This window comes from Nannobrachium achirus (assembly GCF_963921795.1).
Source record: "Nannobrachium achirus genome assembly, chromosome: 18".
In the NCBI taxonomy this organism is placed as follows: Eukaryota; Metazoa; Chordata; class Actinopteri; order Myctophiformes; family Myctophidae; genus Nannobrachium; species Nannobrachium achirus.
The window spans coordinates 18,700,690-18,765,941 of record NC_137825.1 but is presented as its reverse complement, the minus strand read 5'-3'; the positions used below and the strand labels follow the sequence as shown (position 1 = coordinate 18,765,941).

The 65,252-nt window shown below is 43.1% G+C and overlaps 2 protein-coding genes across 2 annotated transcripts; both read left to right on the top strand.

The window, feature by feature from the left end:
* Positions 1–4,742: 4,742 nt before the first annotated feature.
* Positions 4,743–18,782, top strand: LOC308302932 (monocarboxylate transporter 12-B-like; the record flags this gene model as incomplete). Its single annotated transcript, XM_080747251.1, has 7 exons — positions 4,743–4,861; positions 12,327–12,430; positions 13,171–13,314; positions 13,937–14,215; positions 15,056–15,410; positions 16,399–16,658; positions 18,559–18,782. 7 exons carry the CDS (start codon positions 4,743–4,745, stop codon positions 18,780–18,782), a joined length of 1,485 nt encoding a protein of 494 aa, XP_080603377.1.
* A 5,496-nt stretch (positions 18,783–24,278) lies between these two features.
* LOC308303473 (UPF0449 protein C19orf25 homolog) lies at positions 24,279–30,550 on the top strand. The gene is made up of 3 exons (XM_080747852.1): positions 24,279–24,404; positions 27,104–27,285; positions 30,118–30,550. The coding sequence occupies exons 2-3, from the start codon at positions 27,141–27,143 to the stop codon at positions 30,309–30,311; spliced, it is 339 nt and encodes a 112-aa protein (XP_080603978.1). The 5' UTR covers positions 24,279–24,404; positions 27,104–27,140; the 3' UTR covers positions 30,312–30,550.
* Positions 30,551–65,252: the final 34,702 nt, after the last annotated feature.

Genomic DNA, 65,252 nt, shown 5'->3' with positions numbered 1-65,252 from the left:
TTGAGTTAATGAATTTGAATTTGAAGCTGAGATAGAGACAGTGTAGGAGAGACAGACAGTAGGAAAGCTGACTGAGAGGGACACAGTGTAGGAGAGACAGACAGTGAGCTGAGAGGGACACAGTGTAAGAGTGACAGACAGTAGGAAAGCTGAGAGGGTCACAGTGTAGGAGAGACAGACAGTAGGAAAGCTGAGAGGGACACAGTGTTGCAGAGAGACAGACAGACAGCGGGAGAGCTGAAAGGGAGACAGTGTAGCAGAGACAGTCTTTCAGATCAGATGTCCTATGAATGATTCCAGAGAGTTGATGAGAAGGAGCTTCTCCACTGTAAGGCGAAGCTGGGCTTAAACATTGCCAAACAGGGAGGCCAACCTGAGGCAAAGCTGTACAGGTTTACACAAGGGCAAACGTGGGCCTAACATTACTGAATAGGAAGCAGAACCAAACGGGGCCAAACAGAACTACACACACAGGCCCAACGTGGGGGACACATCCATGGAACCAAATGGATCAATAACAGTGTTTATTTAAGGATTTTACGGTGTAGATTGCGGTCCAATTGTATAGAAATGTGGGTCTGTGGTCTAATGGGTATCAAACTGGGGGTGCTAGAAATAAAATCACACCCAATGTGTAGTGCCTTTGATGAGTCCATGAGTTAAATTCATTGGTATTGCAGCTGTTGAGGCCCTACTCATACGGACAGACATACTGTATGGACATACAGACAATTAAATAAATAAAAAATCACGTGTGAGTTACGCCAGAATCACTGGTGCAATGGAGCGCCATTAACAACTTAAACCCTGTACTCGGTTGACCGGAGTCCTACTGAGTCCACTAATACTTTGGTAAAGATAGCGTGTTGTTTTTAGACAGATGCTATCATAATAGGTTCACTGATTACCTGCTATCCTATAGCTTCAAACGCAGGGGTGTGGCACCAAATTCTGGGCCCTGTGTACAAGGATTCACTGTGTTCTTCATAGGGGGAGTGGGTTTAACCCATTTAGACGCATTATTACATGTTATTTTGTGCTTTAACTATTGAAAAATAGCAGATATACGAGCTCACAGCAAGCTTATTCTGTAGATCTGCTATTTTTGAAAAATCATGAAAAAGTCTTTGAATATTTCAGATCCTTCTAAGGTTTTTTGAAAACCCTATGTTTCTATGTCCGTGGTCCTCAAACGTTTTCATGTAAGGACCCCCAAAATGGTATGTATTTGGCCACAGACCGTGTATTCATTGGAGGATGGATCGCACACAGTCCTCCTGTGTGCGATCCATCCTCCAATGAATACATGTTGATCTAAAGGGACACCGCACCAGTCGAGTCAGAGCGCGGTGGTAACCAAAACGTCTATTCATTTGGCCACAGACCCCCATCTCAAAATATTTAGTTCCAGGGACCCCCCCAGAAGCAAAATTCGAGTTACAAATGTTCGCTTAAAAATACATATATTCAAAGATTTGCACACATTTTCACGACTTTTCAAAAATAGCAAATCTACAAGCTCGCAGCCTTGTATATCTGCTATTCTTCAATAGCTAAAGAATAAAATAATTAAGGCCCAACCACCTTGGGCCCTAGTAACTCAGTCCCACTTTTCCCCTCCTTGTGACGCCCCTGTTCAAACGTACAGAATGTTATTTAAATAGCATGTTGTTAAGACAGATGCAAGGTTCATTCGTTGTTTACCTGGTATCCTATAGTCTACTGGAGGCCCTTCACAGTTCTCTCTGCACTCTGGTTATTTACCTTGTTTATTGACTAGAGTGCAATAAACACTTGCATCAAGTCTTGATAAGAGTGTCTGCTAAGTGCCTACATTAGCCCTGTTTTGCGTTGTTTAAACACCGTAAAATCTTCAGTGTTGATGAAGGTCCATTAGTTACATTTGCCCAGTCTCTACTCTCTAGTCAAATTAACACTCAGGATTTTACAGTGAACCATGACCCCTTGTTAGGCCTGTTTGTTTCACAAAACAGGCTCTAGTTGCGACCGTCAGGGAGCGATTTACTATGAAAACGTGCAGCAGTTGTCCGTCACGCTCTTTTTTTTTTCATCACACTTGTCTGTCACACTAGTTGTCTGTCAAGCTAACAGTACACTCTAGTGGCCAACAGTGTAATATTGTAATAAGTGTAATAGGTGTAATAACTGTATTAGTGTAAAAAGGTTTAATAGTGTAATAAGTGTAATAGTGTATAAGTCTTTTCCGCGCCCCCTGGCAGTCACTTCTCGCCCTCAGGGCGTCTTACTGGTCTATAGCAACCATATTGGAAAGAAATGTGTTCAACATTGATAATAATGGAGGCATATTTAGTGTAGCACAGTGTTTCTCAAACTTAATTTCAAGGACCCCCCCATAGCTCTCTCTCTCAAAGTCTACAAATGGAATGGTTCCATTTGCACCCTCTCAGAGTTACACGCTCATTAGGGGCCATTTGGAACCCCCTTAAGGAACCATGAGGGTCCAATTCGAGACCCACTGCTGTAGCAGGGTGTTTCCAGTGAGCCAACATGTACAATGGCAGCACCCTGACTCATAGAGTTATAATAAGTATAGAGAGGGCACCAGATATCCCCGCCCGTCCACTTGCATTGAGTTGCTCACCCAGCGCATGAACCGATCTTCTTCCGGGTTGTAAAACGTGACGTAGTGGGGCCTAAGTGGCGCGTTTTGCGTCATAGAGTTTGTTCATGGACGCGCCGGGGATCCAAGTCATGAGCGAGCACCTCTGCTATGAACGCGCAGTCAACTCAAAAGAGCCTAGACGCGCGTTCATGTTTCTGGCCCCAGCTGCAGTACGTCAAAACGGCCACCATGTCCATTACGCTTCAGCTCTACCCCTGTGTTCTGGGGGCTTGCCCCTGACTCTGTTTGACGAGAATGGAACAGAGCCTTCATTAGAAGCATTGGTAACACCTGTGAAGGAAGTAAGGAGGTGGCCTAATTTATTTCCAATATGGCTGCTGTGAGTGCATAGAGCATCGTTCCACCGATTTAGCTCAGTTAGATAAGCCCGTCTGTCCCTGCACTGAAAACCAGGCTGCAGTGTACCCGGGTCAGACTGACCTCTGGGTCTTCTGGCAGTAAACACTGTCTCTCTTTGACACCTTCAGACAGAAATACACACACACACACACACACACACACACACACACACACACACACACACACACACACACACACACACACACAGCACATACACGTCTACCGTACGTGCACACACACACACACACACACACACACACACACACACACACACACACACACACACACACACACACACATACAAACCTATACACACACACACACAAGACATAAATACACGTGCCTCTGGCGGGCTTTATTTACGCCACCCGAAACCCCGCTGAAGCCTCGCTGCCAGCACAAATCGGTCAAAACTCCACCTGCCTCAGGTGTCGGGTGCCACCGATTGAGCGCACGCCGTGTCATTGCAAATGCCATTCAAATGAGTGCTGACAACGTGTGTGTGTGTGTGTGTGTGTTGTTGTTGACGCTGTATAAAAGAAAGGTCATGTGCTGTTTGACTTGAAGCTTCTCCTCCATGGAGACTCCATGTCCTCTCCGTCTGCAGGCTTTAAGACACGGAGTGGGGAAGAATTTGAGGATGGAAAAATTAAAGTTCCTGAAATTTTGCGGATTTAATAGCACATGTTAACTTTCGAGATGTGTCTGGAAATTTCGGGTTTAGTTCGGGTGCGTTTGGTTAATGGATTATCACCTTCAGGATTGACGCTGGCCAGCAGGAGTTAATGAGTGAGGGTGGGTCCGGTGACTTATTGAATTTGGAAACGTGATCTAAGAACAAAACCCCCTCTGCTCTGTCAACTAATCTTTGCTCTTGTGTTTCTGACAGAAGAGAAGAGAAGAGAAGAGAAGAGAAGAGAGAAGTCAAGTCCTTTTACTGGCTCCAACCTTCTCTCTACAGACGCCATAACAGAAAGACACTATTGTCCTCTACGAGAGTCCACTGGATCTTACTCAATGCTGCACTTCTCTGAGACGATCTCCACTCACTACTCCACTGTTCTGTCCCCTGCTCTGCTCTGACCTGCAACGAGCACAAGGGAGCAATGGAGGGGCATTTCTTCTACTCAGGCTTTATTCTCCTCCAGTGAGCTGAGAGAGAGAGAGAGAGAGAGAGACGAGAGATAGAAACATATGGATCTCTCCGGTGTTTCTGTGAAGGTTTACATGCAATCTCTGTAGCATTTAGTCTATCCTGTGGATAGGTGTGTCCATCTGTATTAATCCAGCCGCATCTGTCACACAGATGCAGTCTGTCTTGAGTTCATAGATTAATCGCTAAAAGATAGGTGTGACTACCTGTCTGTCTGTCAGCCCTCGGGCGTATAGAGAAGCGCCAACCACATGGTGTAGAGGTGCAGTAGAAACAGAGGTATTGCTCCAACTGGGCCTCCATCTGACAGGTAGGGAGGGGTAGAAAGAGACATAGAGAGAGCACAGGCAAGACAAGAGCTTATTATAAACTCTTTCCTGCACGAAAGCCTTCCACCACCCGAAAACCTTCCAACCTTGGCAAAGAGAGCAGCTACCTCGCTGAAGAAGAAGTCGGACAGAGACGGACAAGAGACGCACACCTTACAGAGAGACGGTAGCGCCGTCAGCCTCTCGGGTCGGTCACCACACCGAGATCAGCTCAGAACTTTGGTAATTTTAACACATGGTGCGTGCTCTCGCCGCCATGACACATGGGAAAGGAGGCGGGCCTGCACGCGAGCCACACCCCCCCGACGGAGGATGGGGCTGGGTCATCGTCGCATGCTGCTTCCTGGTCACTGTCTGCACGCGAGCTGTTACCAGGTAATGCACGCACACGCGCACCTCACGCACACGCACGCACCCTCACACACACACACACACACCCTCACACACACACACACACACACACACACACACACACACACACACACACACACACACACACACACACACACACACACACACATACACACACAGACACACACAAACATTCATACATGCACAGAAAGACAGACAGACAGACTGACTGACAGACAGACAGACAGACTGTCTATGAATAGTTAAGTTGTGAGTTACAGTTAAACAGCTTGTTTTACAAATGACTTGAGAGACAGCTTGAGTTACTGTCAGTACCTCTCTGACATGAACACACACACAGACACAGTTGCACTAGCTAGAATAATTTCAGTTTGATCAAGAAATCAAGAAAAGAGGAAGCAATAACTCGTGATAATTGGATTCTCATCACCTAACGCTAATTAGCAATGCTATTGGGAAAGTCAGACCAGAGCGTGTTAATGAGCGTGTAACTCTGAGAGTGTGTTGAATATCTCTAAGAAAGAGTAGCGTTGTCTGATTTGCAATGATCTCTGTTTGTCTGTCTCTGTCTGTCTGTCCGTTACATCAATGGTTCTAAACGTGAGGTCTGGAGAATCCTTGAGGGGGTTCCAGGGGGTCCACAGCAAAATGAGGAACAGTTCTTAAGGGGGTCCCTGGCACAAAATACTTTTCAATGGTGGTCTGCGGCAAAGCGGCTAGACCATTACCAATTTGGGGGTCCTCTACATGAACATGCTTGAGAACCACTACAATTAGATGTCTCGAGTCCCATTCAACGCCCATTCATCCAGTTGAATTCGCACTTGGAGGGTTTGTTGTTGATGACCCTGGAAGTGCAGTCAGTGTTGAGTGTGGAGTCAATCGGATGAGCGGTCCTTGCAAGCTGCAAGCACTGCCTGTTCTGAACATGAATGCTCCCAAACAGTGATGCCCCAAATGGCCACGGCGTAGGTTAAGTTAGGCACTCACACAAAACATATATTCATGTAATGCATGCAGGCAAAAAACACGGCTGCAAGCATTTCTATATTTAAGCATACGCATACAAGGGCAGTAAGGCACCACGACACACACACACTCGGGTCAGGTGGAATTACAGTTGATGGTAAACAACATATGTCAATGTGGAGAATGACCTGACTAACTGTAGCCTAGAGTTTTACGATCTGTTTCTAGGGATGGGAAGATGTGCATTGAATATTGATTGAATTTTGATTCAATATCTATATTTTATTAGACAGAAAGGCAAAACGGCACAAGTACAGTCAAAACACTTTGTCTAAAAGGATTGCACAAAAAAGGTCCTTGCGGCCTTGTTTTAATTGGAGTCCTTGGTATTCAATCCATCAACATATAAAGTAGCACAAAAAGCAGCACATTCAGTATCATCACAAGTACGGTATAAAACACGATATAGTATATGTACAGAGTAGAGGAAAAAGGGGGTAAAATAAGCGACTCTAAGGGAGAGGTGATAACTACCTTCCCTCCCCTTTGGCCTCCTGAAAGGTGAATTTTCAGGGCTGTTTTAAAGGAAGCTAGTGAACTACATTTTTAAGGGATGGGGCCAGGGTATTCCACACTTGGGTGGCAGTGCTGTAGAAGAAGAATTTACCCATGTTTGTTTTATGGGTGGGTATCTCGAGATCGTTGTTTATGTTACCTCTAGTATTGTGGCTGTGGGTGTCGCAAATCTTTTTTTCCCCCTTTTTTAACGTTTTGTTCACTACTTGCACACCATCATCTTTATCCCCGGGGGTACATTTGATTGATGATTAGGGGGCCCGAAGCACCACACCGGCGGCCTGGGCCAGCACGTTTTTGAAGAGAATCAGAATAAACTGTATTGTCACATCACACGTTAACAGTTGTATAAGTGGGTGAAATTTGCTTTTGTGCAAGCCCCTATATGCTTTGCTGAAATGATGTGTTTAAACTGTTCCTCATTTGTCTGGGGACCCACTAGAACACCCTCAAGGACCCCAGGTTATCCCCAGCTACATTTATGTTAGTTAGCAAGTTATAGGAACCAAATGGACCCTTACAGGTCTGTAACTATATGTATATGAGAGTGTTATGGTGGCCTAGACAATACCACGCTGGGGGTCCTTGAAATAAAAAAATCACACCTGTGTGAACTGAGCCGTGGGGGGGGGGGGGGGGGGTGCCTGTGTGTGTGGGGTGTGTGTGTGTGTGTGTGTGTGTGTGTGTGTGTGTGTGTGTGTGTGTGTGTGTGTGTGTGTCTGGCCTGGCCTGGCCTGGCCTGAACAACAGCGCCCCTCCCTTAACATGTGTGGTCAGAAAAGGTACTTCGGGCTACATACAGACACACACGCACACACACACGCACGCATACACACACGGCCACGTATAGGAGACGGTGTAACCACCGCTCAAAAAAAGGTTTGAGAACCACGGCTATACTCAACCAGCTAGTTAGTTGTGTTCACCTATCGATCGCTGGCACCTCCCTTACAGCTGGCCCGAGATCGGGCAGACTTCACACATCAACACAGAAAAACAAGGAAGCATCGCTGACTAAATAACTGGTCAACCCTAACTGAACCCGGGTGTGTGTGTGTTTACGTGTGCTTGCGTGCATGTGTGTGCGCTATATGATTACGTGAACGGCCCCCTGTGTGTGTGTGGGCGTGCGCTTGTTTCCTTACCAGCTGTGGTATATTAGGATCGAATTTCCGTCACATTGACTGCATTTCTAAATGTGAGTGTGAGTGTATGTGTTTACATGCGCAGTCTGATGCTGAACTGCTGTTGATTCAGGTGCCACTGTGTCAGAACAATGAGGCCTCGAGTGACGCGAGCACGCACGCACGCACACACACACGCACACGCACGCACGCACGCACGCACGCACGCACGCACGCACGCACGCACGCACACACACACACACACACACACACACACACACAAGCACACACACACAATTAGAGTAATGTTCCTCCAGTGTGTTGGGTTAAAGGGAGCTGCTGGGTTTCTTCGGGCCGTTCTCTGGTTTCAAGAAGACCAAAGAGGTCTAATCTGTTTATCTCCTCACTTCTCAGCCAAACCACAAAAGGTGAAAAACGACACCTGTCACACACTGGTGTTCCCCAGTCAACAACTCTAAAATAGATAACAGAGCTTGTTTACATTGTGGTCCTCTTGACTTGTGGTCCATTGTGGACACATCCTCATTCAGTAAAACCAAAAATATGAATTATTCAGTTCAATAACTATAAAATGTGCCTCATTCAATATATCTAAAACGTTCAACATGTACGCAGAAATGTTCCCCATTCGGTATCAGTATTTTTATATTCTGTATTTCATTAAAAAAAAACATGAAAAAAAAAACAAGAAAGAAAAAGATTTCTACTCTTGTATAGGGATGGAACCCAGTTTGCTTGTTTGTTTATTTTTCCTGGTGGCAGGAACGGCATTTCCTATGGAACATTATTTAATACGTAACGTTTAGTTCATGGGTGGTTTTCTGCTGTGGTCCCGGGGACACAAAGTACTGCTGGTCTCCGTCGTAATCCGGTCCAATCAGAGAGTTTCTATATCTCCAGGCAATCTTATTTGCTGTGGTATGAAGGGGGGGGAGTAACGTCAACACAAGGGATGCCAGCAAGCTGAACAAGCTGTTCTAGGAAGGCCAGCTCCATAGCTGACAGTCTGGGGTGGTTGTGGAGGGAATGGGGGGACACTTGTCCTGGAGAATCCAACGCTATGATGAGCTGTAGTGAAGATGAGGAGCATGTTCAGTCACTTTTTTTTATTTATTTTTATTTAAGATTTGTTTTTGGGCTTTTATGCCTTTATTGATGGGACAGTAGACTGACAGGAAATGGGGGGAGAGATGGGGTGTGACATGCGGCAAGGGTCCTCCGGACCGGGAACCGAACCGGCGACGCTGCCAGGCATCCATGCATATGTGGCAATACCTAAGTGGTATGCACCCGGACCAGTAGGCCAGCGTGCACCCCCATCGTTTTTTGAGCGGTGGTAAACCGCTCCATAGAGTGGCTGTGTGTGTGTCTGTAGCCACTTTTTCTCAGCGTTTTGCCATAGCAATGTGTTTTCCTCAGCGTTTTGCCATAGCAATATGTGTGTGTGTGTAGCCATATTACTTCACCAATTACATCCTAGACCTACCGGTATCTGTAGCCACTTTTCCTCAGCGTTTTGCCCTAGCAATGTGTTTTCCTCAGCATTTTGCCATAGCAATATGTGTGTGTGTGTGTGTGTGTGTGTAGCCATATTACATCACCAATTAGCAATTGAAGACGTTATGCAAGAACGACCACTGCTCACTTCACATGGGGAGTGATTTTTTATTATTATTGAGAGTCGTCTGAGCTTTTTGCTGGCGTGTCTCACTCAGAGTTCTTTCTGCAACCAACAAATCCTCTGTGTTTCATGGGTGACCAGTGTTCATTCTCCCTGCTGTTGCTGCTATGACACCTGTATTTCCCCACGGAGAGAGCAATAAACATGTGTTTTATATTATCTTGTATCTTATCAGTAACTAATAATAACTCTTGAACTCAAAACAGTGTTGTGGACCGTATGAACTGTGACATAATGCTGTCACTTCATCCCTTGCCATCACACTGCTTATTGGTGAGACTGCTGTTGAGAACTTACATTGTTCGCAGCCAAATAATATTGACTAGTATAGTTTTAAGTAACTATCGTTAATTTAAAGCTATACTGTGTAAGTTGCTCAACTGGTGGTCTGTAGCAGTATAGCAAACCGCGGTCGCGTTTGCTTTTTTCGTCCGTTTTTCGCTCGCGGACCGGGCCGTCAGACCTCCGCCTCGCCTCGCCGAGACGCTTTCAATGAGGTCTCCCGTGTCCTTCTACGAGCAGCGGTTGGAGAGTTACATGCTAGACTCCTCCAGTGTAAACACTGCAGTGTACTTCCTGAAGGCGTGTTTCCTAAACCCACCAGAGAGCCCGGCAGTGTATGTTCTGCGCTGTGATTGGCCGGCAGTGTATAACCCTTGCTGTGATTGGCCGGTAGTGTGATGACGCAATTTTTGCGCGAAAACCGGTCCCGGGCAGGGATCATAGAAAACATATAAAGAGAAGGCTTTAGAAGCTGAAAATAACGGAGTGGGGGTTCTAAAACTTTAGCGATTTAACAGCTAGGACCATTTTAAGATTTGTTTTATAAAAAAAGTTACATGGTACAACTTTAAAGGCGGAGTTCACTTTAACCCATGAAGACCTGAGGTCGATTCTACATGTCTTCTAATCAGTGGTGCTCAAACCTTTTCATGTCAAGGACCCCCAACATTATAAATATCCACAACTTTCCTGGGTGCAAAGACACATACGGTACATGTGTACTTGTGTAAATGCTCATGCTCCATATGTCTGATGCAGTCCAGTCCAGTGAAGTCCAGTGATATCTTGTCCAAGTCGTTGCAGCTGCACCTTTGACCAACTTACACAATTTATGTTTGCATCAGCATTCATTCCAGTGGGAGTCTGTCTGTCTGTCTGTCAGTCAGTCAGTCAGTCAGTCAATTCAATTCAATTCAATTCAATTCAATTCAATTCAATTCAATGGGCTTTATTGGCATGAGAAAACATACGTTTACATCGCCAAAGCAGAAGTGTACACAGTACAATACAATCAATCAATCAATATAATACAATCAAAATACAATATGTACAATTTAAAGGGGTGGAACAGTTTTCATGTATGGAGATTAATCGATGCAGACAGTGCAAGGATGTGTATACACCATGATCGGTAGTCTTTAAGGTGGTTGTGTTCCATTTGATATCCTTCTCCTATCACAGCAGCTCACAAATCTTGCTGCTGTGTTTGCACATTGTCGTACTTCACCCAGTAGATATTGGAGTTTTTCATCATTGGTCATGTTTTCAAACTCTCCTTGTGTGGCTATGATCTGTGGGAAGTATGTGTCTGATGCTTAGGAAGTGTAGTTCAGTTTCCACTTCATTTTGTCACTTGTCTGTCTGTCTGTCTGTCAGCCACTCTGACAAGTGACAGCACAACTGAAATCCACATTCAAAGAAATAAGAAAGCCAGCCAGACACATGGCTGCATAATCAACAGCAGCACAATTCCAACACTAACTTGGTTGTGTAACTCAATGCTGCCACATGGCCCCCGCTGGCCCCATGTGCACTCTGCAGGACTGATGTCAACAGGCGCTAATGAGTGACTGAACACCTGTGTGATTAATCACTCACTGAGGGAGGCCATACCTGGAGTGAACAGGAAAAAAACAACACTGTGTGTGTGTGTGTGTGTGTGTGTGTGTGTGTGTGTGTGTGCGCGCGCGTGCGTGCGTGTGTGTGTCATAATGCTATAACATCTTTTTCATCTTACCCTATAACGGTAAGACACACAACTACTGAATATACAGTACTAGCCCTTACCCGTTCAAAGATATGAGCTCCGAAATGATGTGCAGTGTGTGGGTTATGGGGTGTGCACACAGTATATGAGGGATGGAAAGTAACTTTAACTGGTGCTTGCATGATAATATGTAGGAGCATCAATGTAAGAAATACCCGTTTCGTTTAATGGCTATAGAGATACTGTGTACGGATCTGCATGATTTTTGGACAACATCTGTAACAGGGCCACACCCCCCCCCCCCCCCACACACACACACACACGCACGCACGCACGCACGCACGCGCACACACACACACACACACACACACACACACACACACACACACACACACAGAGCTGGTTAAACACAAACCTCATGCTAGATGCAGAATAGATATGCCTCATGCTAGATGCAGAATAGATATAGATACATCATAAAAATGCTAATATACAGCATATGATTTGTGAAAGTGACAAACTGGCTTCACAGTTATGTCAGGTGTGTTCATATGCTAATGGTGATGCGATTTCAGATCAATTGCTCCAGCCACTGAGGAGAAACGCTGTTACAGACAGACAGACAGACAGACAGACAGACAGACAGACAGACAGACAGACAGACACTCACTCAGACATTCGGAAAATTATATGTTTGATGTGTGTTTGTGTGCATCTGACTTTCACACATTGCATCATGGGAAGAAAACTTTGAGCTACAGGAATGTTTGAACTGACTAGTTTGTCTGTTGAACGATTATTTACAAAGTTATGTTCTAGAATCTACGTACAAACTGGTGCAAGGTGCCAAAGGTGCCAGGTCCAATCCTCTCCTCTCCTTTTCACCCCTCTTTATCTCCCTCCCAAGAGATGAGAGGACTCATCTCTTGTCTCCTCTTCTCCTTTATGTTGCTGCTTTAACGATCTACCCATCTCCTCTGTGTAGATTTCACTCCATCTACAGTAATATTATGACAGCCACGTTATATGTTAAACAACTCATCATTGCTCTCAATGTGACACTCCCCCTCTCTCACTCTCTCTCTCTCCCCCTCTGTCTGTCTCTAGGTGTATCTCTATCTTCTTCGTGGAGTTCCAAGGTCATTTTGAAGGAGATTATTCTGCTACTGCTTGGATCCACAGCCTAGTGGACTGCACCACTATGCTCTGTGGTAAGGTTATTATCGTAATAGTGGACTGTTAGACGGGGGGCTGAGGGTTTGTTCGTACTAATCAGTCTAAAGGTGCCACATTTTGCACAGATGTATCCCAGGGCATGCTCTAATGATTTAGCTAGGGCGCCCGAGTCGGTGACCTTCAGGGTCGCCACAGCGGCCAAATCAAGTTGGGCTCCCATCGACTTTCTATACAGGTGGAAAATACCCAGAAAAGAATCTGCTTTAAGTAGGATGTGAGGGGTCTAACTAGGGTTTTGTCACGATTCTGAATCCATTGCAAGCTTTTGTTTTGCACAAAAAACATTCCTTGGGCTAAAGATGGCCCCAGAAAACGCCCACAAAACTGTGAAAAGTGATGACTCATCACTAAACCATTGTTTTGTGGGGCCATTTCTATTTTTTTTTGTGCAAAACAAATGCTTGCAATGGATTCAGAATCATGACAAACCCCTAGTTAGAATGAACATAACACTTTACTTATGATGCGTTGTGAGCTTGCAGATGGCTATCTTTGGCAAAGAGATTTGTAGAGGGGAAAATAGAACGGGACCAAACATAGACCCCTGGGTGACCCTGGTCATTACAGTGTGTGTGGTTTAACACTATTTGCGTGTGTGTGTGTGTGTGTGTGTGTGTGTGTGTGTGTGTGTGTGTGTGTGTGTGTGTGTGTGTGTGTGTGTGTGTGTGTGTGTGTGTGTGTGTGTGTGTGTGTGTGTGTGTGTGTGTGTGTGTAGCTCCACTAGGCAGTCTCATCGCTAACCGCTGGTCTTGTCGCGTGTCTGTGATTCTGGGAGGAGTTCTGTCCTCCTCTGGTCTCCTCATCGCATCCTTCGCTCCCAACCTCGAGTTCCTCTACCTCACACTGGGAGTCCTCACAGGTACGCACACAAACTCACACACACACAAACACGCGCACGCACACACATGCACGCACAGTCGCACACACATGCACGCACACTGGTAATTCTGGGAAATTAAAATGCACCATGAGACTATCTATTCTGTTATGCCCCCTTTGTTTGTCTCAATGCATTTTGATTGATTGCTTAACCACCCTAACCCTGGCATCCCTATTCTAGGCATGTTGTGAGCTTACAAATTGGCTATTTTGGATGAACCCATTAAAACCGGCAAAGCATCTGTCATTTTAGAAGTTATATATTATTTTATTCTTTGTGCCACGCTATGACCTTGTAGATCTGTTATTTTTGAAGAGAAAAAAAATAAAAATAAAAAAATATATATATATATATATATATATATATTAAGCAAACACTTAATTAAAATATTTTCTTCTCGGGGGTCCCTGGAACAAAACATTTTGAGATGCAGGTCCGAGGCCAAATACATATAATTTTGGGAGGTCCTTGACGTGAAAAGGTTTGAGCACCACTGATATACCGTAGCAACATAGTCCGTTTTTCAGAAAGTAGTTAGGATTTAGAACACATTTGTAGAATTTGCCCCATATCTTAACGGATCAATATGTGTCTCTATCAGGTCTGGGCTTTGCCCTGTGTTATTCTCCTGCCATCTCCATGGTGGGCTGCTACTTCAACCAGAGGAAGGCCCTGGCCTACGGCATCGCCATGTCCGGCTCTGGCATCGGCACCTTCATCCTGGCGCCGGTGGTGCAGCTCCTGATCGACTACTACACCTGGCGCGGGGCACTGCTCATCCTGTCGGGCCTGGTGGCCAACCTGTGTGTGTGTGGAGCCCTGCTCCGACCAATCACTGTGAAGCAAGAGCAACTGGTGGCAGTGGAGGATGGGCTACTTGGTGAGGAGGGGCCGGGCAGTGGAATATAGTAGAATACTTCCCAAACCTTTCAGGTCGAGACTAGTGAAAATAGCAGATCTACAAGCTAACAATGCCTTGCAAGCTTGTTAGAGTACAGTAGAGTGCAATAGTGTATATATTAAAGCCGTGTTTCCCCAACGCTGGATCCAGGCCCATTCTTGAGTCGCAGGTCCGTTTTGATGGGAAAATATTCCTACACCTACATTTGTTTTACTATTTTCACTATTAAATAGGGCTTATGTGGTTGATTAATAAGGTATTGCTGTATTTTTGGGTCAAGGGGAGACACTAAATTAATGTTGGTCTAACGTTTTGGGACCCCTGTATTAGATTGCAGTAGTGCCAAAAATAGAATAATAGAATATATTACAGTAGAGTTCTATATAACATGTTGTTAGCTGTCAACATCCACAATACAGGAGACAATTCACCATTTGTCAGCTGATTGGTCCCTGATTGACCAACCAGCAGGCTCTCTCTGCCTTGTCCCGCCCTGGTTCCGCCTTTTTTTATGTTGAATTAGCTAAAACATAATTTTTGGAGAAATAAAAACATTTAAAAACATGCCCAGTCACTATACTGCACCTGAAAAGTTCCTTTTTAATGAAACCAAGTTTAAAATGAGAATTGAATAGACAAAAATAACAATAAGAAGCAACTGAATGTCAATATTAGCGGATGGGGATAAAGGACTTTTGTCCCACCAAGACACAGCAACCAACGGGTACGAAGAGGGGCGGGACAACGGGCGGGACTTGACAAAGGGTGAATTACAATTTGGCCTCATCAAGTCTGACGCTTCGACTCCTGTCTCCCCAGAAACAGGAAGTGCGAGCGAAGACTCGTCGTCGCCGCCGACCACGCCTTCCTCGCCACAGCCTCTGTTACCGGGCGGCGGCAACCGGCCAATGATGGTGGCGCGACGGCGGCGCTTCAGCCTCACTTCCTGCCTGCTGTCCAGCCGGGAGTACCGCTTCCTGCTGCTGCCGGACTTCCTGGGCCTGGCGCTGTCCTTCCTGTTCCTGGCCAGCGGCTGCAGCCTGCCCTTCGTCTACCTGGTGCCCTACGCTCTCAGCGTCCACCTCACGCACACGCAGGCCGCCTTCCTCATGTCCATCCTGGGGGTCAGCAGCATCGTGGGCAACGTCACCTTCGGGTGGCTGACAGACAGAAGGTACTGCTAGTGTGGACCACTGGTTCCCCAAAACCTTTCAGGTTTGCCCTGGACCTAAAGTAGTGAACTTAGCAGATCTACAAGCTGTCTGTCTGCAAAAGCATTAGTATCAAAATGTACTTAAAAGTACCAAAGGTTAAAAAAAAAAGCTCATTATGCAGAATTTTTCAAGTTTTCAAATGTATAAAAAGCAGCTGAAAGTGGGTAGTGTATGTTTTGTACTTAATATCTACAAAGTAACTTTGTAAATTGTCGTAGTAACTTTGTACGTTTTAAATTTACTGTAGTGGAGTAAAAGTATAATACTTGCCTCTGAGATGTAGTGGAGTAGAAGTACAGTAGAGTAACAAAACAGTACTTGAGTAAATGTACTTAGTTATTTTCCACCACTTGTAGACAAAGGGGATGGCTTTGTGTGTGTTTGTGTGTGCGTGTGTCTGCGTGCGTGCATGCGTGCGTGCGTGCGTGCCTGCCTGCGTGTGTGCGTGTGTGTGTGTGTTTAAGGCCAGTCCAAAGCATCAATGATGCGCAACTTACAACTTGCAACCACTTGCAACATAATCCCCAAACTGCACCGACCTGCAACGGGGCAATGCAGAGTCAGACCGCTGCAATTTCTCTCTGCAACGTATTGCAACGGCGTTGCATCGCAAATCATTGGCGTAGGCTGGGCTTAGAAGAACCGTTAAGCTCTTTGAAGTTTGAAATGTAGGATTAACTGGTTAAAATAGCTGGATAATATTTCGTTTTATTTCTCTTACTGTATTCTCTCTGTCTCTGTTCCCCTCGATAGTCTGTATTTATTTATCTGTGTATCTGCTCTCTCCAACGTTCTTCACATCTCTCTGTCTGTCTGTCTCTCTCTGCCCCCCCCCCTTCTCTTCTCTCTCTCTCTCTCTGTCTCTTTCCATCTCTCTCTCTCTCTCTCTCTCTCTCTCTCTCTCTCTCTCTCTCTCTCTCTCTCTCTCTCTCTCTCCCTCTCTCTCAGGTGTCTGAAGCCGTACCGTCTGTCCTGGTACTCCTTCTCGGTTGCCATGGAGGGCGTGTGTTGTCTCTTCACGCCCCTGCTGCCCTCCTTCCCCCTCCTGGTCCCGTTCTCCGCCCTCTACGGTTACTTTGACGGAGCCTACGTGGCCCTCATCCCCGTGGTGACCTCTGACCTCGTGGGGACCGCCTACCTGTCCTCTGCGCTCGGCGTGGTCTACTTCCTGCACGCCGTGCCCTACCTACTGAGCCCCCCGATAGGAGGTGAGAGGGGCTGTCACGATTAGGACATTTTACTTGATTAAAAATCACATTTCTATTTGGCTTTGGAGTTGCACAGGGCAGATATGACAAATAACCTCAATATACAAAGGAATGACTGGCATATTTAAAAACGTTATTCTTTATACATTTATAGTGGAAATAGCCGATCTACAAGCTCACAACGCATCGCGATGCGTTGTGAGCTTGTAGATCGGCTATTTCCACTACTTTTTTGTTTGAAACTATATGAACATTTCTCAACATGGAAATGATGACGACGATTATGCAAAATAATTGCGATTACCTCAGATAATTGCGATTAGACGATTATGTAATAATTGTGACGGGCCTAGGTGTGAGCAAGTGAGAGAGAGAGAGAGAGAGAGAGAGAGAGACAGAGAGAGAGGGGGGAGAGAGAGGGAGCTGGACAAAGTTATAAAAAACAAATATGTACCCAAAGTTGATCCTGAGCAGTCATTTTTTGACAGGCAACCTGTCGAGTGTGCCTCGTCACAGAATCACCACCTGGGGAGTCAGAGGTTGTGGTCAATCAGTGACAGCTTGAAACAAACTGAGTGCGTTTAGTTCACATCTAGTAATCTTTGAACATGTCCTGTTAGACATTGTGACGTGCACAGAAGTGTTAGGGTTTTGAACATGTCTGTTAGACATTGTGATGTGTACATCACCTGAGGTGCCCCAGGGAATTCAAGTTGGAAACAATAGGAAAATGAAAACAATTAAATTCTAATTCAATTCATAAGATCATTGTGCCAGTTTAACAGCTCAACCTGGTGTCCCTATTTTGGGCCCGCCATTGTTGTCAGTATTTTGAAAATAGCAGAAATAATAGATCTACATCTCACAAAGTGTTGCAATGTGACATGTTGTGACAGCTTGTAGCACAGCTGTTTTGGAGGTTATGGCTGTTCCCAAAACATCCCATGTTTATGCAAACTCAACAGTGTCATGCATGAACGAGGTGCAAATGCTACGTGAACTCGGCTTGTGTTGAACCCCACCACAGTATATAACGTGATTAGCAGACACAGCAGTGATTTCAAGTATGGCGCCCTGGGCTGCCGGCATGGTGGTCTGGGCACCCTAGGCTACAATGCCAGCCTGACAGCGTGTCGCAGGTTCGATTCCCATTCCCGATGACATTTACTGCGTGTCACTCCCCATCTCTCTCCCCGTTTCCTGTTAGTCTACTGTCCTATCAATTAAGGCGTGAAAGCCCCCAAAGATTATGTAATGTCAAGTATACTGTGAGTCATAGTCAATGGACTATACCTCTCAGAGCACACGAGCAGAGTGGAGCCATGACAAAAGCCGCTCCGCGCTCCAGAGGGCTCTCGTCCCACTCGCTCTTCGCTCTGGTTGGCCACCGGGCCGCTCCGCTCCCCGCCGCTCCGTCGCTCAACTTGATTTTCGCATCTCTCGCTCCGCGCTCGCTCCACGCTCCGCTCAGGGCCGTCAATCAGAATCAAAAAAGTAGTTTGCTACCATGTCGGAAACACTTTCTCCTTTGCCAGTGTGTTCCCAACACAAATGGCTGCGCTAACGTGAGCCTCGGCTTTGATGGAGACTTGGAGAGCTTTCCACTCGCCACTGTTTTGTTGGAAACATGCGGCGCACGGCCCCAACAGGATCGGCTCGGAGCGGAGGAGGGTCGGCGCTCAGACCCATTATAAAAGTCGCTCGCTCAGGCTCGACTAAAAAACGGCTCGCTCCGCTCCCCGCACCGCTCGCGCTCCACTCCGCTCGTATGCTCTGATACCTCTACATGACAGAACACAAGTATGGTCCTTTAAAGTGCTTTAACTTCTCCTCCTCTCCTCTCTCTCTCTCTCTTTCTCTCCCCTTCCATCTCTCTCTCTCTCTCTTTTTCTTCCTCCAGGTTGGTTGGTTGACGTCACAGGAAGTTACACGTCCACCTTCTTCCTGAGTGGCTTTGCGCTGCTGACCAGCTCAGTGGTCATCGCCACGGTGGCCGGGATACGTCACTGTCGCCGTGCGACGGCACAGAGCCCGGTGGCCGCGGACACCAAGGACCTCAAGGCCCTGAGCCCCGGTCTGCCAACCAATCAGATTGCTACGTCACCGCCAACAAGGATGCCATAGCAGCCGTCAGTCCTGTAATTAACTCGTAGCGTTGGACTAAAATTGTTCTCATTACGCAGGCCTTGAATTTCATCATATTAGGGGCAAGGCCACTTGGCTTTTGGGGTTGTCCATTTTTTGAGGGCACAACGGCCAAATGCCAGGGCAGGAAGGCCATCAAATAAAACAAGATTTGGTCCATTGAAAGAATTAATTGAATTAAAGGGTTACATTTAATATGTAGAATATCTGCTGTGAAATAAATACATGGGTATTTACAATCTGATGCTCTGCCCTGCACAAATCAAAGATACTGGATTGGTTTCAAAATGGAGACTCAACAAGACACTGGTGTCTACATGACAAGAAAGACACTGGTGTCTACATATTGAAAAGACAGAGACCGAGGAGAAAGTAGTACAGTCAGCTGGGCTGGGGCATTAAGGCCACTGTGGCCTCAGGGCATGCCATATTTTGGAGGGGCACAAGGCCAAACTGAGGGGCAACGACGGCCATGGCCTTCATGGCCTCCCTGAAATTCCTGCCCGGCTCATTAGTCTTCTTCTTCTTTTTTTTTTTTACAATGCCAAAACCAATTGGAGGACGTTGATTTGATTCGTGATTGGCTGAGGCGGCCTTCAAATCAGCCGATTGCTTCTTTCCATTGGATATAATGAATCTGTGTTTGTTATTTTTCGTCTTTCATGACAATACCAAAGCGTATCGGTGGACATTGTGGCGACTCGTGATTGGTCCAGCTGGCCGTCAAGCAAGTAAACGCCAGTACGTACTTGGAGGCTGTGCTTCCATTATTTAGTAATGAAGACTGTTAGATAAATGAATCAATAGCCGTTTATGGACAAAAGGCTCCTGGAAAAGCTAGAGGAACTGGGAAGTCAAGGAACTGCAGGGTCCAGGAACTAAAATAGTTCCTCGAGTGCGTTTTTGTTTTCACCACACACACACACACACACACACACTCCCCCAGCCACAGCACCTCCAGGAATCCCCTTTATGCTGACACCATGCAAGTTGAAGCCATCATTTTGTTCGTTGTTATTTACTGTTGGTGAGCGTTACGTGCCGTGAGCGCGTAGATATGCAATTTTCACTATTAACCTTATAAGTGGTTAATTCATGATACTTTTTTTTTTATGTTTTTGTCCCAAGAGTCCCTTCTTGAAATGTAGTGGTGTCAGAAGTACAATATTTCTATTCAAAATGTAGTTAAGTCATCAGCGGTCTGGAGTTATTGAATGAACTCCTGAGTTCCGTGAAAAGTAGCTTCTGTGGAAAAGAGGCTATATATAATATCGTTGCTGTCAGGCAGAGACTTTGCATGTTCATATTTCAACCGTCCATGTTTTATTTTGTAAATGAATGCCCTACTTTGTTGTATAACGGTGTCGCACAAAGGTCGTGAAGAATAGCTGATCTACAAGCTCCACCATCTGTGCTGTGAGCTTGTAGATTGTGTGCTATTTTTGAAAGATTTTTTTAAGTGAAAGTGGTTTAGTCTGTGGAAAGTGAAAAGCATCTTGTGACCAAATAATAATTGCATTGAACTTTTTTCTTTCTTTTTTTTTTGACATCCAAGGTTTCCACCCGACAGAAATGATATATAAAAAATATATATTAAATTATGTTCTCGCTGACTTTTCTACACGTAACCTTTCTGACATTTTGAACACTTAGTTGACAGGGGTCCCTCAAGGCTCTAGTCTATACTAGACTGCCTCCTGTTCTCGCTCGACACTAAATATTTTCGCTGAAAACTACAAGCTGTGATGCATTGTGTTGACATACATTCACCCCCCCGGAATAGCGACGATAGGGTTGAAGTGGTCGTTAAGTCTTAGTTTGCTGTATGACTATTCCGAATAGTGAAAAGAAATATCTACAAGGTCACAACGCGTATCTCTGTCCGTCAGTCCCTTTGACCTCATCCATTTTTCTCCTCTGTGGATTTGATCAGTTGATCTGAACCTTCACATGTGCATTAACCATTGGCATAAGGAATGGGTCGGGGAATTTGTCCATGTGTCACTTTCCCCAAAATGTAAGGCTGTTTATCTGTTGTTGTGGTTGCGGACCTGTTGCCTGGATGAACTACTACAATGCATGCATATGGACTACTGTACTGTGGTTTATGAACATTGTAACATATTGCCTATAATGACCAGAATAGGGACGGCAGCTTGAAAGTGCTTAACAGCTAGTGGTTCTACACTCAGGTCTACAGTGTGCATTGAGCAGTGGTGGAAAATAGTGCTACAACTCTTTGACAGCTTTAGTTACTGGTTACTTTGTAGAATTACTTTTTTTTTTTTGTCTTTCTTTTGGGCTTTTTAAAAGTAGCCGATCACATGTTGTGTTGAGTGAGGACAAAAAAAAGGGCCATTCATAATGAGTACTTTTACTTTGGTACTGTAAGTCTATTTTAATGCCAAAACATTTGTACTTTTACTCAAGTAAAACTTTTACTTGTAACAGTATTTAGTATATAGTGCTGTTGCTACTTTTAAGTAAATATATCTGTGTTCTTCTTCCACCACACCACTGGTGTGAGACTTAACATTTCAAATGCCTTAGTAGCAAGCTCTCAGGGAGAGGGTCTGTGTGTAGCTCAAGGGCACCTCCACATGGCTGTTGATGGAAGTGCGTTTCAGGGGATCAAACCTGTTTTCAGGACCATGATGTTGCCTCTTTTAAAGCAGTGGTTATCAACCTGTGGGTGGGGGCCGGGCCCACTGGTGGGCTGCGAGGGTAATGCAAGTGTGCCCCCAAATAATTGGCAAGATTTTAATGAGATTTTAATAAACAACAATGTAAAAACAAAGTCACTATTTATTTTCCTTAAAATCTTTTTAGTTTTCATTGTGATACAGATAAATAGGAACTTATACTACATTACTTCCATTGTTCCAAGTTGGAACACAAACATGCTAAACATGCTTTGAAAAAAGTAACCGTTTTGGATAAATAAGGTTTCCAATGGACGGCGACAATGATGCAACTCTGTAGTCTGTATAGTTGAGTGTTGGTTTGTTATTTTTGTGATACGTGAAACGCACAATGTCACCCTTCAGTCTTAGCTCAGTGAGCTAACTCCAGAGTCTTATAATAAGTACAGGCGACATTGTGTCATACAGTATAGGCCTTTGTTAGAAGACTGCCATCAATGTGTTGTGCCTTTTTTATGACTTTAGCTGTGGTTAATTGTTTGTGAGAAATTGAGGTGTAAATACTGGATCTGTATTAATGAACACATCAACATGTATGTAAGGAAAATACAATTAAAACAGAAATTATAGTCAACTTGTTATTATTATTACATGTCGGCTTCTATAAATAAACAGGTTTGACAGTAACAGGGCTTTTGTCTCTTTGTCAACACATGGTAAGATTATGTATGAAGTGATATATGAGAAGAAAAATCTAATTTCCCCATCCTTATTATTACCAACAATGGCAGGGTAGTAGGCTAGTAGCAACAGTTGTTATTATCATCATGGCCAGGTTATGGACAAAAAATGTAATAAAAATATTTGAAAACAGTGGTTTTCAAACATTTTCATATCAATGTGCCCAAATATGCATTTGTCTGCGTACCCCATCTGGAAATATTTTGTGCATTAAGAGAAGGTGTGTGTTAAAGATGTAGGCCTACGGTTCAATAAAACATTTAACTAGAATGATCTGCCCAAAATATAGTCAGGGAAAGTTAGCAGAATATCTGTCAAATGTGGGAATAAATTCCTTACCACACAATTTCTTCACCAATGTGTTCGTAAAGGTGTATAGTAACATATCTAACAAAGATTGAAATTCAACATCCCTAGCAAAATGTTTGACAGCTAGGGTAATTCTGGGTCTCATTCACTTACTATACACTATACTGTAAGGGAAAAAAATCACTCCCAAAAATAAGCTTTAATTGGGATGTGAGGGGTCTAACTAGGTGTTTTTAATTATTCTGAATCCATTGCAAGCATTTGTTTTGCACGAAAAACATCCCTTGGGCCAAAAATGGGCCCATACACCTTGTGAAAAGTGATGACTCATCACTAAACCATAGTTTTTTGCGTCTGTTTTTGGCCCAATGAATGTTTTTCATGCAAAACAAATGCTTGCAATGGATTCAGAATAATTAAAAACACCCAGGCAGTTAGACCCCTAACATGCTACTTAAAGCATATTTTTGGGAGTGATTTTTTCCCTTATAGTACAGTGTAGCGTTATTTGGAATTGCACACGCGTTCTGGGCGGAGGCGTTGATTATTGTCCACGACACTGCAAGCGGCGCGAAGGCCAGCGGACCTTGGTCCTGCTCTTCGCCCCCGAGCGCCGCAGGCGCGAGTGGCCGCGAAGAGCGGGCCAGGGCCGCGCGGCCGGCGGAGCGCCGCGCGAGTTACGAAGCCGTGGTGAATGCAATCGTTCTATTTATGCCCAGGCCGTAAGGCCTGGGCAAGCGCACGATAAACGCACCGCGCACCTCTGTGCGGTCCAAGCGGACAAAAAGGAGCGCTCCCTAGCGCCAGTTCAGCCAATCAAAAGCTTCCATGGGCGGGGTTTGCCCAGAACGCGTGTGCAATTCCAAATAACGCTACAGTGTATAGTAAGTGAATGAGACCCAGAATTACCCTAGCTGTCAAACATTTTGCTAGGGATGTTGAATTTCAATCTTTGTTAGATATGTTACTATAGACACCTTTACGAACACATTGGTGAAGAAATTGTTTGGTAAGGAATTTATTCCCAGGGTTTTATTAAAATTCCCTGACTAAATAGGGACTCACTCACTCCAGGTTTAATGTGGTTAAAACTATTCCAAGTAGACTGTAGTGTCTAGATGTCATCACTGGAGGGCAGCAGAGCAACGCTACAAACGCTACTGAGCGGTTCCATAGCCTGGACTGACAGTCGAGTGTGATTGGTAGTTGTAGTTGTAGTAGTTATGTGTTATTTGAAAATAAACTCTAATTTAATGTAAATTAAATTATAAATACACTTTATAATCTGCATCAATGTTGAATTGAGTCATGCGTTTACTTTTTAATCAATATAATGATCAAACATGCTATGTCCATCTCCTGGACGCGAGTGTTCCTACCATAAGAGCAGGACCAAGGTCCGCTGGCCTTCGCGCCGCTTGCAATGTCGTGGACAATAAAACGAGCGCTCCTTCAAACGACGTCTCCTACGGTAGGAATAATAGCCTCCTGGACAACCGTGCGACCAATCACCGCGACCGTGCTTTTTGGGCTATGGGATCTAGGTTGACGTACAGAACGTGAAAGACGCAAAGACGTCGTTAGTGTGACGTGTCAGCATGATCTGGCGTCTATTCCGCTTTTCAGGTTGCACATCCGGCTCTTATCGGATACGGAAATGGTCCCTGTGCGCTAATCTATGTGAACGTGAAAATGACCGGATACAGTGGGGGCGGGCTCTAGACCAGATATGATATGGGCGCTGAAAAGGAAATCGGTTGAAAACTGGCTATTCGTTCTGTCACTGCTTTAAACAACTGGCTTAGTATCTTCTTCACTTGTTTATTTTATAAACACTAAAATCAAAATACAACCGAACATGACCAACCAGTAATCAAAAACCGCCACAGTGAGACATTTCAACAATCTGGTGAGTTTTACTGGCTATTAAACTAACATTAGCTTTTGTTGTTTACATGTTAGCAACGTGTCTTTAGCCTGCAGCCGAACTGTATTTATATTTTTGGTGAAAATGTATGTGTGGGGGGAAAAAGTCACATTTGTTGGTGTCTCTCTGCAGGGCCTGAAATTGTGAAAATGGTCATACAACGTTGCATAATATTAATATCTCTGTTGACGTCAGTCTTTAGATAAAAATGTCTATATTCTTCAATTGAGTTTAATGTATAAATCTACAAGGAACAAGCACTTCTTGTACTGATCTATTATTCCCATTACTTTCACTGGTGGAACTGGTTGTAAGTGGTTTATGGTGTTAATAGGTCATTTAAACTGGTATTAAAGTGGAACTGGTTTAATGTAATTTAAACTGGTATTACAGTGGAACTGTCTGTGTCTACTGTAGTGTGTTTTTATATGTAAACACACCACACTACTGTAGTGTTTCTATAGAAACACACTACAGCAGGGGTCTTCAATGTATTCAGGCCAAGGACCCCTTAGCTGAGAGAGAGAGAGAGAGAGAGAGAGATGAAGCAGGGAACCCCTCTATACATCTAACATATAATTAGAGAGAGAGGTCAGTCAGTCACAAAATGCATTATCTATTCACTCGCTTCAGCGACTGATCTCAAATTTAACATGGCATTGGTCATTAGCATTATACACACCGTGACGGAGCCCGAATTTCATTTTTCCCAAATTCTAGCGATTTCTTAGCGTTTCTTCACTCTATAGCTCTACAGCCTGTTGTCAGGGTTACGGTCCGTTCCTCCAGGCCATGGGATCTGTAGCCCCGGGCCCACACACACCTCTCTCACAGTTAGGAATGTTGCAGTCTCTCTCTCTCTCTCTCTCTCTCTCTCTCTCTCTCTCTCTCTCTCTCTCTCTCTCTCTCTCTCTCTCTCTCTCTCTGCATGGGTCACGCATGCAACGGGTGATGTGTGTCTCATCTTCCAAAGGGTATAGAAAACTTATGTGGAGCAAATACATCCTCATACTTCTATTCACCTAATTTTGCTGTTAAATTATTTGTATCCATCATAAATATACACTCCTCCATGGGCTGCTCCTTACATTATGATGCTCCCACATATTCTCACGCACGCACCATGCAGTTACAGTTACTTTCCCCAAAACCCACACTCTGCACATATTTTGCAGCACATATATTCGAACGGGTAAGGTCTAGTATTGTATAAACATATAAACGTGTGATTCAGATTTTCATAGATAGATTCATAGACTTGTTTGACAGCTCTGTCATCATCAGTCTATGTTGGATTTGCGTTAATTTTCAGACATTTAACCACTTAAATTGTCAATACTTAGTAAACTTGACCTGTCACTCTGTTCTTTGTCTGCTCTTTTTTAAATCTACCCCAAACCTATTTGCTGAAAATAGACGATCTACTAGCTGCAAGGCGTTGAGAGCTTGTAGGTCTGCTTTTGATTGATTGATTGAAGACTTTATTAGAAGTTTGCATAGGAAAAGGTACGAAAGGTACGAAAGGTATGAAAAGACTAAGCTTATTTCCACTGGAAACCATTGAAGTATCTCATATAACATTGAATGACAGACAAATAGAACACAGTACTATGCAGTAGATATGTAAAGAAAAACAAAAAAAAAGACAGTAAGTCTAAACCAACAGTATATACAAAGAAGGGGCAGGGGAGGGTAGGGTTGGGCTAGGTTCATTTTTTACCAGTTGCGAACGGCTGCTGCCTGTAAGTGGTTTTTCAGGGCAATTTTAAAGGATGCTAGTGATCCACACTCCTTTATGGCCTTCTGTAAGGCTTTCCACATTTTGGTGGTATAGCAGAAAAAAGAGTTTGACCCTTTGTTGGTTTTGACTCTGGGTTGAAAGTGATCTGTGGCGCTGCCTCTGGTGTTGTAATTATGGACATCCTTAATGTTTATAAAGTATTTTGAAAGGTACTTGGGTATCATAGTGGTGTAGTGTATCTTGTACACCAGGCCCATTGCAAGTTGCTGTACTCTGTCATCTACTCTGAGCCACCCCACTCTTAATTGGTGAGTAGCGGTGAGGTGAGTCTGATAGGGAAGGATAAGCAGGACCCTAATTAGTTTATTTTGGGCTGTTTGGAGTTTAGTTTTCAGGGCTTGTGGTGCGTCACGATACCATACGTGGACTCCGTAGTCAAAGAGGGGCTGGATTATTGCACCAGCTATGGTCTTCAGTGTGTTGAAATTGACCATCGGGGCGATCCTCTGTAGGAAACGAGTTCGTTGGTTGATTTTATTTATTACTTTAGAAGTCATCTTTTCACTGGAAAGATTAGCTTCAAGGATGCATCCTAAGTAAGAGATTTCGTTTTTTCGTGTTATGACCTTGTCACCCACTTTGATTGTGAAGTTTTTGACTTTTTTGAGGTTATGCTATTCCTCAGAATAGGGTTGCAAGGGTTCAAGTTGTTCATTTAAAATATTTATCCTACTGTATCACACACAGATTTGGTGGCCCCCTGTAGTAACTCTGAGGACCCCCTAGGGGTCCCGGACCCCCTGTTGAAGACCCCTGCACTACAGTAGTGTGGTGGTATTTACCTCCTATAGAAACACACTACAGTAGTGTGGTAAACACCACCAATTTTACCACCAGCTAATTCTAATAAAACATATCAAGCATCTATGTTGTGTCTCAGAGGTGAAGAAGACCTGGTTCTGAGCCAGTGAGTCATCATGAACATGGTGGGCTCTAAGACCAAGAAGCGGGTGGTCCTTCCCAGCCGCCCGGACCCGCCCACCGTGGCCCAGGTTCTGGAGGACATTGAGAGAGCGGCGACCTCCGACCCCGTGTTCACCTTGATGGATGATACCACCCAGGGTAAAATGACCAGCCTCTAATCCCCTAACCCAGTGGTTCTCAGCCTTTTCAGGCCGTGACCCCCCCAAATAATCATATTTTAACTAGGGGTGCCACGGTTCAGTCAGCCCACGGTTCGGTTCGTATCTCGGTTTTTGGCTCACGGTTTCGGTACGGTTTCGGTACTGTAAAAATTTAAAATGAAAAAATAAAGAATCCAAAATGTTCAGTTAATTTTAAAGATGGGGTGCAATCATTTGTTTCCCCCCTAAAACATGATAATCAGTTATTATGATTATACTAGGAGGAAGATTTTCTCCAAAAAAGTGTACAGAAAGAGTTAAAATTATGTTTTTATGTGGCCACACCCAAAACAATAAAGAAATTCGGTTCATTCGGTATGGGCTGTTCGGTTCGGTATACCGGTTTGGTTCAGTATTGTTGCACCCCTAATTTTAACTGGGGACCCCCCCCCCCACCCCCACCCTCACCCTGATGAGCACTAAGAGTTGAGGCATTACATTTACAGTAGTTAAGACGGTTCTATTGTGAAAATAGCAGATCTACATGCTCGCAACGCCTCGCAACGCGAGATGTTGTGAGCATGTAGATCAGCTATTTTCAGCTATTTTCACAATTTCTGACTAATTTGACAAGTTGGCCAAAGTCATTTTAGAGGTGTAAAAAAGTCCTTAAACCTTTTGTTGGTTTGTTTACTGTCGAGAGAGAAAACAATGTTGTACATTAAGTTCATCATCTGTATAATAATTTACAGATGATGAACTTGGGGATAATTTGGGGACCCCCCTGGGACCCCACAGGTTTAGAACCACTGCCCTAACCCACCGATACTAGATGACAAACTGGATGACACCCACCAGGGTAATCCTACATGTTGGTCAGGTCTCCTTTACCACAATGGACCATATGCAGATACCCTTCCTTTGGAAGTGGACGGTTATCTGCATAAAGCCTATTCGGCATTCTGATGAAGCAGGTGATTTAGTTCTGTGGTTCCCAAACTGTGGGTCGAAAAACCTGAGGGGTGTCCCCAGATGTTTTTTATTTGTTTGTTCTCACTCAACACACAGTATAAGTGTAGACAAGGGTATCTGCACATTTGTGACAAGGACTTCAGACCATTTTTACGTCTAAAATAAATAAAATAAAAATGACTACTACTATTATAAAAACTGTTCAAACATTTGCCAAATTGTCAAATATTATCCAAGAAAGTGCATAATCTGAAAATAGTTGATGCAAGGCGTTCTCAGCTATTTTCACATTATTTATCTGTGGAACCGAGTTAAACTAAATGTAATGCATCAACCCCAAGTCTAATTGCTTTTCAGGGTGGGGGGTCCCCCAGTTATAATATGATTATTTTGGGGGACGCAGCATGAAAAGTTTGAGAACCACTGATTTAGTCAGCAAGGTCAAGAATACATTTTATTGTCACTTAACTTTATTTTCTATGTCAAATATATTTTTTCTATCACTTGTTGATGGTGAAGCCAAGGAGTTGCATATCTTTGTCTTTCAGATTCATTTCATTCATGAACATAATTAATTCATACAACACTGATTCATAATGATTGCTTTGTATTTTCCTAATAGATTAATATTATAGAGAGCGATCAAACCAAATTAATTTTGTTTGTGACATATTTGGTCTTTGGAAGGATAGTGCACACCCATAAGTGACCAGGTTCCCACGGTCATGAAATTCCTGGAAATATTTTGAGATTAGAAAAACTGTTTTCCAGGCCTGAAAAATGTTCTGAATTAATCAAGTGTTTTTAAAATGTTTGGATATACATTGTTTTTGTCTATTGATATTGTTCATAAAGCATGTCCCAAAACATGTCTAACATCACATGAAATATGTAACATGTAGTGAAAAATGTAGTGCTGCCCAGCCCTGCACAAGCTGCTGCCGGTGGCCTAATAAATAGTATACAGGATGTTGCGTGACAAAAATAATAGATCTTCAAGCTAAAAACATGTTGCACTGTGATAGCTCAGTGATAGCTTGTAGATCTGTTCTTTTTGTCACATGAGAACTTCGCTCGAGTCTGTCATGGGGCATTGATTGAACTTTACACTTGATTTTATTATCCTAGTAAACCCTTTCATAAACACTTTGTTTTCAATCGCTAGTTTATTAAATTATGGTCACATTCATTTTATAATGAATTATAACGTAGGCTATGTTTCTAGTGGTTGTACAGAGTGAAGACCCAGCCTCCAGCCAATAGCATTTATTTGATTCATTTCAGTGATCATTTCTGGAGCAAATCTAGAAAGAAGACGGATTTGCTATTGCTGAAAAAAGGTCTTCATTTACGGTCTGTAGAAACCAATGGCGTGACGGTGTCCATTTTTTTTTTTACAGTCATGGTTTCAGCACACAGAATGAGCTCCAGTTTAAATTTCACCCAGATCTTCATCAGGATACCTGCAGTGGAGCTTATTTTGCCTGTGTGATGGATCACCATTCTCTGTAAACCATAAGGATAGTTAGATTCTGAAATACTCAGACCGGCCCATTTGGCTCCAACAACCATGTCGCGCTCAGAGTCACTGAAATCACCTTTCTTCTCCATTCTGATGCCTGGTTTGAACTGCAGCAGACCATCTCGAAAAACATTGAAGTCCCCCGTGGTAGGTCATTCCACATTTTGGTGGCAGAATATTAGAATGCATTTTGACCCACATTTGAGGCACATTTTGGGGGGAACGAGGTCAGACGATCTCCCTCTGGTGTTATGACCATGTGCTTGTGTCTCAGATCTTGAGGGCACTCATGGATGATGAAGTGGATGAAATGTTGTTTTATGTGTGTGTTTTCAGACACCAGGGGGCAGTATGGAGACACTGAGGTGGAACCCGAGTCCAGGTACCAGCAGAGCCGCCTCTACCTGGACCTGAACGAGAGACTGCAGGAGGTCAAGGGTCAACTGACCCTTCAGAGGGCGGAGCTACGGGCGGCCGGAGAGCGACTGGACCACGATGTCGCAGAGGTGAAGAGAGGACTAATGCTCTGACATCATCATGATGTCACTGTGACATCAATGAAGATTTCACCAAGGTATGGAGAGGACTGATGCTCTGACCTCATCATGATAATGCTGCCACCGAGGCGAAGAGAGAAGTTAGTCTCGGCATAGCCAGATGAATCTTGAGATCTCCGCCTACTGACAGGACTCTAGACATCTAAATGGAATCAAGCAGTGTTTCTCAAACTTTCAAATGTCAAGGTCTCCCCTTTAACTCGGACAGTGTATTAATGGAACCAAATGAACCCGCCAGGTTTCATTTGGTTCCATTTGTACACTGTCAGAGTTACAAACTTGTATGGGTCAATTTAGACCCCCATAAAGGAACCCACAGAGTCCCTGGAATCTCTTACAGCAATACAGCACTGAAAGTCTGACGTAATTTTTACCTGGGTCGCGGCAAAAACAAAACAACCTCCATTAATTCAAGGCTTCATATGGCGTCTAATTGTTAAAAAATAACTCATATTTTGGGTGAACTACTCGGTTAAAGCTAAAATTAGCTGGATGACAGAACGAATGCAAAGACTTTGCAAAGACTTCAAGGGCACTTGAAAAATCTCAGGTCACTTTACACACACACACACACACACACACACACACACACACACACACACACACATGTTAAGTGGTCAGATGGGTCGGCCGTGTTGCATTTTCACAGTTTATTTGGAAATCCTTTGGACCGATGTTTTATTCATGTGCATTTATTTGTCAATAAAGATGACATCAAATCAGAAGCCATCATCTTCTCTTGGTCTGTGAAGACAACAGGGCGCAAAAACGGATATTTACTTGGTATGACACGAGTTTGCTTTGGGTGACACCATCTATTTCAAGATTAGTTCAAACTAATAAAACAAATACAATTAATGTTTTATAGTGAAACTAGCAGTTTCCTCTGTGCTATTTAGTCATTGAAAGTTTAGGAGTTATGTAGGCCTATTGTAGCCTATGTATATGTCTGTAGAAAAGACGTCATATTGACCACGTCTTTGTGCAACATTGAAATTATGGCGTTTGAATTGAAATTGAAGTGTTTAGATTGCAAAGGAAAGGATTCTGAATCTTTTAAGCCATATTCAGTAAGACATTATAGGTCTACAGGTTTTGACTAAAAGTGTGATTTAGAAGCATATTTAGTCATCTCCAACCCCTCAGCACCCCACCTACTCTGTAAAATACATTATTTTTGTCATGAAATAAAACGCACCCTCCTCGAGCCACCCAGCGGCCACCGCACATACAATGGTTCACAACCCGGAAATAAGCGGCGGTCGAGTTGGATGCACTTTATTTCATGCCAAAAATAGTGTATTTTGCAGATTGGGTGGGGCTGAGGGGCTCACCACCGTGGAGAAAAGACTTTCCACAACGCAAAACTATCTTTGGTTTGGTGAGTAGTGAAGTAGTTTTGTTTATTTTGACTGAAGTTGAGCGCTCGTAGGGGCTGAGAAAACGCGGTCTATTCATTTGCCGACGGGTCTGTCAGAGCGTCACTGGAGGTGACGCGATGGACCAGAGCTAAAAGAACCGCTGAAGAACCTTTTATTTTTTTTGTGTGTAGTCTACTCAGGTCGTCTGGGCTGGCTGTCTTTACCTTCTATGTCTATTTCCTTCCTAATACGTGAGCAGGCCGTGTTTTTTCAATAACTTTTTTCATTTATTTTTAATAATTATTTTTTGTATTTCATTTTTCCATTTTCCCAAATAATTATTAAAAATAAATGAACAAAGTTATCGTAAAAACACGGCCTGCTCGCGTATTATGAGGGTATTATGAGTCACCAGAAAAAAATAATGGTTATTCTTAATGAATCTATCATGGTTAAAATGTAGTTTGAAGTTACAATGTGTGTGTGTGTGTGTGTGTGTGTGTGTGTGTGTGTGTGTGTGTGTGTGTGTGTGTGTGTGTGTGTGTGTGTGTGTGTGTGTGTGTGTGTGTGTGTGTGTGTGTGTGTGTGTGTGTGTGTGTGGTGCCGGCCATAAGGTGTTTCCCTGTTGAAAGTGGAATATCCTTTTAAATGAATGGCTCTGTATGACTGCCCCCACCCCTTAAGCGGGCTGCGGGGGGTCTGGGCCCGGGATCCTCCCCCAGATTATTTGTTTTAACATAGGCTGCTAAATGTAATTTCCAGTGTTCTGGTGAATTTTGGGAGTTAGACACCACGTTAGACGTTTAGAGGCACGGTGGCGCAGTGGTTAGCGCTTCGCCTCACAGCTAGAAGGTCCTGGGTTCGATTCCCGCCGGGGGACGCTGTGGGCACTGGCGGCGTGTTCCTCCTCCGCGTCATCAGCGCCCACACCCTAGGTGGGGTTGGCGATAGGGCCTTTCTGTGTGGAGTTTGCATGTTCTCCCCGTGTCTCCTAGGGTTGATACCCTCACAAAAACATGCACGTAATCCTGGTCTCAATAATGCCTCCCCCTGGCCAGCCGGGGCGCCTGATGGAGGGGAAAGGAACTGGTTGGAATAACGTGTTCCTTCCACGCGCTACGTCCAAACCAGGGAAATCTCCACTGTCAGGTGAAAAGAAGCAACTTGGACTCCTCATGCATAGAAGGAAGCATGAGGTCAGTCCGTTGCCTCCCCAGGTTGGCAGAGGGAGAGCAGAGCCCAGGATTACATAGGCAATTGGCACTGGGTGAAAAAATGGGTTACAAAATTGTGGGATAAAAATTATAAGAAAAAAAATAGACACCACGTTAGACACCAAATCCAGGAGAAATTATGTGTGTGTGGGGGGCATGGTAGGAGAGAGAGCTAGATCTCACACCTTTCAACAAAAAGAAAAATCAAATACTTCACAAGTCACCAAGTCAGATGCACCACAGTGGATTTGAATCCACAAGTTTCAACCTCCATGGTGGTGTGCAGGAACACCACCGTTGGCCTTTTAACAAAATCCTTTTTGTTTCGACAAAAACATATATACAGTACTTCTGAGTACTTCTTCAACCCCTGCTGAAGACCTGTTGTTTTGTCTGGTTTCAGGGTCAACAACTGCGTAGGATTCTCAAAGGCCCCATTCACACTGGCAGCCAGCCTGAATCAGAGCTGTGTCACATTCAGATTGGAATCTGATTTGTTCCATGTGACCATATTAACCAATCAGATTCCAATCTGGATGTGGCACAGATCTGATTCAGGCTGGATTTGGCTGCCTGTGTAAATGGGGCCTAACTATAAGTTCTTTATGCTGTTCCTGGCCTACTCACTGGTCTACTGCCTGTTCATCACCGCTACAGACCTACAGTACTTCATCATGTTCTGGACAGTAAGCAGGCTCTGATATTCTTCTCATTTCATGAATAGACTAGAAAGAAGAAGTGTGGTTGCCGTGATGCGAGTCACACTTGAATTCCGCCCTTGTCGTTTTATGCCCAAAGATTTCTTATTTTCATTATACCCAGTGTATTTTTCCACCCCCAAAAATACAATTCATTAACTTTAAGCCCTGGTTTTCATTTCTGTGATTTTCTGAGTGAGTGTGTCCGAACAGTTCTCTCCTGAAAAGGGGACTGGTGTGATGTCACACCAGGGCCCATTTCCTATTGGACCCCCTCGAGAAGGGGGCGGTACTTTTTGGGAGGCTATATTTTATTGACACTATTTATATATGAGGTGGAACCATGAGGTAAAGTGGTACTAAAATTGGAACGATACAGAAAAGATTAGCATGGCGCCATGGTATCAAAGACAAATGTGGTCTAGAACCGCAAACCGTGAGTTTTGTTCCTGTTTTTCCCGGTCTACTCTGTTACTGTTCCCTGTCTTATCTCACATCCCTGTGCTTGCCAGTTTTCTCCACCTGTGTCCTGTTAGTCTCTTAGCCAATCCCAGTGTTGATTGTCAGTTGTGTTCACCTGTGTCTGGTTAACCCTGTGAGTATTTAAACCCTGAGTTTCTTGAGTTCTCTGCCAGTAGTTAATTGCTTTCACAGTTTTCAGTAGCAGTAGCTACGATTTAGTGGTCTCAATATATGCCTACATTAATTCTTGTGATCCTGTATTTGGTAGAGAAAAAACATTGTCTATTAGACCTGCTCTACCTCTTGACTAACACTTGAGTCACACCCTGACTAAAAGGGGTTTAGTATGTTTTATGGGAATAATCTATGAAAAATGTCACTTAACTTCATGCTAAAAAATAATGTCGTACTTTCTTGTGAGGCTAAATTGTTTGCAGTACAGCTATCAGTTGTTTGTTTAAATAATTGGTGTTTTTGCAATAAATACATAAAATGGAAGTGGTAGTTTTCAATTTATGTAATTTATTAGAACAGCTCAAAGCAATGCAGTTCAGAAGTTTTCTCGAATAAACTTAATTTAGCTAATCAAGGAAGCTATGGTTATAATACCACAATGAGAAATTAGTTGCAAACAGTCATATTTTTTTTATTCAACCGTCAAAAGTGAAAACCGCAAATGCACTTAAAATAAAAAAAACATTTAAAAAAAAATAACTTGGTTGAAACTGCTATAGTCTTTCTTGATCATCTGAAACTAAGAAATTGTGCAGTTGTCATAATGAACCCTGGTCATAACAGGGTGTATCTAGTAGATTCAGTCACTCTGTCAGGGGTAGAGGTGTTTGCTATGGATTTTCATCTATTGACCTGTCGGGTGTCCTTTTAACTTTAAATATAACCTCCGACCTGTCATTAGTGTGAAAATCCTGGTGGTGCAGAGGTAAAGCAGAGGACTCACAACCTGAAGTTTGTGGGTTTGAACCTCACTACTGGAAAGTCTTCAAATTTGGTCTTTTTAAGGCAAAGCGCATGGAATCCACCCACCTCCCTCGTCTGGCTCTGGTAGGAGAGGGAGGAGCCCAACCTTTTCTTCACGCCCACTTTTAACTCCGGTAGGAGAGGGTGGAGCATAGATAAAGCCCACCTCTAGGGGGAGGAGTCTAGGAAATTTACATATGGGTGGAGCATAGATAAAGCCCACCTCTAGGGGGAGGAGTCTAGGAAATTTACATATTAATTATATAATTATTTATTTTTTGGGGGAGGAGTCTAGGAAATGTACATATTAATTATATAATTATTTATCTTTATTGTATGATCTTTTTGGGCATTTGTTATTGTTTTTGTTTTTACCCCATCGGAAGTCTTTAGTTCAACTGTTATTATACTTATTATTTTATTTTATTGAGTCTTTTGTTGTTGTTTGAGATGTTTTGTTTGAGTTGACTTTTAGTTTTGATTGTTGTTGTATTTGAGTTTGTTTTTGGTTTGTTTGAGCTTCGAACCTTCAACCTTTTGTATATGAAACCTTGGTTTATCTTTTGAGCCACGCTGGCACAGAGAGACAATGGGGAATGTTATATTTAACCCACCTTTTAGAATTCAAATGGACAGTGAAAATGTCTATCATGGGTCTTGAACCCCAGGCCTCTCATACACAAACCCTAGACTTATGTCTTGAGCCATGCTGGCATGAAGGAATATCCAGGAATGTTATATTTAACCCACCTTTTAGAATTAAAATGGACAGTGAAAATGTTTATCATGGGTAGGTAGAAGAGACCAGAACAAACTTGTTATTTGCTGGATTTGAACCAGTGACCTTCTACAGTTAAGGGGTATATTTGAACTCCTACACCATTGTGATTTGCAATTTATGTTATTTCTTGGCAATTTTCACTAAACTATTTGGTGCGTGTATTAGAACCAAGTACCAATTTTGAAAACATTCCTTACTGGAATTGAACCCATGCCCTCATGACCATTGAGCATTCATTTTAACCACTGCACCACCAATACTCAAAGAGATCTTAGTTCCGCTATGCTATTTACTCATTGAAAGTTTAGGTATAGGTAGAAGAGACAGGAACAAACTTGATGGATTTTAACCAGTGACCTTCTACAGTCAAGAGCTATAATTTAACTACTACACCATTGTGATTTCCAAGTCATGTCATTTTTTTTGGCAATTTTCACTAAATTATTTGGCACGTGTATTAGAACCAAGTACCAATTTTGAATACATTCCTTACTGGAGCTGACCTCTTGATTATTAGGCACTTAACTTTACCACTGCTCCACCACAACTCATACAATAATGCTTCTCCACTGTGGTTTTCATTATAAGATTAAGTACAGGTATAGCACATGTTTGGAAAATGTTTTTCCCTGGATTTGAACCCATAGCTTCATCTATATGAGACATTCTACTTAACCGCTTAACCACCATGATTGATACATATATCCTCTTGTGTAGGTTTAAGTAAAACAATTAGGTACAAGAGCAGTATATGCGTGGAAAGCATTCCTAACTGGATTTAAACATGCAACCTTTTGTTTGTAAGATGTTTATCTTAACCATTACATCACTGTATTTTAAGTCTTATACTCTTCTGCATTCTACAGTGAAAGATACAAGCTACAAGAAGAAAGTGCAGGTGCAGGCAGAGACAGGAAAAAAATTGGAGTTCTAATTGTTGGTTTTGAACCTATGACCATCTGTGAACAAAGAATCTAGTTCAAACACTTCACCACTGTGCTTGATACAACATGTTGTTATTTGGCCTGTCCATTATAATAGTTGCAAGATGTTGTAAAGCAAATCATTAATGTCTGCTGGCCAGGAATGACATTGCATTTCATGTTCTGTCTACCTCTAAATCCAAGAAATTTCAGATGTAATACCAAAATGCCCTTTATTAGCATCACATCATTCTCTTTGAGCTAAAATTAGAACATCAGAGAGAAAATGTATGTGGTATCTCAATGCTGACCATGGGGAGTCAATCCAATTCAAGCCAATTTTAGTACCACTTTAGCTCATGGTTCCACCTCATATATTAGTCTCAATAGAATACAGCCTCCTAAAAAGTACCGCCTTCTTCTCGAGGGGGACCAATAGGAAATGAGCCCCGTTGTAACATTAACAAGGGCCCGTTCTCAAAAGAGTACCGTTCAGACAAGCCCATTCAGAAAACTACTGAAATGAAAGGCAAGGCTTGGAGTTAATTAATGGGGTTTATTGGGCAAGAAGAGACAATGGGAAAACCAGAAACAAGAAAAATTGATAAATGTGAAATTCACAGTGGGGCCCCTTGGCTTATACTGATGTCAGGGACAGATACATCTTGAAAGATGTAGCCTACTGACTGGCTCATGGTTTTGAAGCTCGTAGCAGCTTTGTGTATGGACTGTGGAGTGGAGGGAGCCGGGAAAAAACCTCAATGCATGAGTGTTTAACTTTACAAAAGTTACACTCAAAGCTGACATACGAAAGAACCCCTTAACATTACTGTAAGATATGGCTGGTAGGTGACGGTGTATGCAACAAACATAGCATGCTACTGTAAGGCGGCCAACCCTCACATTAACGGCCAATGTTTAAACTGGTTCAGTTCAATATCAAGTTCAAGTTCAGAATACGTTAATTCAATAAATATCAATACACCATTACTTGACTCTGTCGTACTTATTACCAAGTGTTCAAAGGATGATGCCGGACAACGCCAGTTGGTTTAAACCAACGAAACCATAAAAGGTTTCTTTACACAATAACACAGGTTCGTTTTTACCAGAGAGCAACCTTTGGGGAATGTCAACCCCTGAGAGAGACCGAGACCACACAGGTATTAAGGGGGTTACAAAGGTGTATTTAATTTATTAAGTCCCTTTACAAGGCATCTTCACCAACACACAATCAAAAAGAAAAGAAAAAGGAACAAACCCCAACACTCCTATGGTGCCGCTAAACTAAGCCAGAAGCATATTATAATTAAGAATTACAACTTTATTTTGTTCACTAATAAAACAGAAACGTTAAAAATAACTATTCAACCAGGCAAAAGACAACAGTAAAACCAAGTCGTTGCGCACTACAGTGCATGGGAAGTCCTATAAAGCACACAGTGCTACAGTGCGATTACTCAATTCGACAATCCACAAGCTCTCCAACACCTCACAGCGCGAGGCATTGAGAGCTTGTAGATCGGCTATTTTCGGCAAATAGGTTTGGTGTAGAGGTCAAAAAGAGCAGACCAAGTACATAGTGAAAGGTCAGGTTTACAAAATATTGACGATTTAAGTGGTTAAATGTCTGCAAAAACACTTTAACGTGAATCCAACATCGACTGATGACAGTGCTGTCAAACAAGTCAATAAAATCTGCAACACAATTTTATCCAATATGTAGAGGGGGTCCCTGCTTCATCTCTCTCGCAGATAAGGGGTCCTTGGCCTGAAAACGTTGAAGACCCCTGCTCTAGGCATTGCAGAGAGAAGCTGTCAGGTTATAGGGCTGTGTCCAGGAGGTCAGAGGCCATCAGGTTGTAAGGATCTGTCCAGGAGGCCGGAGGACAGCCAGGTTTTCAGCTCCGATTGGGAGCTGATTCAGCATGATTATCTGCCCTGATCCTCTGCTGGAATTGGAGAGGACAACCAAAAGTAAAAGCATATCACACAGAATTCCAAACAGACTGGACTGAAAGAGGGATTTGAAGTTGTTGAATCTTACCCAGATCTTCAACGAGTAGCCAGTCGTGCTTTTGCAGAGCATCGTAGAATGCAGACATTGCCCTATTTCCTTTTGGACAAATGACGTCAAGCAGGGCTCTCATTTGTTCGTGACTGGTCTTTGCTACTTTGACTTCATTATAAAGCTCCATAGTGAGAATGTTTTTTTCACGAAGGACGTCTGCCAAACATGGAACCCCTCTGACGCGCTCAATCAGGGCACTGAAGTTCTTCCTCACGAAGTCAGCTTTCATGTCTGTCAAAAAAGAAGTGTGTGTGTGTGTGCGTGCGTGCGTGCGTGCGTGCGTGTGTGTGTGTGTGTGTGTGTGTGTGTGTGTGTGTGTGTGTGTGTGTGTGTGTGTGTGTGTGTGTGTGCGTGCGTGCGTGCGTGCGTGCGTGCGTGCGTGTGTGGAGAGAGAGAGAGAGAGAGAGAGAGAGAGAGAGAGAGAGGACACAAGGACTTGACTTGGGGAAAAATACAGATTATTCAACTCAAGGGTCCTGTATCAGGGCTAATATGCTATCTATAACACATTCCTACAACTAATTAGCAGTTGCAATTTGTATGTCTATAGTTGATGTATGATAATTACATTGTGGTACAAACGTCAGCACCTGGCAAATCTGTTCAGTGTCCCTTGCATCACAATGAAGGTATTTTCACCAGGTAAATCATTTTCTGTTTTTACACATTTAAAGCATGTGATTAAGCAGCATGTGGTATCTGTATGTGGTATCTCAATGCTGACCATGGGGAGTCAATCCAATTCAAGCCAATTTTAGTACCACTTTAGCTCATGGTTCCACCTCATATATTAGTCTCAATAGAATACAGCCTCCTAAAAAGTACCGCCTTCTTCTCGAGGGGGACCAATAGGAAATGAGCCCCGTTGTAACATTAACAAGGGCCCGTTCTCAAAAGAGTACCGTTCAGACAAGCCCATTCAGAAAACTACTGAAATGAAAGGCAAGGCTTGGAGTTAATTAATGGGGTTTATTGGGCAAGAAGAGACAATGGGAAAACCAGAAACAAGAAAAATTGATAAATGTGAAATTCACAGTGGGGCCCCTTGGCTTATACTGATGTCAGGGACAGATACATCTTGAAAGATGTAGCCTACTGACTGGCTCATGGTTTTGAAGCTCGTAGCAGCTTTGTGTATGGACTGTGGAGTGGAGGGAGCCGGGAAAAAACCTCAATGCATGAGTGTTTAACTTTACAAAAGTTACACTCAAAGCTGACATACGAAAGAACCCCTTAACATTACTGTAAGATATGGCTGGTAGGTGACGGTGTATGCAACAAACATAGCATGCTACTGTAAGGCGGCCAACCCTCACATTAACGGCCAATGTTTAAACTGGTTCAGTTCAATATCAAGTTCAAGTTCAGAATACGTTAATTCAATAAATATCAATACACCATTACTTGACTCTGTCGTACTTATTACCAAGTGTTCACACTGCAGACAGCATCTAAGCCCTATCTTATATCAAGCATGAAAGAAAACAATCAGAAAAGTAGAGTTGTATTGAACTTAAAGTTGAATTGTCTCATTGTTTGATTGTTCTGTAGTTGACTTCAGGGTAAAATATACAGGTCAGAGAGTAAAAATCTTACCTGTTGTCAGGCTAATCTGAGGTTCTTTCACATTTGATGCACCTGAGAGAAAACAACAATCACTTGATACAGTAACAGAAATTACTTTCATGTTCATGATGTGAAGAAAACAAACAGCTTTTAAAGTTACACTGCATTAAACACTAGACACAATATTCAATGAACAGCTTCACCCAAGTTACTTCACATCATGGAAGAATCTGAACAATTAAATATTGTGTTCAGTTGATAACTTAACAAATGTTCAACCCAACAGTCACTTTGCCTGATGAACTATTACTGTAGGTTGAAACATTGCTAATCAGACTAGTGGGACCTGTAGTCGTGTGTGCAGATGTCCTTCAATCTAGGGAGAGAGAGGGCATAGACTGTGGATTTGTATTGTTCAATTGCAATATCGATTCCCTGGTTTAGTGATTTAGACTGTAGGCTATAATTATGCTCTCATATAAGGGGCTGTGTACACCCTGAGGACAGTGTATATTCTGGAATGTTTTCAATGGGAGCAGTGAGCACTGCATATTTACATCCTGCTACATTAGCCATAAATCATAACACCTGTAGAGGTCACTAATATTCGGACGTTACGTCTCTACAGGAGTTATAAAGGGGAGTCAGATCGCTCTTGCTGGGTTAGCCCCAACGTTCATTTTAGGCTCAAAACATGTACAAAAACATGCTGTCGCTATTCGCTCATACTAGGACATGACGCTTTTGTATGCGGAAGTATTCCAACGTTCTGTAGTTCTGAAGGCGGAAGGATTCCGACGAGGAAACGCAAGTCTCTGAGAAGTTTGAGTAAACATTAATTTATTGGAAACATATGGACTAACACATGCCGACGAGTGGGCCCATCGGTAGATAGATAACTGTTTCGACCATGCGGTGAGCACTTTATTGATTTGTACATGTTGAGCCTAAAATGGACATTGGGGGTCACCCAGCAAGAGCCCTCTGACCCCCCTTTATAACTCCTGTAGAGACGTAACGTCCGCGACCTCTACAGGTGTTATGATTTATGGCTAATGCTACATCAGTAACTGAGCATAATTCTGCCTTGAGTCCTGCATGTTTGGCATTTTCTTCTGGCTCCTGGAGTTGAATAATGTTAAACTTTGGGTAGAAGAACTGTGCTCATCACTGTCACTTTGTACCCAGTTGTCCAATCACAAAATACAAACACCACAAAATACCATCTGTCATTGTCACTCGTCTCACATTGCCAGACAATGAAACAATTCTGAAATGTTGAATTGGCGGCTCAAGTCAGCAACTGTGCCTGGCAGAGAACTGACAGGTGCAGAACAAAATATTGCAGTGCATTTCTGCCAATCTCAAGTGGCGTTGTATGAGTGATCATTCGTTTATTTCATGAGTAAGTGAATGTAACCTCACCTGGCTTATGTAGGAGAGAACGCCTCTTACTGGTGATTCCTTCACCTGATGCATCAGATCTCTGCTTTCTCACTGTAAGAGAGATGGAAAATAATGGTTCTACAAGGTTTGAAAATCCTTGCATCACACAAAGTAAACCAAATTAATCGCACTTACATGTATTCCTTTTGCCAGAGCCCAGCCGAAGTAGTTTTCTAAGTCTGTTTGGGCTTTTCTCTGTTAAATTGCCTGACATTATGACATGAGAATAAAATATACACATAATTACTGACAAATACACTGCAAAGTTACAATCATATTATTGTGTACAGTACATACTCTAGTTACCTTGTTGAATGTTTGCAGACCATGTAGTATCTTCACTACCACTCACTTTAAGATAAAATGTGAAGGGAGGTGGCTGTTCATAGAATGCTTCAAAGAATCCTTTGTACATTGTTGGTGCCAGGGTGAATATCAAGTCCTGCACAACACACAATTATTAATACCTAGAAATGGTGCCACACGCAAAACACACACACTCTCTCTCGCTCTCGCTCTCTCTCTCTCTCTCTCTCTCTCTCTCTCTCTCTCTCTCTCTCTCTCTCTCTCTCTCTCTCTCTCTCTCTCTCTCTCTCTCTCACTCGCTCTCAAAGTAATTAACTTGCACACCTCTGGGTGAATTATTCCTGTTGGTTCACTCATGAGATGATACTTCTCCTCTCCCAGTAGTGGACAGAGGGTGTTCTTCTTGACCCGACTGAAATGTCCCTTCTTCAACTCCTTCTTGAGGTCCTGCCATGCACAATGACAAAGTGATGACAAAAGGAGAGGAGGGAAGAAAAAGAGGCAAAACATTAATAAAAATGACTTCTTCATAGACAATTTGACTGACATGTTATCAATACAATATACGCTAATTGAAGACCATGTTTAGGCCAATATGCTCTTTCTCGAAGTCTGATAATCTTCCGGTTTGGACAGGCTTATACTGTAAGGTTTGGAGAATCAGGACATCTTGGAGGTACACAGGTTCTGAGGAAAAGTTCTGAGAGCACCCATCAGAGGCTCAGAACGAGGTCAACTAGAGAAATTGCAATTTGGGAAATTGCGAGTGTGGTTGCCTAAAAAGTTACCTTACTCTTACATCACGTTAAAGTTACTCACTATATATGGTGTTTCCCATTCAAAGTCAATGGGAAAGGTCAGATACCTAAAAGTTACCTTACTATATATGGTGTTTCCCATTCAAAGTCAATGGGAAAAGTCAGATACCTAAAAGTTACTCACTATATATGGAGTTTCCCATTCAAGTCAATGAGACTAAGAGTTGTAAAAACTGCAAAATTCCCCAGAGTAATAATGTGGTTGCCCTGGCAACCACACTAATTAGTAGTTATGTCACCTTCCGTTCTGAAGGAGCATGTATTGGCCTTTAAAGTGTAAGTCAAAATTATAGCAAAGTGGAATTAGTTAATATTTATTTACAGCATAGTTGAAATAAAGCATGTGTCTAGCAATATAGTCATATTGGTGACAGGTCATTGTTCACTATGATCGTTAAAACGTTTAATCCAAATAATTTGAGCCTGTAATCATCACTGTGATCATATAACACATTTTCTTTATTTCTGCATATTATATTTGGACTATATTGTGTTGATACAATAGTCAATAAAGATGCTGCATGTGGATTCATGTGGTTGTTCAGCTAAACAGATTCCTACCAAAGAGGAGTCATTGTATGAATGAATGGAAAATTGTAAGCGCTTTGAGTTCGCAACTTAGAAAAGCGCTATAAAAATGCAATCCATTATTATCATCAAATCGTCAAAACCAAAGTTAAACTCAGTCTGTGTGGATGGATAACCATCATGTGCAACAGGGTTGCAAGTACTGTGACTTCACACAATATAAGCAGGAAATAGTTCATAAACAGTTTGTTATTGTTTACATGTACTGTAGAGTGTAGATGATATGCACCTATATAGTTTGTTACTGTAAGAACTTGTTTTTTCCCCCTCACAACTTTTCTGAGGAGATCCTTTGTACTAAAATGACATAAAATTTAAATAACATTAATTCAAAACTAGACAGCACTCTAGACAGCATATGTTTGGCTTTAGCCTGAAACTAAACTGGAAGCACATATGCATATTTCTGTCTGGGTGCCCTCCTCACTTTATTCCATGAGCTGCAGTTGGGGCCGAGGTAGATGCGGAAAACGTGACCGTCTTCAGTACTCCCCAGATCCTCATAGACCAGCACTGCTCCATGGCATTTTTCTAGCTTTGTCTCCTGGGGGATGACAGTGGAACCGACAGGTGACAGGGAGGACACTGGCCACTTTAGGTGACTACCAGAGTACTGGACTCTCTCAATGACAGGATCCCTGCCAGTGATGTGTAGGACACCAAATACCCTCTCTTTTTCCTGGCCTGGGTGAAGACAATGGGAAGGAAGGAGGGAGGTTAAATGCAGTGGACACACACAATAGTGTAACAAAAACAAAACAAAACGTGTGGCTTGTATTCACTGTATTATACAATATTGGACATGGAAGATGCTTAGCTGTACAGTCAAATATCTCACCTGCCAGGCACAGGGAGTGGGGGAGCTGGATAGACTTGAGGGCAGATGGATCCTTGTCGACTGCCTCTATGTTGAATATGGGGCCAGCAATCATCCAGGGGCTCTGGAGGAACTTGCCGAACTTGGACCAGGACAGGACGGAATAACACACCAGAACTCGTTCCAATGCCTCAAATATCAAGCCTGTGGACACACACTCATATGTCCCCTCTCCTTTCAGCTGAGCCCTAAAACATGCGCGCGCACGCACGCACGCACGCACACACGCACGCACGCACACGCACGCACACACACACACACACACACACACAATGAATAACATATAGAAATGAACCAGTTGGGCAGATTGTATGAAAGTGATGTCCAGACTCACTGCAAACGCCCTCTGGAGAGCTTCTCTGGAATGATCATCTCATTGCCGTAGCTCTACCAAGCAAGCAAACAAACAAACATACACAGTAGATTATTTAGCATCACTATAAACAGCCATACATACCGAAACGGTACATATCAAGAAAAGAGTATCTTCTTTAGGCAAACTGACCTGCTGGACGTGTTTGCATTTTTCACAGCACTGATGTTTGGCCTCCATCTTGGTGCTTGTTCTTAAGTACAACTCATCTGGGGGGGAAATTACAATAGTTACACATACAAGATATTGGTGATAGGATATGCACAGTATTCCCATTGAAAAGCTCAACTTCAGGACCAGGCGTTAATCATGGGCAGCAATGTGATCAAATGTTATCATGATGTGAATGGGGCAAATATTCTGACAGAGGTGATGCTTCTAGAGTTTGTTCAGTCATACAGTAGATTTAGATTTTTCATTCATCTTTCACCTACCATTATCAGAATCCTCCAGATCACGTTCCTTGAGCTCTACAGGAAGACATAAAGAACAACAACCGATCCAGTGAAATCCTTAATTTTATATCAACAATAAGACCTAAGGAGTGTTAAATTATTTTGTACCTTCATCTCTGCTTTCTATCAGCATCATCTTCCTCCAGGCTTCTGTGGTGAGTAAAGAAGTTTAGTGGGCATTTAGTGGATCAAAGGCAGCTTATAAAAAAAGGATATGATCCATATCTCTCACCAGAATCCTCTTCATCTTCTTCGTCTTCTTCAGATGACACATTGGCAGACAACACCTGATGATGAAGCAATATCATGAAACAGAATTCAGATTCTAAATGCAACATTATCTACTGTAAGTGACTTCGTCTATTAACGCAGTTCAATTGTAAATGCTTACAGAAAGTAATAAATGAATTTTCACCAACATGCAACTTGTGGCATCATGAGGGGACAGGTGGTAGATGGGTGCTATATTCCCACTCACAAATGGCCAATGAACTGCAGCGGCGGATGAGGTATCTAGCTTTTTATATCTGTGTTTTTCCCCTCTAATTTCATCTCCACTCTTCTCGACTAGGATTTTAGGAGACCTACTTGAACAGTTACTGTTACTTAGCAATTACTGACATATTTACATTTGTAACTATTAGTCATGTGTAATGCTCTGTACCTGAGTACTTATTGTACTAATCCTGTGCATCTGTACTAAGACATAGTGGAGTGGAAAATATTTCCCTTGATGAAATAAATAATTTAAATGCGTGGAATTGATGTTTAACTAAGTGCCATTTAATGATGTAAAACTGCAATAGGCCTACTGTAATAATTAGGATGGGTAAAATGCAGAGGATGAATTTCTCATTATGTATCTCTGAAACATCTTCATCTCTCACACTCATAGCATCAGTGCCTGTTTGGGTTGGAGCTTCACTCATTGTGCCAAAACCTGAAGAGGGCACTCTTGATCGAGGTTGTCTCTGCAGCCAATCTTGAACCTTGGCAGGGGACCAATGGTACAAAGTTTCTGATTCAGATGGTGCTCCACCACTCACTGGAACAGAAGTCCACAGACAGCAGAGCATTTTCAATATTACAAGAATAAAAAACTGCAACTGTTCATTATTATTCAATAACAATATTGTATATCACTGCTGTCGGATGGAAACCTTGTATGTCCAAAACCCTTTCTTTTTATCATTATTTAATAAAGGTTTTTATATGCACTATTATTGAAATATACAATTGTCTATTTTGCACATTTCCGAGTTGATCTGATGGAGAAATTATACATTTGGGAAAGTCATGCTTTCCTAAATGTATCATATATATCATGCTTGCTGAATTCATGCCCTGTTGAAATTTCACTGTAAGAACAATCACATTGAAGTCTGTTAGAAGATCAATTATATTGATACTCACCACTTGCAGGGTAACTGTCCATGCTGTTCCTTCTCCTGACAGCTGGCAGGGTTGGTTCTTCTGGCTCTGTTACCACAAACTTCAACATCCTGTCTATCATCTCCTCCTCTCTCCTCCTCCATTCCTCTTCTCTCTCCTTCCACCCCGCTCTCATCCTCCACTCCTCCTCTCTCCTCCATTCCTGCTCTCTCTTCTTCCATTCTTCTTCCAGGTCGTTCCATTCATCAGCAGTGACTGTCTGCTTTCCTTTCAGTCTATCAAACAGTGTCATCTGTCTTGTCTCATTTCCCTCCTCTAAGTGTCCAGTGTCTCTGAAAGACCGGTCGTCTCTGGAGTCTGGTCCAAAATGACCTCTGTTTCTCGTCACCATGTCTTCAATTTTCTCCATCAGTTTTGTTACTTCTGTAATGTCGTCCCACCTCCACCTGTACTGGAGAACATGGTACCTGTAGCCACATTTCTCCAGGAGCCACTTCAGAGGTTCTCCTTCAGACTCTATGTACTCTTCAACATGTCTCTCCCCCAGCCACCGACCCCATGTGAACAGGACAAGAGCGAGTCTCCAGACTCTGTCCCCCAGCAGCTTCATGTGTTCCTCCATTGATCTTCTGTCAGCTTCAGAAAAACTGGACCTTACAGAAACAGCTAACAGGACAGCATGGGGTCCAGGAGAACACAGAGTCACACCGTGTAGAAGGACATCTATCATCTTCTGTGATGGAGGTGTAGTTGACCAATCTGGACAGATAACCACACTCACATTTCTTCCAGCAACGTGTCCCTCTTCTCTGACACATTTTGTCACTTTATTCTGGATTTTAAACTCCTGGAATATGAGGTTTAACGTATGTTAGTCAATAATGAAAACCTGTATACCCGTAGACCGAAAAAAAAAGAGAAAAATAATAAAAATAATTGCCAGGGATTTGTATGGCCATGCTAGGCTATACCTGTGCCTTAATTGTCATTAAAAAATACCAGGACCTCAGAGTGCTGTCTATTCTCTGTTTCATACAGTATACTGAGTCTTGTTGAGTAGTGCACAGTAGGCTACACTGTTGAACTGTTTAATAAACATTTATAAACTACTCACAAAAGGTTAGGAAACGTAACTTCTGTCCATTATATCCCCCCTTAATAATCCCAATTGGTATTGTATTTTATGTCATTTTCATAATTGATTAGTCACATTTACAGCTTATACGCATCGGGCATTGGTGGAATGAGCAGCACAGCTAACGTGTGGGTAGCGCCCCCAATAAATGTGCCAAAATGGCCTGCAATACTGTTCTGCTTTTGGGCTTCCCTGCCACAGGTTTAAAATTAAGTGTAAAAATATGCCAATGGGTGTTGTTTTTTTTTCTTTTCCTTATTGCTGTGGGAGAGTGCAATCATTCAATGCTCCAAGCAATAAAGGTGAGTACCAGCAGAACATTGCAGGCCTTCCAGGCCATTTTGCTAACCACAAGTTTAGCCGCGCTGCTCATTCCACAAATGAGATATAATGGACTGAAGTTAAGTTTCCTAACTTTTTGTGTGTAGTTTATTTTGTTACTGTTTACTTTGAGGTCATAATTCATTTCATATACTATTCACCTTCCATAATGTTGGGAAGGCATTCCTCCTCTGCAGTATGGTATTACCAGCTCGCCTCAAAGATTGCTCTCCACCAACCACCAACATTCTCACATCCGTTAGACTCTTGTGTTCTCCTGCAGACAGAAAAGAATAGTTCCTGTAACACTGACTCGACTATGTATGGCCTATTATCAGACTTTGATTATTATAACAAACCATTCTATCTGAACTGACCACATAATAGGTATTAGAAAGTAATGTATCAGTATCAATGATATGATATGTATATTTAATGAAATTCTGAATTCTTGTATTGCAATATGTAGGTCAATTTGTTGGTCATAGGTCATAATATAAAGTTTTGATATAAAACATACAATTGTTACAACATTAAACATATAAAATATATTATGAAATAATTTGTAAGCCAATTTGAATAAAGGATGTAAGTTCTGTGTCAAGCATGCCCACATATAGCATCTAGGTCAGTTGATGATACCAGTGCTATGACATCATATTGATGGCATGAAGGTACTACATATATGGGGATTTGCAGTTCTATAGGCTATTTATCTATATTTGTTGGAGATCCGCTGATCCGACCAACTTCCTACACTCTATCTGGTCAATATGTAATATTTTGAAGTCGGTCAGGCCCATATATAGGCAGATCAGTTCAGTTGTTCTGGACAACCAGATCTCCATAAATGCCTGTATATACAGTGCTCTCCTAGTGATTATTGTGGCTCCGTCAAAACGGTCCCTCTCAAAGTCGAGAGGTACCATTCTCAAATGTGCCCCCAGATTTCTCAGCCGCGCCCATAGATATAGGTATTTCAGGGCCCAGTATTGGTCTGTTGTGTCCAGAGCCATTTTTTTAACCCACCCCTTGGAAAAAAACGTCCATATAGAAGTACCAGACTCATATCCATACAGTGATATAGTGTGGCTATGCGAGGCTATAGGTCAGAGGGGTCTTGTTATACGTTAACTACAGAAGGACACACAGACGGAGATCTTGTGCAGATTAGGAGCAGCTGCTCATCATCTTTTTGTAGGTATTATTGTCAATATTATCAGTAGCCTAGTAGTACTTTGCCAGATAAGATACAGATGGACGGACAGACGGCTGGCAGCAGACACTGTAACTAAATCAACAATAACATTTTTTTAAATCACCTTCGAACAGAGCTTTCAGAGCAGCTCTTTGTCTTTGGGTCCGGGTCATGAATATCTTGACATGCTTCTCAATGTTCCTCTTCCTCTGCGACAGCTTCTCTGAAATATCTGCATCAACATCATAGTGTCCACCTCTGTTTTGTGCCACCATGTTCTCTATCTTCTCCAGCAGCTCTCTGACCTGATCATCATCTCTCTTCTTATTGTTAAAGACATGGTACCTGTTACCACATTTGTCAACAAGCCAGTGGAGGTCTTCACCTTCAGCCTCAATGTGATGTTCGATGTCTGTGTGTCCCAGCCAGTCTCCACAGGTGAACAGTACCATAGCAAGACTCCAGACCTCCGGTGTCAGAAGTGTCATGTGTTCTTCCATTGCTACTCTCTGTGCTTTGGTGAATGCTTCATCAACAGGAACTGTCAGGAGAAAAGCATGTGGTCCAGGAGGACAGAGAGTCACACTGTTCTGGATCTCCAGTTTGTCCATCTCTGAGGTGTCCTGTAGTTGGCTGTTGTAGTGCCAGCCTTGTGAGTCCACCACTGTCAGATGTATCCCTGCCACTTCACCATGTTTTACTTCAGAGTACCCTGGCCTGTCATGTTTAAAAACACTTCCTCCCAGAATGGTGTTTCCTGCTGAGCTCTTCCCAGATAGATGCCTTCCAAACAGCACAATCTTGAGGCCAGTCAGTCCTTTGAGAGAAAACAATGTTTACTTTCACTTAAACATCTTTGTGTAAGGACAAAAGTCACATATTTTTAGCTATCCTCTTAATAATATAATAATCCCATTGATACAATCCCATTGATATAATTGAAAAATTGATACAAACTAAATAAACTGTAAATGAACGTGAAATAGTATTTCTTAACCAAGTAAAACAGAACATACCAATATGTTTTGGAAGTGTAGTTGTTTGTTTCTGAGCGTCTGCCCTCCTTTGTTCTGCTTTTATGCTGATTGTTCTCTCCAATTCTTCAAGTTCCTCTGAGATGTATTTTTGTATCTCATAGTGACAACCATTTCTAGTTACTATCCGTTCTATCTTCTTCAGTAGCACTGTGACCTGACTTACATCTTCTCTGTCAGTAATGTTAAGAACATGGTAGCGTTCTTCACATTTCGTTGTAAGATGTTTCAATTCTTTGTCATATCTGAAATTTTTTCTCATTTTGTATTTATCAGCTACAGTAAACACTACAATAGTGTACCTCCACACTTCGTTGCCGAGGAGAAAACTGACATGCTCCTCTACAGACATCCCTGTTCCTACATGTGCGAAGTCATATGGCATCACTAGGAGAAAGGCATGGGGTCCTGGAGGACACAGATGCACACTCTTTTGGATTTCTAATTGAGTCAGTTTTAGGGTCATATCTAAAGGATAATGAGACCTCCATCCTGGTGTGTCGACCACAGTGATCTGTATGCCAGACACTTCCGCTTTTCTCATGACACTCTTTGCTGTTCTTCTGTTCGTTTCAAAAACATCTCTGCCCAGGAGAATGTTTCCTACTGAACTCTTTCCACTGGGTTTACCGCCACGTCTTCCCCCGATCAGAACAACTCTCAGTTCTGACGGAACACGTTTTTCCCCTGGTTGAAAATAAATAAATAAACTTAAATGTAATACATACAATACAATAATGAATCACTAAAGCAGCAATCTGGGAACCCATCGTCAAAGAAGAAAGTGCGACACCTATCGGTCTGTCTAGCGTAGCGTTCTCTGAGGCTGTCTCGAGAGATTACTAAAGCAGTAGCAGTTCTTTGTCTGTTTTAGTACTCACCTCTGATGGAAGCTGAGGTTCGATTGGCCATCCTGTCTACAGCTGTCGTTTGAACTGTAAATGAGTCACAATAATCTGTTATTATTATTATTATTATTATTACTAGAAGCTCGGCCGCCCGTCTAGTCGGCGCCCTGGCCAACTCGGGAACAATGTAAATAGGGGATGAATGCCCTGCCCTTTAATGCAAACCCCATTATACCTGTTGTCATAGGATCTGTTTTGACCATCTGTTTGCATGTGTCCATTTATGCCCATATATGGGGATATCTGTCTGTCTACGTCCATTTTATGTCCATATACAGTATGGAGATCTCTGTAGGACCCGTTTTGACCATCTGTTTGCCTGTGTCCATTTATGCCCATATATGGAGTTATCTGTCTGTCTGCGTCCATTTTATGCCCATATATGGAGATCTCTGTAGGACCTGTATTGACCATCTGTTTGCCTGTGTCCATTTATGCTCATATATGGAGATATCTGTACCTGTCTGTCTGCATCCATTTCATGCCCATATATGGAGATCTCTGTATCTGTTTGCCTGTGTCCCTTTATGCCCATTATGGAGATCTCTGTATCTGTCTGTGCCTCCGACTGTGTTGCAGACACAGTGCTGGTTCCCCCTTTAATGCAAACCCCATTATACCTGTTGTCATAGGACCCGTTTTGACCATCTGTTTGCCTGTGTCCATTTATGCCCATATATGGAGATATCTGTATCTGTCTTTTTGCGTCCATTTTATGCCCATATATGGAGATCTTTGACCATCTGTTGCCTGTGTCCATTTATGCTCATATATGGAGATATCCGTATCTGTCTGTCTGCATCCATTTTATGCCCATAAATGGAGCTCTATGCAGACACAGTGCCGGTTCCGGAAAACCCTGATGTCAGACATCAGAATCCGAACCTGTCGTGCTGGTTCCAGAAAATCGCGTATCGGATCGGGTCGAGGCCGGGCACTGCACTACCTGCTGCGGCGGGGAACGCGCGTGCCGAATTTGAAATAGGGAATGAATGCCCCACCCTTTAATGCAAACCCCATTATACCTGTTGTCATAAGAGCCGTTTTGACCATATGTTTGCCTGTGTCCTTTTATGCCCATCAGAATACGTAACCATGGCATTTTTTGTTGACTCATGTGGCGTACGTGATCTCAGAGCCTTTTATGATGTGATGTCACAATGAGTCAGCGCTTGCGCCGATTTCCTCCGGAACAGCCTGATGTCAACAATCAGCCCCGCATAAGGAGATTCCGAACGTTTCGCGCCGGTTCGGGAAAACCGCGCGTCGGGTCGGGTCGAGGCCCGGCACTGCACTCCGCGCCGAGGCGGGGAACGCGCGTGCCGAATCTGAAGCCGGTGGGACGAACGGTTCTCGAGATACGCGGATTACAGACAGACAGACAGACAGACAGACACGCAGACAGAGACTTCTCGCATTTATAGATAGATTATTATTATTACTAGAAGCTGCCAGCGTCTAGTCGGCGACCTGGCCAACTCGGGAACGATGTAAATAGGGAATGAATGCCCCGCCCTTTAATGCAAACCCCATTATACCTGTTGTCATAGGACCCGTTTTGACCATCTGTTTGCCTGTGTCCATTTATGCCCATATATGGAGATATCTGTTATCTGTCTGTCTGTCTGTCAGTGTCCATTTTATGTCCATATATGGAGATCACTGCAGATATAGTTCTGGGTCCATTTTATGCCCATATATGCCCATATATGGAGATATCTGTCTATTTGCGTCCATTTCATGCCCATATATGGAGATCTCTGTATCTATCTGTCTGTGTCCCTTTATGCCCGTATATGGAGATCTTTGTGATTCTGCGTAAATTTTATGCCCATATATGCCATTTGCGTCCATTTTATGCCCATTTATGGAGATCTCTGTATCCGTCTGTCTGTGTCCCTTTATGCCCGTATATGGAGATCTTTATGATTCTGCGTCCATTTTATGCCCATATATGCTATATATGGAGATATTCAGAGATTTTTTGTTGACTCATGTGGCGTACGTGATGTCAGAGCCTTTTATGAAGTGATGTCACAATGAGTCAGAGCTTTCGCCGATTTCCTCCGGAACAGCCTGATGTCAACAATCAACCCCGCATAAGGAGATTCCGAACGTTTCGCGCCGGTTCGGGAAAACCGCGCGTCGGGTCGGGTCCAGACCCGGCACTGCACTCCGTGCCGCGGCGGGGAACGCGCGTGCCGAATCTGAAGCCGGTGGGACGAACGGTTCTCGAGATACGCGGATTACAGACAGACACACAGACAGACAGACAGACAGACACGCAGAGACTTCTCGCATTTATAGATAGATTAGCCTACTCGGGGATCATGCAAGTCGGGAATATGAGCATACATAGATACAAAGCTTGGCCAATCCATGAAGCCAATGGCTCGTGTTGGCTTGTTATAGCCCAACCAGGAGGCAGATTGTTGCAAAACATGTTTACAGATTTCGTTCCTCATTCAATTGCAATCGGTGCACATTATCTCTATAGTCATGTGATCAAGACGTATCTGTCCGATTTTCATATTACATTCTGATCAGCTACAATCGGCTTCCAAAGTTTGCGGGAGTGGCCGTTTTGCATAAAATGTCACAAATCATGAATGCAACATTTCACTGCTTAGAGTCTTACCCTAAATTAACCAGTAAGGCTCCCTAATCGGGAGATAAGCGACCGTAGGTCACTTATCTCCACAAATAGGGCAAAAATGTGTTTTGCCAAAATCTAACTGATCCATGTTGATGACATGAGTGTAGACATACTGTGTAGTGATTTTAGGGCAAAATCTGTAGGAGCAGTGTCCAAAAATGTGTTTTTAAAAATCGGCCTGGAGGTGGCGCTATATGGGACAGATTCATGTTGATGGGATGAGTGTAGACATACTGTGTACCGATTTGCGTGATTTTAGGGCGAAAATTGTAGGAGCAGTGTCCAAAAATGTGTTTTGCAAGAATCGGCCTCATGGTGGCGCTAGAAGAGGGCCATGTGAGAAATGAGGGGTGGGGTCTCCGCGCCGGCAAGGCGGACGAATAGGTACCGGCCCCGGCTGTCCCGGTCGCTCCTAGCCGGAGTTACGGCATTTTATGTGAGCTGCAGTGTAGGGGGTCCTCCACTGGGGGCACCACCACTTTTGCATCCGTTCTGGAGCACCAGGAGTCGGTGGTCCCCGGGAATTCCCCGTGAGCAGCCCCGTTGGGGTGGTCATTTGGTCATGTTTGCGCATTTGGTCATTTTTTACATCTGGGGGTCCCCCAGGGACCTGGGGGTCCCTGGAGCTCCGGGGGTCCTTGGAGGTTGTAGTTTGGCAGCCAAGGAACGTGTGTGCAAAATTTGGCATGGATCGGGGCAACGGTTGCGGAGATATAAGCAGGGAAAAAGTGTGACGTGTGAGGTGTGACAGACAGACTGACAGACAGACGGAGGGACGGAGGGACGGACGGACGGACGGACGGACGGACGGAGTTACTTACACTTTGTGGTGGTTTTGATAGTAAAGTGCGACCTACGGTCGCAATCAAATCTGCCTCATGGTGGCGCTATAACAGGAAAATTCATATTTTGGCCTTCATTCATACTCTTAAACTGTAGGTCATACAATCAAAATTGTCTATCAAAGTTTGCAGACCCTTTGTAGGCAACTGGGTAGGTCTGGCGAAGACCTGTGCTCCAAAAAGCACACTTTTGTAGTTGGGACTATAACCAAGAGCTCCCTATCATTGCTCACGTACGTCGCCATTTTGCATTGAGTTTCGCAGCCAAACTACTGTGTGCTCCACTTAATTCACTCATAAACAACAACCACATTTTGCAAACACACTGGAGTTAGGCTGCACTTAGAGTGTAAAAAGAGAAAAAAGAAGAAGCGCTGCAGGGATCAGTTGGCTCTAAGAGACAGGTGCTCTTTGGTGATACAGGTAGGAATATATGAACAAAACATATTTCAAAGAAGTACTGCTAGATTCCAATGGTGTAGAAAGCAGACTTACAAAGAAAGGAACTCCAAGGCACTCCATCAGTGGTGAAAAAATATATGATTTATTTTATGAGCAAGGCAACAAGTTGACAATGCGTTTCGACCTTCTAGGTCTTCGTCAGGGTCTGTACTTAGGGTGTGTTTGGATACAGCACTGAGCGCACTGGCCAATTGAAACTAATACGTGAATGCGCCCCCGGGGCACACCCAGTATGTCATAACTATCACATTGTTATCATTCAGTATGTTGATAGACTAATCGAACCCGTTTAACAGAGAAATAAGCACACAGAACGTTGGTGGTTGTTGTTGACAGACAGGTTGCTCTCCTCAGAAGAGAAGCTTCTGAGTAGCAGACTAGAAGAAGTGCTCTTCCGAGCACAGGTCTCCACCAGCCACGTGTCCTGGTGGTGCTATAGGCCAATGTAAAAAGGGTGGCATGTGTTCTTCACCAATCATAGACCTTTCATGGCGCCACCATGAGGCTGATTTGAACATTTTGTAGTGTAATTTCTTCCTTGGCCTTTTGCGATTGTGCGTGCACAATTTCATTACAATTGCACGCTGTGTTTGATTTGAGGCATTTTGTTCGAAACGGATCAATCCTGCAAAGTTTGGAGGCCAATCTTAGCCAATCAGGATTGAATATTTAATACGGGACAGATCCGTCTTGATCATATGACTGTAGAGATACTGTGTACTGATTTGTGTTAATTTTGGGTAAAATCTGAAGGAGTAATATCCAAAAATGTGTCTTACATAAGTCGGCCTCCTGGTGGCGCTATAAAAGGCTGATGTGAAAAATACAAGGAAAGGGTTTTTCCTTGGCCTATAGGGAGTGTGCTTACAAAGTTTGAAACTGATCGGTGGAGTTATAAGAGTTAAGATCTGTTTATTTGACAGGGACCTTGCTCATTAATGGACATGTCAGTTTTCACTTCAATGTAAATGAGCCAGATTTAGCCCGCTGTGGGCTAATTTCCATCTGCAGTCCCTGGACCCCCATTGGTGGTGATCAACCCCCCCAATCCAACCCTTGATGCTGAGTGCCAAGCAGGGAGGCATTGGGTCCCATTTTTATAGTCTTTGGTATGACCCGGCCGGGGAATTGAACCCCCGACCTCCCAGTCTCAGGGCGGACACTCTAACCACAAGGCCACTGAGCTGGTCAGGTAAAACCACGAATAGTTATAGTGCCACCATGAGCCTGATTTCAAACATTTGAAGTGGCATTTCTTCCTCGGCGTAGTGGGAACGTGTGTGCGTGATTTCACGTTAATTGCACTCTGCGTTTGTGATTTGAGGCATTTTGTCCAAAACGGACCAATCTTACAAACTTTGAAAGCCAATCTCAGCCAATCAGGATGGAATATGGACAATCAGACAGATCCATGTCGATCACATGACTGTAGAGATACTGTCTACCGATTTGCATGATTTTTGGACAAAATCTGTAGGAGTACTGGCCAAAAGGTAGTTTTGCACAAATTGGCCTCCTGGTGGCGCTAGAACAGGCCCATGTGAAAAATGTGGGGCAGAGGTTCTGAATTGGCATGCAGGGAGTGCGCTTACAAAGTTTGATCGGTGTAGTTATAGGTAAAACCACGAATCGGCCTGTTATAGCGCCACCATGAGGCTGATTTCAAAAATTTGAAGTGGCATTTCTTCCTCGGCCTAGTGGGAACGTGTGTGCGCAATTTCATGTTAATTGCACTCTGCATTTGTGATTTGAGGCATTTTGTCCAAAATGGACCAATCTTACAAACTTTGAAAGCCAATATCAGCCAATCAGGATGGAATATGGACAATCAGACAGATCCGTGTCGATCACATGACTGTAGAGATACTATCTACCGATTTGCGTGATTTTTGGTCAAAATCTATTGGAGTAGTGTACAGATATGTGTTTTGCAAACATCGGCCTCAAGGTGGCGCTAGAACAGGGCCTTTTGAAAAATGTGGGGCAGAGGTTCTGAATTGGCATCCAGGGAGTGTGTGTGCTCATTTTGGCAGCGACCGGGCCAACGGCGCCGGAGATTAGCTGTACACAAACTCGGAGGACGGACGGACGGACGGACGGACGGACGGACGGACGGACGGACGGACGACCTGGACCAATCAGTGACATCTCGATTGGGGCCAGATCAAGTTCTATTTCAACTGATAGGATATTTTTTATATTCACTAGTTAACATCATATCGTTTTAATTGATTTCTCAAATATATGTTGCCATGTTAATATGGACTGTGTGATACTGGTTCTTCCATGACATAACCTTGGGGCTGGCTAATGGAAATATACAGAGAGCTGCTACACTGTTTTGACTTTGACAGGTTACTGCGACTGTGGGTACCATGACTACGAGATCATGTTTGGGTTATAAGACCTATTGTTTCTGAGACCTATTGTGTCTGATAATTTTTCCTCTCCAGAGTAAAATCCAATATACACTCTGATTTTTCTCATGTCTTATTTATTTGACTTAAGGGAATAAGAGTCTTTGAATTAAAAAAAGAAAAAGAAAATACAATGTGATCTATTAGCAATAGTCCTCTAGGCAATTATACTGTATTACAAATTATTCTTGGTTTTAGAATTGTAAGCTTTAAGTTGCGTACTGTTAGTCCATGAGCCTGAGCCCCAAAATTGAGCCATGATTAGCAAATGAGTGGTCAAAACCTATATTAGATTTTGTTTGATCATGGGGATAACATTTTTTTTTTCATCCTATTCTCCTATCATGTAGCCTATATGTGAAAAGAGCAAAATATGTGATGAATATGAAAACGCTACTCCTGTGCAATCATATTCATTTACTTATAGGCCATTGACCCTATAAACAACTTAATATACAGTAGGTACGGTTTTGCCCACTTATTTGATAATTAAATCTTCTCTGGCTCATGGACTATCTAGGCTACTTGAACGTTTCATTGACAAATCCCTAAGAGCTGAACTTGTTCAGTATGTCCAAGCACAATGAAATAGCTTAGAAAACACAAAACACTCACAACATAGGCCAAGAATAGGCTGGCAAAGTCCAGCTAAAACCTTTGAAATGTACTGTCATGACGCTTTTATAGGGTACCCATAAGGTTACAGATTTCTGTATAATCCTCTAGAAATATGCAGGTTTTTTCTTTTAATGCCTGAAGTGTATGCAAGCGGGCCAGCCGGCTAACATATCAAATTATATTGCCACTTGGCCAATAAATACATTCAGAGTAAAAGTTTCAGCTCCACATTGTGTGTAATAATGATGTGATACTTCACATTAAGAAACTCCTAATGCTATAGTTAATTATGGAACATTATTAAATGTATAGTGTCTTAACACATAACACATACTTCTGATACTATTTCTACGAATATATGAATCACTTGAGAAAATAGATTGTAAAGCACAATACAATTTAAAAATAAATTCATTAAAAACTCACTGGTGCTTCTCTGGAGCTGTTGGTCACAGGAGGAAGTGGTGGCTTTTGTGTCTGCCTGAATACACCTGCCTGTGTACACACACATAAACACACTTGCCTTGCCGCCTGCATGCAAGCATTCACCACCTCTCTCTCTCTCTCTCTCTCTCTCTCACACACACACACACACACACACACACACACACACACACACACACACACACACACACACACACACACACAATATGGCTCCTAACAGTTTATATTTTAAATATTCAAATCTTAAATATTCAAATCTCTACACATTCAGGTCTGATGTCAACCTTGCTGCCCATACACCACACACGCGCACACGCACGCACGCACACACACACACACACACACACACACACACACACACACACACACACACACACACACACACACACACACACACACACACACACACACACACACACACACACACCACACACACACACACACACACACACACACACACACACACACACACACACACACAAAAGGGAAACACATAGCCTGTGGAACCGGCCAGACAGGAATCCGGAGGAGTGATGCCTAAATCATGTACTGAAGTAAATCAAAGTGGATCAAAAACTACATATCCTTAATTATGGTTAATATGCATCCACATAATTAATTTGTTGTTACACGCTCCATTTTGTTGCGTTTGGCTGTACAATGGCAAGCAAAGTGTTAGGCCTAAGTAGGCCTACATATATTGGCTGTTATAGGTCTGTATATGTGCAAGATGACACATAAAAAGACGTTGTGCCGACTTACGTTAATATACACGCACATATGTTTGGTAAGAATGAACAAGCACATTTATGTAAGTGTGACTGGACAAACAGCTGCGGTAATCTCATCCTATTCGTAGCAAGGTTTAGGTTGAAGTCTTAAAGACGTGGTCAGTTTGAGGAAGATAAGCCTTGTAATAATTGACAGAATGACCAATATAAGTAACACTGAATGTATGTTTAAGGGGTGTGTGTCCCACCGGCAAGCTGGCAAGCTGACCGGTGGGAGCTCAGTCTCCGCTGCTGTCTGTCTCTGTTCCTAATAAAACTGATGGAAGAACCTGATTACCTGCCTGCGTCTCTCGTCTCTCCTCTCCAGCACAAGGCTAAGAATTATTCACAGCAACTTCGTACTTATGAATTCAGTCTAATATTTGTGTCAGAACTCTCCAATGTAGCCTAGTGGTTTCCAATACACTACAGTACCAAAATAAAACTTTTTTTGGCTGCATATTTGTGTGCTGTTTTATGTTTGACTATGAATAAAGTAGGCCTACACAGAGTCATTTTACAAAAGGAGAAATAGCTCATTCTCCAGAGTTATTGTCATTCGTGTGTTCCATTTCTATGATTGTGTTTTCAATTTTGCACTTCTGTGTGCTGTAAATGCTTAGAGTGCAGTAAATGCTCAATCAATATGTGTCATTTAAAAATATATATATTCATTTTGTGAACACAGTTGAGAGATTTGATTTGGAAGGGATTGTCAGGTTTGGCATTTTGTGTATGGTTTTCAGTTTTGTTTGTGCAGCTTTGGGAAAGCTGTTATTGTATTGAGAAACGCGCGTTGGAAGAAACGCCTTGAGTGACGCATGAAGGCCTCGACACTGACATCGCCACAAGCCTCCTATAGGTGTGGCAAATTGCTCACCAGATGTGAATGTTTAGAGATTTGAATATTTGTGTGTTGTAGGAATGTAGGTTGATGCTTTGAGATTTTACGTGAGAAGTGTGTGAAACAACTGAACATTGTATGTAGTGTTTGGACAACAAGGTGATGTGTAATTGACATCAGAGTGTAAAGAAGAAGAAAGTCAGAGTCTAATGCAGATAAGGGAGTGGGAAGTAGTGCGAAATGGGGTCAAGCATAACATGAAGTGAAGGGTGTGCAAATTGTGCCAAATTCTTGCTTTTGGTGTGTTAACAATGGTGAAAAACTGTAATCCTCAGCATCAGGAACAAAACAAGACCAGTTATTATCAACAATGGTTAAAACAAGACAATTAGTGTGGGGTCTTAACACTTTGACCGCCACGGAGGTCATATGACGTCAGGCTTTTACACCCCCCGCGCTGCCACCGGCGTCATATGACGCCGGAATGTCTTTTTTTTAATTAACACAAGATTAGGAGCATATGTATCACTGACGCTTGGATTCAGCCGTCCTGGGCCCTGGAATGACTAAAATCAACATGGTTACCATTGTGTGGCCAATCAGCTTGTGTTACCTTGTGTTACCATGGTGATTTGGTACATGACCGTCCTCCCCAGGCCTGGGATTGCTGGATGGACGGCAACTTTGGCAATCAGCAGCCATGTGTACTGAGGACTACTTCTACAGCAGTTATGTGATCTGAAAAGTTTTACTGGATCGTCATGGTTCATCGACCAGGCCACCAGGGACCACCGAGCCGCGGCGTCGCAGCGAAAAGAAGCAGCAGCCATGTGTTTGGGGGGGGGGGTTTAGTTTAGTGCTTTACTATACTACTGAGGACTACTTCTACAGCCGTTACATGTGATCTGAAAAGTTTTACTGGATCGTCATGGTTCATCGACCAGGCCACCAGGGACCACCGAGCCGCGGCGTCGCAGCGAAAAGAACTGCTATATAAAGTAAGTGGTTGTTGCTAGATTGATTGATTGATACATACAGTGGTGTATTGGCGTGTTTGGGGGGTCGCGACGTCGCTCCGAGAGCAAGCATGAGATGAGAGATGATTATGCTCATCTCGGATCACAACAGGTGGTCCGCACGCAGACCACCGATCGAGCAGGGCGTTTAGCTCAGCGGCGTCAGTTCAGAAAAAGCTAAGTTATGGCAACTTGACTGGTGTCTTTCACGCGCGCGAGGCTCGCGTGCAAGACACCAGTCATGTTACATACCTTTACAACAGGCACGATTACAGTACATTTTATTATATTCCCCCTGTAGCCAAGGTATGGCAGCTGCCATAGCTTGCCATACCCAATTGACGCCTCTTTAGCTTAGCTTGGTGAGAAAGGAGGACAGATGCTCCATTTAGTGCAAAACAAACACATCCCAGCAAAACAACCACTATAAGTCACTCGCAAACGTCGCAGTCTGACCAATCCAGCGAGATGGATTGGTCAGACCTTGTACCAGTTCACTGGTACAAGGTCTACTAAAAGGAGATCATGAGATCCATGAAAAGACTAGGCTTATTTCCATAGTAAACCATTGCAGTATCTCATATAACATTGAATGACAGACGGATAGAACACAGTACTATGCAGTAGATATAGTCAGGAAAAAAGGGGGAAATAAAAAACAGTATAAAAACATACAGTAGGTAAATACAAAGAAGGGATTGATTGATTGATTGATTGATTGAAGACTTTATTAGAAGTTTGCATAGGAAAAGGTACAGTTTCATGACGGTACAGTTCACTGATACAAGGTCTACTAAAAGGAGAGCCATGAAAATACTAAGCTCATAGTGCCTTGCTGGGCTATGAGCTTGTAGATCGGCTATTAGGCATCATATGTAAATGGCAGATCTACAAGCTCATAGCGCGGTGCCGGGCTATGAGCTTGTAGATCTGCTATTTTGGAAATATATGTACCTGTGTATATAAAATGTATAGCAAATAATTATATATACCTTATGGTAATTATGTTTTGTTTTTTTCATAATTACTCTTATTGCAGTTGCCTGGTCTGGATTCTAACATGGTGAAGTTTGTCGCAGTTGGCTTGACTTTGTCAATACAAACATTTCCATATGAATGTACATCAATTTTTATTTAATTTTATGTATTATGACTTTGAATTGCTCAGGGTAGTTTGACCGTTTTAGTTTGAAGTGACTAAAATGATGATTGCAATGGAACACATCTACAACTATACTGAAGTGAAACAGCAATGTAAAGTTTTTTTTTGTTATCTTTATCAGAGTTTTTATCTTTATTTTTGAGATGTCTGATGTCTAACTGAAGGCTTGAATAAAAAATCCCAGGTCAAAACACAGTGGATTCTACTCTGTCTCTCCTTCATCCTGGGAAGATGAAAAAAGAGCCTCTGTCAGTCTCCTGGCTTCTTCCACTTTCCTGCCTTATAACTAGACCACGGTACAACTTTTTTTAACTTTTTTTTTTACATTATTATGGCCTGCACCCTGTTCTTCATTTAGAGGTACTGTGTGTTCTTGTACCATTTACCAATTTGTTTCTAGGGCTTCTGAAAGTTTTTTTCCTTTGACCTCAATTATCTCAGAAAGTAAATTTCTGATGCTCCTTTTTCATCTGTACAGCTTTCGCTCTCCCTCAGGTTTCTCCACAGCAGCACACCACAGCAGGACGAAATTTTTATGGTGAAAGCTAAGGTTCCGACTCTATATTCTCTGAAATTTTTGTCAATTTTCGTACATCCTACCATTTTCAATTTATTCCGTCAAAAATGAATGGCCGTCTATGGTGGCAAGGGTTTTACCCTTAAAACCCTTAACATTGTGGCAGTCAAAGTGTTAAGGGGAGAAAATGCTAATTTCGTGCAAATTTGTCTTAAAGCACCAAATTTTGCACAGATGTAGCCCAGGGCATGCTCTAATGATTTAGCTAGGGCACCCGAGTTTGCGACCTTCGAGGTCGCCACAGCGGCCACATCAAGGAGGAAAATACCCAGAAAAACATTTTTTTCCCCAGAAAATGCTCACAAAACTGTGATTAGTTTTCATCACTAAACCATCATTTTCTGGGGCCATTTGTAGCCCAAGGAATGTTTTTTTGTGCAAAACAAATGCTTGCAATGGATTCAGCATCTTGACAAACCCCTAGTTAGACCTCTCACATCCTACTTAAAAAAAGTTTTTTCTGGGTATTTTCCTCCTGTATAGAAAGTCGATGGGAGCCCAACTTGATTTGGCCGCTGTGGCGACCCCGAAGGTCGCAAACTCGGGCGCCCTAGCTAAATCATTAGAGCATGCCCTGGGCTACATCTGTGCAACATTTGACGCTTTAATACAAACTAGCCCTTACCCGTTCAAAGATATGAGCTCCGAAATGATGTGCAGTGTGTGGGTTATGGGATGTGCACTGTGCACACAGTATATGAGGGATGGAAAGTAACTTTAACTGGTGCTTGCATGCTAATATGTAGGAGCATCAATGTAAGAAATACCCATTCCATTTAACGGCTACAGAGATACTGTGTACCGATCTGCATGATTTTTGGACAACATCTGTAACAGGGCCAGAACCCCCCCCCCCCCCCCCCCCCCCGCCCGCCCGCCCGCCTGCCCGCCCGCCCGCCTGCACACACACACACACACTCCCCCCCCCCCCCCCCCGTGTGTGTGTGTGTGTGTGTGTGTGTGTGTGTGTGTGTGATTGTGCATGGCCTGAACAGCGCCCCTCCCTTAACATGTGTGGTCACAAAAGGTACTGTAGGCTAATATAGATACACCATAAAAATGCTAATCTACAGCATACGATTTGTGAAAGTGACAAACGGGCTTCACAGTTATGTCAGGTGTGTTCATATGCTAATGGTGATGCGATTTCAGATCAATTGCTCCAGCCACTGAGGAGAAACGCTGTTTCAGACAGACAGACAGACACTCACTCAGACAGACAGACAGACACTCACTCAGACATTCGCAAAATTATAGTATAGATTTGCACGAAATCAGCATTTGCTCCCCTTAAGGCCCCACACTAAAATGTTTAGCAGGAATATTGTATATAAGACTTTTACTCGTATTGGAAGATTGGAGAACAGAACTATTCTACTGATCAGATATAGATGACATATTCTACTGTTGGGAGTTGCTGGAAGTCTCTCTGGATAGGAGACATACAAAAATGACACAGAAAAAAGCACACAAAGAAATGACTAGAATGTAAACTGGGCAGAACAGTACAGATGAGCTGTGCCAGTAAATGACTCAAGTTGGAATGAAGTTGGTACAGTATATGTAGACCAGTAAGACTCCCTAATCGGGAGATAAGCGACCGTAGGTCACTTATCTCCACAAATAGGGCAAACATTTTTTATTCCAAAAACTTCCTGATCCATGTTGATGACATGAGTGTAGACATACTGTGTAGTGATTTTCCTGATTGGAGGGTCAAAACTGTAGGAGCAGTGGCCAAAAATGTGTTTTAAAATTCGGCCTGTAGGTGGCGCTAGAAGAGGGCCATGTGAGAAATGAGGGGTGGGGTGTCCGCGTTGCCTTGGCGGACGAATAGGTACTGGCCCCGGCTCTCCCGGACGCTCCTAGCCCGAGTTACGGCATTTTATGTGAGCTGCAGTGGCAGGGGGTCCTCCACTGGGGGCGCCACCACTTTTGCATCCGTTCTGGAGCAGCAGGAGTGGGTGGTCCCCAGGAATTCCCCGTGAGCAGCTCCGTTGGGGTGGTCATTTGGTAATTTTTGCACATGTGCTCATTTTTTACACTTGGGGGTCCCCGAGGGAGCTGGGGGTCCCTGGAGCTCCGGGGGTCCTTGGAGGTTGTAGTTTGGCAGGTAAGGAGTGTGTGTGCAAAATCTGGCATGGATCGGGGCAACGGTTGCGGAGATATGAGCAGGGCAAAAGTGTGACGTGTGTGACGGA

Excerpts from the sequence above, each read along its gene's own strand:
- LOC308303473 (XM_080747852.1), top strand. The coding sequence starts at position 27,141 with ATGAACATGGTGGGCTCTAAGACCAAGAAGCGGGTGGTCCTTCCCAGC. Across the intron at positions 27,286-30,117 it reads GATGGATGATACCACCCAGG|ACACCAGGGGGCAGTATGGA; the intron begins GTAAAATGACCA and ends GTGTGTTTTCAG.